The 55627-nt window shown below is 34.3% G+C and overlaps 2 protein-coding genes, 1 non-coding gene and 2 pseudogenes across 3 annotated transcripts; 4 read left to right on the top strand and 1 right to left on the bottom strand.

Moving 5' to 3' along the window:
* The first annotated feature begins 13449 nt into the window (after positions 1 to 13449).
* LOC107892694 (uncharacterized) lies at positions 13450 to 14999 on the top strand (annotated as a pseudogene).
* Positions 15000 to 18243: 3244 nt separating this feature from the next.
* LOC107892064 (uncharacterized) lies at positions 18244 to 21212 on the top strand (annotated as a pseudogene).
* Positions 21213 to 21448: 236 nt separating this feature from the next.
* Positions 21449 to 25072, top strand: LOC107892063 (serine/threonine-protein kinase PBS1). Its single transcript, XM_016817034.2, has 6 exons — positions 21449 to 21620; positions 22924 to 23026; positions 23375 to 23580; positions 23668 to 23857; positions 23960 to 24351; positions 24521 to 25072. The coding sequence occupies exons 1-6, from the start codon at positions 21615 to 21617 to the stop codon at positions 24902 to 24904; spliced, it is 1281 nt and encodes a 426-aa protein (XP_016672523.1). The 5' UTR covers positions 21449 to 21614; the 3' UTR covers positions 24905 to 25072.
* A 188-nt stretch (positions 25073 to 25260) lies between these two features.
* TRNAQ-UUG (transfer RNA glutamine (anticodon UUG)) lies at positions 25261 to 25332 on the bottom strand. Its single transcript has one exon. It is a non-coding gene; the product is annotated as a tRNA-Gln (tRNA).
* An 817-nt stretch (positions 25333 to 26149) lies between these two features.
* On the top strand, positions 26150 to 29097 carry LOC107892066 (probable protein S-acyltransferase 7). Its single transcript, XM_016817035.2, has 5 exons — positions 26150 to 26580; positions 26752 to 26934; positions 27447 to 27743; positions 27958 to 28191; positions 28307 to 29097. Exons 1-5 carry the CDS (start codon positions 26485 to 26487, stop codon positions 28823 to 28825), a joined length of 1329 nt encoding a protein of 442 aa, XP_016672524.1. The 5' UTR covers positions 26150 to 26484; the 3' UTR covers positions 28826 to 29097.
* Positions 29098 to 55627: the final 26530 nt, after the last annotated feature.

Below are 55627 nucleotides of genomic sequence, written 5' to 3'. Positions count from 1 at the left end.
TACCAATAAATTTTGGATAGTCTTAACCGGATAGAGTCACCATCCAGTAGGCCTATGATAAACGATGTAGATAAACTATGTAACAGCCTGTTTATCATTGGTGTCAGAAATAGTAGTTTTGGGGCCACATATCTGACGAGTAAGTTCGTAAATGTTATTATTTAATATTTATGAGTCAAATATGGTATTAAAATAATTTTTGAATTGACATTTTATGATATTTGAATGAATAATTAGGTTCAAGTGGTATGACCCTAAAGTTAAGTGGTTTTAGAAAATGAGATATCGGGGCCTAATTTCTATAAACTGAGCTAGAAATATTTTATTAAATATTCATGAAGTGTTTGTATTAAAATTTCGTTAATAAATTTTAATGTTTAGATGGTTAATTAAATAAAAAGAACTAAATTGTAAAAGGTGTAAAATCTAGTCACTATTGAATTACAATGATTAAATAGTTTAATTATTAAAATAATGAGGACTTATATAGAAATTGGACCCTATTAATTGTAAATGGATGGCTAACAGTCTTTTAATTTGTTAAATTATAAGATTATAATAACGTTAATGTTGTAAATTAATAAAGATAAGTTAAAAATAATAAATAAAACATAGTATCATCTTCCAAAATGGGTCATCACCGAAAATTGAAAAAGCAAATCACCATTGGAGAAGCTTGTAAGGCTTGGTCAAAGTCCCCTTTGCATGTAAGTTCAATTTGAGCTTATTTCTTGTAATTTTTATGTTTTTGAGATCGTTGCAACTAAGTCCAACTAACCTGTAACTCTGTTTTTGAAATTATTAAATTTTATAGAACGTTCCGTGGATGAATTTGAGGTGCTTTTGAAAGTTTACGATAGATTGTTAAGATTTGTTATTAAATAGACATATTTTATTAAGTAATTTTTAATGATTTTATGGTAAAAGGACTTATTTGTGAAAATGATAAAATTAAAAGAAAATATTGCAAATGGATGATAAATATGAGTCGTAGTGGGGTTCCAAACAATTCGACCAATTGTGAAATTTAATAAAAATGGTTGATTTGCATGTTTTGGGCTCAGGGACTATTTTGCATAAAAGTAAAATATTAGGGGAAATTTTGTAAAAATGTCAAAAAGGACTTAATTGCATAAATTCAATTGATTTCCCTATTAGAAATAGTGGATTGAATGGAATTATTATTTTAGATTAAGAACGAGTGGAAAATTGAGAAGAGAAAATTACCAAATAGTCCCTCTACTTAGTCATTGTTGCGATTTAGTCAGGTAAGTTTGTATGAACTATAATTGTTTTAATGTTAGCTTAATTTGAATATTATTAAATTGTTAAGAAACAAATGAAATTAAGTATAAATAAATCTATGCCATGATGTATTGACGGCTATTAAGTCTCGGTTGAACCTTAGGAATTTTTAGGATACAAATGACATGTCATTAGGTATTTCATGTTTTGGGTGCTGGAATTGAATGTCCTACCGATGGCTGAGGCCCTGCATTTGTTGCGGATACTCCACAGCTCGGGTGAGAAACATCATGTAGCCTATATTCTGACCCACAGCTCGGGTGAGCAAGCCCATTTCACAGTTAGTGTGAGCAATGATGTAAAGGAAATGTTACAGTTGTGTAAAGGTACACTTTGTGTGAGCTTTCCCGAGTATCCGATGTAATTCCAGATGGTTCAACGGGTAAGAAAAGGGAATGAAATGGTAAGTTCATAATTGGAATATAATATGATTTTATAAAAGGATTGATGAATTAAATGATGTACTTATATATGAGAAATCTATTTATGCTATGGATGAATTCACTTATATAATGGAAAAATACACTAACTCGTGAATTGAGGATGTTGTTTAGGCTTATGCTCAGCATTTGGAGTGGAATGGTAAGTAAGTAAAGGGAATAGTTCATAATCTTGTGAAGAGGTTGATGATTATGTAATATGTCTTATAAAATCCTATTATGATATGAATGAAATTATATGTGATGTTGATGAACTTACTCATTTGTGAGTTGAATGGTGTTTAATATGCTTATATCAAGTTTAAAGTGTTGGTGTTGAATCATGCTTAATCTATGTATTATAATTTTGAAGTGGTAAGTTAGGTTTAAAGTTTATACGAGCTTACTAAGCATTCATTGCTTACGTAGTTATTTTCCTTTTCTTTACAGATTATCGAAAGCTTGATCGGTTAGATGTTCATTGGAGATCTATCACACTATCCAGTGGTTAATTTGGTAGTTTTGTGTATTTTGGCTAAGGTTTATAATGGCATGTATATGGTGATTTGTAATGGTATTATGATGTATGTGTTAATGGTGTTTGGGTATGTATAAGCTTTTGAAAGCTTTGTTAGTTGGTACACCTTGATGCCTTACCAAATTATGTGATTTTAGTTACTTTAAAGTGCTTGTTAATATGATTCTCTTGGTATGTTGATGATGGTATGAAAATGGTTAATTGTGATATGTTTTAGTTCACATTTGAAATAGGTTATTATGGATGGAAATAACCTTGTTAATATGTATAGGAAGTTATGCATTAGGCAATTTGTATGTTATGTTTGGAAAAGAATGTTTAGTTGATGGACATGGAAGTGCATGTTAAACTATGTCATTTTGGTACCTTTAAGTAATAGTGTATGTGAACCATTGGGATATTGTGATGGCTTTGAATTAGTCATTTATGTTGGCATTTGATTATTAAAATTCACTAGGTTGGGTAAATGTGAAATGGTTAAATTGCTTTAAATTAAGTTTTGATGTTTGTATACAAATTGAGGTGCCTTTGAATGACATATTGGTTAGGTGAATTAAGTTCTTTGAAATGACATATTTATGTATGTTTGAATGATGTTTAGGTGTCTTGAAAGTGTGCATAAATGGTCCAAATGAATATGCATGAAATGGTGTTGGGAATGGCTTGTTTTAGGTAAATTTTTTGTCTATACTGCCTGAGACACGGGCATGTGACTCAGCCGTGTATGATAGCCATGTGTCTCCTGAAGGTTCCTTTGTATGCAAATCAGTGAGTTACACGGCCTGGCACACGGGTTAGGACACGACCATGTGTCCCTAGTTCGAAGGTTACAAGACTTGAGAAATGTGCGTGTGTCTCAGTCATGTGAGGCACATAGGCGTGTGACCCTTGTTTCGCAAATTTTGCAGATGTTTCCTAAACTTTCTAAATTGTTTCAAATTAGTCCTGAATTGCTTTTAAGCTATTTTTAGTGCCTCGAGGGCTCAATCTAGGGACAACGTGTATGCATAAGAATAGTTTATGATGTGATTGAATTGTCGAATGATATAATATTCAAATGTTTCCGATTGTACAGTAATGCTCCATAAGCCTAATTTGACAACGGAGATGGGTTAAGGGTGTTATATTTAGTGGTATTAGAGCTACAATTTAGTCAGTTCTCGGATTGAACGTAGCATGTATGGAGTCTAGAAATACATGCCATTATATAATATGTGATAGTGTGATGCCTCCTGACTCTGCTGGGATTTGTTTCACTTATAGGCAGAGATGTTTTCCAATTGAGCTAATTCTAATAATGCTAAAAGCAATATTCAAGTCGTTGATTAAAAGGTTGCTAATGATGAGCAGAAATTCATCAAGGTTAGAGTAGAGGTTCATAATGTTTATTTTAATAATAATTGTTATGTTTGATGTGTGTATATGAGAATTAAATTTTGCGACTTTACAACTTCCACTCCCTCATCTTCAAAGTCTTATAGAACGGAGTATATTCAATATTTATGTTGATTATGTCTACAAAAGAGGAATCAAAGACTACATGGGTTGAATGAGTAATAATGTGGTCAGAGCTGAGAGTTGGTTAACAAATAGAAAGAGTTCTAGATAAGATAATAGATCTTTCTGAAAACTGTCTGAGATATGCTACGTCGCTGTTAGAAGAAGAAGTTATTCACTGGTAATCGATTTAAATTGGTATGGTATCTAAAGAATGGGTTAGTCGAGATTTCTTCTGAATTGATTATTTTAGTGAAACAGAATAATGTGAGATCACCGATGACTTTAGTAGACAGTGGTGTAGTGTTCAAAATATCAATAGATCCGAATGTTGTTGTTATGGCCGAGTATCTTACAATCATCTCATTTGGATATTCTATGTATTCTTTTATCTTTAATGGCATATGCAGTTATTTTATCTCCAGATGTGGTTCTTATGGTGTGGAGATGTTGGATAGTCATGATGGTAAACAAAGGTATTGATAGTCTAACTGATTAATGACCCGCATTGCTCTATTTTTTGGCACTCTATTCAATTATGTTTTTGCAGAAAATTTGACGGCAAAATTCATGCGTTGATATTTTTCTACTTCTAGTAGTTGTTATTCTGCTTTATGTATATGGAATTGGTGTTGTTTATATCATAGCTGGTTCCAGTGTGTTTGAGCGATATTCTTCTTCTAGATTTTCTTTAGGGTATCATCAATTTCTTTAGCAATCAATATGTCCTTATTATGCTGCATGGTTTTCAAAAGAAATAGTTTGGATGTGGACGAGTATGTCCAAAAGGCTCATAATTTGTATATTCTGATAGTATAGAAATGGGGTATATTCTCAGGAGTTTAATAAAGCTTTATATCTTGGATTTCTTTATATTGGCTTTCTTATTGTTCTTATTGTCTATTTTATCATGTATGACCCATCTGCAAAGAATATACATTGGCTTGAGATTATTATATTTATTATGGTTATGATTCTTGGTTGGATAATAAGAGCATGTTGGCAGATCTTAGTTTTTTTTTGACGTTAAGTTGCTGCACTAATTGTTACTGGAACTATATTGGATTTCCTTTCTCATTTTCTTCGAAATGGAATATTGGTATTTGAAGCATTGTTTCAGCTATATGGTGGTAGCATCTGTCTTATAAGAGCACTGTGGTTTGTCTGATGGAAGGTTTTCGTAAGGAGCAAAATAATACTTCTAATTCATCAGATGGTTGTGGCTCCAGTATAGTTCAATGCTTTGATGTTAATAGTGAGAACAAACTTATTATGTTCTAGTTTTAGCTTTCAAGAAGCGATAAATAATGGTAAAACTGTAGACGGTAGAAGATCAAGCATAGGAGACATAAAAAGGCAAATTAGCACAGGTACAGTCTGAGTGCACTCAAACAACGAAGACATTGAAAAAGCTCGAAGATCAAATAAGTCAACTAATGAGCATGATAAGAGACATAAAAGGCAACTTGGCACAAGCATCCCGAGCAACACCGAAAAAACCCTCGGGGACAAGGAAATGAGCTAATGAAGGCAATAGTGCTCCATTTGGGTAATGTACTGAGTAGCCCGAATAAACCTACTCATGAGGAGGATGAAAAGGGTGCCAATGATCTTCAAGGGGACACCCCTTAACACGATGGTACTGAACTAGAACTAGAAACGGTCGTCGAGCCTGCAGCTAAACCGAAGGATGAGCAAAAAACGAAACCTGTCCTCACAAAAATACCATTTCCCTCATGGTTAGAGGACAAACAAAAATGAGCTAAAACAGAGTTTGTAAGTTTTCTAAACTTATTCAATTCGCTTAATGTTAATTTTCCTCTTAGTGAATTAATAGAGAATGTTCCAAAATACGTCAAATATTTAAAAGAAATAATGGCTAGGAGTAGGAAAATTAAACAAGGAGATCAAATTAACATTGATGCATCCTGTAGTGCAATCATTTCTAAGAAGATCCCCCCCCCAAAAAAAATTAAAAGACTCACTGAGTTTCAAATTCAAATAGAGATAGGGGATATACATTTTAGCAAGTCCCTACATGACCTAGGAGCCAGTATCAATTTAATGCCCTTATAAATTTATAAGAAACTAGTTGATAGATATTCAGTACAACCAAAAGGTGTACTTGATGACATGTTAGTTAAAGCGTGTAATTCTATCATCTTGGTAGATTTTGTTATTCTAGATTTTAAGGAAGACCATAAGATACCTATTCTGTTAGGACAACTGTTTTTAGATACATTTAGGTCCACCATTGACTTAAAAAACAATGAATTAAACATGAAAATCAATGGTCAGACTGAAGTATTTAAATGCAGTCGCCTATAGAATGAGAGAGGAAAAGAGAAATTAGGGAAAATATGTTATGAAATATCTGTAAAAATCCCTAACAACCTTGATCCAGGAAGAGTGTATTTTTTGATTAATGTAAGACAACAGAGGAAATTTAAATAATGTGATAAATGGAACATTATGGAATGGCATGATGGACTTGGACGAATTTGGACAAACAACCAAGACGTAGAACGTCCAAGTGCATATTAAAAAAGCTGATGGATGGATCCAGCAACAACACCTAATCTCGATAGACTATTTTAATTTCTTTTGTAAATTATTGTATTCTAACAGACATAAATATTAGTAATTGGAATAGGATTAAATTGGTAGATTAGGATTTAATTTTCTTTAAACTATTTAGAATTAGGAGATGTATGGACCGAACACCTTGTAATTCAAGGGAAAAAGCCAGAAACAAGGTCAGTATCACAACACAACACTCCGTGTCACAACACTGAGCCCTTACTCAAAAAACTCCAAAATTCATTTCGATGTCATGATACGAGTCCTCTTGTGTCGTAACATTGAAGACAGTGGCCCCAAATCCCAAACATTCAAAGAGTGTCGTGACATTGAACCTTGTTGTCGGGGCCACGAGAGTCTACTAGGGGTGTCGTGACATGGAAACCTTGTGTCGCAACATCGCTGGAAAAAATTGCAAGGTCGACTCGACCCGCTGCGCATCCCACTGGCAAAAGTCTTATTTTTAACCAATTTCTAACCTAAAAAATCTTTTTTACTTAAATAAAAACACTCTTAACTCTAATCCTAAATGATCCCTAGCTCTGAAACCTCTCAAAAACCTTTCAAACTTCTCAAACTTCAAAATCCCCATTAGTATTCCTCTTTCTTTTATTTTCTGCAACTTCTTTTGTTTTTTTTTCTTTCTCTTGTCTCTCTATTGTGCAAGTATGGGTGCTACATTCTTAAGGAGTTCGCAAGTAAGTCATCCATAAAAACAATAAAGTACATAGTGTAACAATGTTAAACTTTCATTTCTTCAATTTTTATTATTAGTCGTGAAATATATTGTTTGATTATTTGGTTATCTAGTTAAGCATATTAGTAAAAAAATGTCTCCTAGGAAGTCTAGAAGAACCAATGAACAAGAGACACTAGTGGTCGTGAACGCCTCAAAATTTCCAAATCTGAACATTGAAAATTTTTTCTTAGAGCTTTAAGGAAAATGTTCATATAAGAGAAGGGTTTCAAACCATCAATGGTCTTGTGCAATGAAATTTGGGCACTCATTCGGTATTATAGGTGGGAATTTTTTTGTACAACTCCTAAAGACCCTGTTGTAATCCTAGTAGTACAAGAGTTTTATTCATCATTTAGGGACCAAGAGTTTGGGCGAGTTTATGATAGAGTTTGGGAAAACATACTAGTGTAGGGCAAAGATGTGCATATCACCCTAGGGAAATTTGTGAGTTTTATAATGCTCCAAATTATGAATCTGATTTTGAACAAAATAGTGGTTTAGAATATTTTAAAGACATTAATATGGATAAAATTATAAATTACTTGATAGAGGGTTGGGGTGAATGGAAGCACCACTTCAGCACTGATATTCTCACTTCTTTAAATCAAGCGATTATTTTCCGTATCACAAAAACGTGGATGCAATTTTTAGACACTCAAAATGCTCCTACCTTAAATGTATCTAACGCAAATACCTTTCGAGCGGTATTAATGTATGTTGTTTTACAGAAAAAAATAGGTGTGTATAAGGACGTGGATATACCACTATATGAATATACGCATTAGTGGCAAAAAAGTTGGGGTTTTCTTCCCCCACTTAGTTGCAAACCTATGCAAAAAGGTTGAAGTTCCAATAAGCGGAACAAAACAATGGATGAATAATAAGTGGATAGAATTGTGATTGTTTACTTGATTAAATTCATGAATATTGAGATGCCTAGAGATGACCTAAGGCATTGTTTAGTATAACCTAGAGCCAAAAAACCAATCTTATTCATTAATCTTTAGTACCCATATTTAAGCCAAAAAACACTTCTTGATGAACCTTTATACAACACCCGAAGCCAAAACAAAAATTGTACTTACCCTTTTTTCTTTGGTCCCTGAATTGCAAGAGCTTAGACGTCGGGGCATACGCATTGATGGATAGGTAGAGACGTAACAGTGATTTTGTAAAATCAGAGTGAAATAGAGAGAAACATTTTGTAAAATCAGAGTGGAATAGGGAGAAACAATGTGATCTAGTGATTATAGGTTAAGCTAAAAATGTGCAAACAAAAAAATTTAGAAAAATTCAAAACGTGGAAAAAGTACTAGAATAAAAAATCCTTGTGAGTGTGAAGGTATTGAAAAATTCAAAAATGACCCAAAAACAAGGTCGCAAAACTAGAAGACTTAGTCATTAGTGCACAAAAACTCGTAAGCTAGCCATAGTTACTAGTATTACATTATGATTTCTTACATGGAAAAATAAGGAAGGTGAGAGAAGGAGAGATAAGACGATGAGCAGGAAAGGGTTACTAAAGGGGGAGAATAGGGGACAAGACGATGTGTGTAACACCCCTTACCCGTATTCGATGCCGGAATAGGGTACGAGGTATTACCAGCACACATACACTTTTAACCATATTAAATCGAGTTGTAAAATTTTATCTAAATTAAAACTTTCAAATTGTTATTCTTGATTCGCTAATTAGGGTTTACGTGGCCCAATATACTCACAATCTTTCACTTTCTCGTCGTATGAATTTATAAATTTCCACTTACTTGTTGAATTCATCACGAGTACCTGAATTGATCCGTATCATTACATATTCTCATGTCGTCACATTTTCCTATTTAACTATTGTAATATATCAATTACTCAATATCTCATAAGCTAAGTGTCACATATACATTATCCATTCATCTCCCACACAACTATCAATATTAGCCACAAAGATAGTACAAATGTTTTCTATTCGATGTTAAACCAAAACATGTTGCTTCATTACCAACTAACCTTACTAAATATACACCTTATACTAGCCCAAGTGTTTAACCATTCACCCATGACATAAATATATTTGATCTATTATTGCAGAATATAGATGTGCTACCCAAATCATAATTCACCTCACATAGTAACCGAGTTAATTTTTATCATTTTTCAAATAAATTACAAAACAAGTTATATAACAAAATATAGATACATTTTAAACCTCCCCAATAAACAAATTCTCATGGCATTAAATAATCATCACGCATCAAAGACAAACGTACTTGACATTTCCATCACATAAATGATATTAATCAGTGCAACCTCAATGATGAAATGATCCTTTTAACTTACTTAACCAAGCCAAATTATACCATCATCTCACACATAGAATGACCCACCTATCATACTTCTCAATTATGTCACTTAATAGACCAAATATACCTAACCTTTACCATCATGATCAATTCACAACCAAAATACATCCATATATCAAAATTGCCACACACATATAGATACCATGACTAAATTTCTTAAACATTTGATCAATTGCTTTTCAATACCGCAATAATTCTTTCAATACCAATACGTATTTACCATTCAATTTACCATTGACTGATTATAATCGGGCATATAATCATTTATACATAATTCATTCATATATTTTATTGTCCTCCTCCTCCTCTCCATTCCACATCCTTAATATATATAACACGCTTAATAACATTATACATAATTTCATTACTCACTTATATGTAAATTTAAAGCTGCCCATCTGAGTCAGAGTCACTAAATTATTTTATTTCGGAGCTACGAAACTCCAAATTAAAATCTGTTAATTTTCCCTGAAACTAGATTCATATATCTTTTTACCATAAAAATTTAAGAATATTTGACTTAGCCAATAAGTATAGTTTATTCTTTAAAGTTCCCCTATTGTACTGCTCGACAGTTCTGACCTCTCTTCACTAAAAATTAATTATCTCATTCTATAGAATTCAGATGGTATTCTCGTTTATTTATCATTAAAATAGACTCATTAATATTATAAAAATATAAAGTTTAACCCATAATTAATTTTGTACAATTTTTAATGATTTTCCAAAGTTAGAACATGAGATTCCGAAATTATTCTGCCTCTGTCTCACAAAATTTATCATATCTCATGATTTACAATTCCATTGCTTACAACGTTTCTTCTATGAGAAGCTAGACTCAATAAGATTTAATTTCATATTTTACTCATCTTCTAATTCGATTCCCACGATTTTTGGTGATTTTTCAAAGTTGGCACACTGCTGCTGCCCAAAACTGTTTTAGGGCAATATATTGATTACCATTTTGGCCCTAAACTTTTAACACATGACAATTTCATCCCTAGGCTCGGAAAATGAAATTATTGCAATTTAATCCTTGATCCAAGCCTAATAATTCTCATACATATCAATAACAGCCCATGGATTCCATGAAATTTCAGAATTTTTCCACAGTTTCAATACTTTTCAACTTAGTCCCTAAAACATGTTTTCATCCAAAATTCTGTAATAAAACACCTTTAAACATCCATTAAAATATCAATTTCATCATAAAATAAAAAATCATATGAACTTATCAATGGTATCTTCCTAGACTTTCAACAAAATGAGAAACTAGTAGAATACTAAGTTGGACCTAATTGTAAAAGTCTAAAAATATAAAAATTTCGAGGAAAAAGTAAGAATTACACTTACTTGAAGCTAAAATATGGAATACCAGCTCTAAACGCTCTTCCATGGCTGTTTCCCACCAAAATTTCAAGAAGAAATGGTCTTGAAATCCTTAAAATAAATTTTGGCCACATAAACTTTATTGTAATTCCAATTTTGTCCTTAAATACAAAAAAATCTTTGATTTTTTTAACGGTATGCCGTCTCTGCCACTTAACTTGGTCCATTTACTCCTTTAATCCTTTCTTATTTAATTGTTAAGCTATTTAATCACTTTACCAAGTTTTGCATCTTTTCAATTTAGTTCTTTTTAATTAATTGACTGCCGAAACGTTAAAATTTTCTGATGAAACTTGAACAATACCATATTGACACTCCGTAAATATTTATAAAAATATTTACGGCTCGATTTATAGCATCGAGGTCTCGATACCTCTTTTTCTCAATTTCTTGACTAAATAAATTTTTATAAAACACAAATTACTAATTCAAAAATCTCTTAAAAATCATATTTGACTCGTAATCATTAAATAATAAAATTTAAAAGTTTATTTTCTGAATTTGGTGGTCTCGTACCATTGTTTTCAATATTTCTAAAAATCGGGCTATTACAATGTGCCAAACTAATTTCGTGCTTGAAATTCTTTTGATGCTCCTTGTTCTTGAAGTTCATACCAAGCTTAAGCCTTTGAATGTTACAAACCTAAAATTCCTTTGTGACCTAGGTAAATCTATTTGTGAACGGACATTGTATTGAGTAATTATAATAATAATTGTTTGTGTTCTGCTAGTACAATCAAATTACCTATATAATTTCTCGATGGATCAATATATTTGAGGACCTTGTTGCTTATATGTTTTGTAATATACTGAACTTAGGTGTTTTAGGTTGATAATGGTAAGTCAGTTACATATCATGCTAGAATTATGTGTATTTATGATTACTCTTATTTACTTCGCTTCGAAACTCATCTTGGTATCACACTTGCTTAAGGATCGTCTTTTATATTCTTCAATTTTTATGTTTTCCTACTAGAGGACAAGCGATGACTTAAGTGTGTGGGAATTTGATCTGCCACAATTCGTTGTAGTAGATTAGACCATTTTCCATACTTAAAGAGCTCGTATAAAAGCAATTTAGCTATGTTTTTATTTATTTTTTATTTTTTAGTTCATAGATAATAAAAAGTGTAATTTGAGCCATTTACATGACCTTAGGGGCTAAAGTAGTCTAACACTTTCAGTAACTGTGCAGGACATCATTTGGAGGCATAGGAACATGAGACTAGTCGCGATGTTGCAACATAGAGCATTGATGTCGCAACATAATGAACAAAGTACTCAAAAGGAGAAAACTTCCTTTAGTGTCGCGCATAGCCAGAGGGTATCGCGACATAGCCCTATAGTCAAGCCTTAGCTCATGTCGCGACACTGACGTGATGAGATGAATTAATGGACCAAAGGTGTTTTAGCCCGCACAAAAAACTCTAATGCAAAACGTTAGAGGAATTAGGTCAATGGAAAACGACCAACCCTAAGCCTATAAATAGGCAACTGAAAACACTTTATAGACAGTTGTTATTCAAGTTTTAGTTTACGACTTTCAATTTGTTTTATTTACAGTTTCTTTTTAGTTTATTTTGTACTTAGGTTTCTCTTCATTTGTAATTCTATTTTAGTTCTTATTTCGTTCTTCACGGAACTCAATTTATGGATCAATCAACTCTTCGTGGATTACTGTTCGCACTATTATCAATATATCAGGATTCTTCTTAAACTCTCTTATTGATGTATTCTTTATGTCTATCGTTTTAATCAAGTTTATGATGTTTACTAGATCCATAGGGAACTAATCCATTAATAGGAAATTAATGAGTGGATGTGAGAGTAATTAACTTCTGTGTAGGGTTTCTTAGAAGATTAGTTGGTTGGGATAGGAAGAACTTAAAACCCTAGGGTTGACGACCCTAGGAAGTCATATATGTGGGAATAAACCCAAAATTGGTATTGTCTATTCGTGAAAACCTTACCCCAATTCGGTTTAGACTATGAGGTCGAGAGATAAGTAGTTCTTGCCAACTCATTAGGTTAGTGGAAGGCCGAGAGGTCTTGCTAGGTTAATGACTAGTTGATTGCATAGATCTCGGAATAGGAAGTTAGCTAAGAACACCGAAACAAGTTAGTCTTTTATCATAGATGTGATAAAATCTATAAATTGATTTCCCTAGTTGTTTTTATGTTCTTTTAACATTTTAATAAATTAGTAGTTTCCATCACTTTAGGCTTAATCATAATACAGTTTGATCAAATTACTAATTAGACATATTATCGTAGGAATTAGGATTAGTTTAGTTTTGCCTCCCTTAGGTACGATCCTCAGAGTACTCACCTACTTCGTTGTAACTATATTACAACCTGACCCGTATACTTGTGAAAACTGCCTAAGTCTTATATTTGGTTGCAGTATTCACACTCTAGATGTTAGTACGTTTGGAGGCGATCAGCCATTGAGCTTGATGTTTGAGAATCTCACTCCATTGAAAAAGTGTTTGCTAGCAGTGAGTGGAGGTAGGCCACTTAGGAGGAATACGATACATTGATCTGTAATAACATCTAGAAATTGATTCCATTACCTCTAGTTGTAAATTAATTAGTTGCAAGAGGATTTTAAGGTAAAATGCAATCCGGATGGCGATGTGGCTCTACGAAAAGGGAGATTGGTTGGCAGAGGGTGTTCTTAAGTACATGGATGTGAGTTTCGAGAGATATTCCTTCCGGTCGTCAAGCCGACTGTGATCTGTACTATTCTTTCTCTTATTGTCATTAAACAATGGCAGTTGCGACAGGTGGATGTGAACAACACATTTCTTAACAGAAATTTGACGGAAGAGGTGTACATACAACAACCTCCAAGTTAGGTTCAAACTAATGCGAATGAACAACAATTAGTTTGTCGATTGAATAAAGCATCGTATGGGTTACGATAGGCTCCGAGAGTGTGGTTTGACAAGTTGAAAGCACTTCTTTTAGTCGAGTTCAAGCTTTCTAAGTCTGATGCGTCATTATTTGTTCGTGTTACCAATACATTTTGTTTGTATGTGTTGGTCTATGTGGACAACATAATCATCACTAATGATTCAGATACATAAATTGATGTCTTTGTTCATCGGTTACACCCCTAATGCCATGTTTGGTTGGGTGTATTGGCATAGGCAATACACCCCTAATCGGTGGGCCCCACTAATCCCTCTTTATTCCGTCGTTTGGTTCAATGTATTGCTAATACGCGTGTAATACATTACTTTTCTAATCGATGAAAACCACCGATTTCTAATCCCTCTCTTTTGCCCAGATTAGATGCCTTTTCAGTTTCCCCTCCCTGTTTTACCCTATGCCTCAACCCGAATCCAACTCCATTTTCTTCTTCACTTTCAACCCAGATCAAATCTGCCTCTATTTCTAAAACTAAAGAGAACCCTTTTTCTTCTTCACCATCTTTCATCTTTGTATCAATCTTTTCCCTTTCGATTTTCTTAAATTCTGTGGTTTCAATCTTTGATGCTTTCAGTTCAAAAGATCGGGTGGGGACGGTGCTCTAGTTACAAGTGCTCTCACTTGCTCTGCTCTTCTTGCTTTGCTCTGCTTTGGGTCTTTTAAATAATAAGAAAGGTTCATACTTTTGGCCTGATCCTGTTCTTGAATTAGTTCTGCTTTTAGCTTTTGTTGAAGAATTTTTGTTGTATTACTTGCAAAGAAATGATACAAGTGGGATTGAGAATAGATATTTTGATCTTTTATGTGTTCCCATAGCAATTTGTGTGGTTTCAACAATGTTAGAATTGAGATCTAACAGGTCCATTTACTCGAAATCGGTACGAGGTATTGGGTTGATTTTACACGGAACATGGTTTGTGCAAATGGGATTTTCATTTTACACTAATTTGATGGTTCATGGATGTAGCTTACATGAAAAAAGTAGAGGGAATTATACTATTAAATGCAGAAGTCACCCTGATTATCATAGAGCAAGGTCTATTGCCACATTGCAATTCAATTGCCATCTTGCTTTGCTTGTGGTTCTGGTTGTTGGGATGTTATCGCTTATTGGCAAAAGAAACGGTGTTGCTGTTGGTGCTTCAGGGGATGGTTTGCGGTATAAGCCATTAGGGGCTGAAATACAGCTAATGGATAGTAATGGGGGAATTTCACTTTGGATTCCATGATGATCTCGACAGTGGAATTAAAGAAGAAGATGATTTGGTGAAATAGAAGTCGGCTGTTGTGGAATTGGGTGGTAATGGCCATGCTTCACATGTCTGAGGTAAACATTAGTGGTTTCTTTCGGATAGCTGGGTGAAAAGCATTGTAATTTTATTCTTTTGTAATGATATTAGTGAATAAGTGATGATTGACTTTGCATAAACTAAAATATACCCGTTTGTTTGTTGTTTTGGTCAATGAGATTTGAGTTCTATTTCGTGTTCTATCTGATTTTGATTCTCGTATGTTAATGCAGTTTTCGAGTTTAAAAATTGTATTGAGTGGTTGCCTATATCATAGTATTTGACATGATTGTAATTCCTTTGGATAGTTGAACCTTTTCCAATATCTAGTCATACTTTGGATAGTTAAATGGTATTCGGCACTTGTATGTATTTGGAGAGTCATACTTCATAGTTCATGCCCATATTTGAACGATGTTTATATTTTAAAAACTTCTAAATAATGTTTATTTTGCACTGGTTTGTCATACTGGTCGGGTATTTGTTCTATTCTCATTTCCTAACAATTAAGTATTTAAGTCGTATCTGCTCTCAGTAGGATGGCTATCTTATGTAGAACAAATCGGGATGCTCATCTTACAGTTCTTTTTCCTTTCCCTCTATATTCCACTGTTCTTTTAGTTCCAAATAAATGGCATTTACTTTGTTGCAATTAACTCGCAGATAACTAAGCAAATTCAGGCTGTTAACGAGGTTTACAAGTTTCACAATCTTCCCGAGTTCTATAAGGTCTGTGCCGTTATAATTAATTGCCAAGTCTAATCAATACTTCATAAAATGCAGAGCAATGATCTTATTCTTTGACATTGACCCAAATACCCAACAGGTATGCTATGCCTTTACTTTCTACATCATTACATCTATTCTAACAAAGAAATTGTTTGGGATTAAGCTTTGGGTTGTGTTGGCTATCACTAGAGCTTCTGGATTGTTAAAGCAATTGCTGGTTTTGATTAATTACATCTATGGTCTGTCCAATAGGAGGATTGAATTGCTTTGCACGTCATCAAGGTCTTTCCTTTTAGAGTTTCTAGTTTGCTTGAGCTTAAAATGTGGATGTGTTTTAGTAGCATTTTGTCTTTATATGTTTCTTACAAAAGTTCCTCTTATGTGCCTTTTACTTTTGTGAATCATGAGGATATTGATGGAACTTGAGCTTCAGTTTAGGTTTCTGGATTGGAGTGTTTCTCCTTGTATTAGGGCTGTTAATACCACCCTGTGTTTATCTCAAAGCTAAAGATACGAGGTGTCAAACTACATTTCTTTCTGCTTTCATTTAAATGGGGCCTGCTTGCTACTGCTACCATTACTGTGTTGAAAACCTTGTTTCTATAGGAAGTCTCCAATGATACCGTAATGTTGTTACTGACTACTATTGCAGTGAGTGTTGGAGCATTTCGAAATTAGTTCGTTTGATTAGTGCTTTTTTTTTGCCTCATATTTTGTGTAGATAGCTGTTTTGACTTGCTTGAGCATCATATGTTTCATGTATGTTGACTGCATTGTTTCAGTCCCTATATTGTGAGCCAAAAATTGGAGGTTATGCTATTTCACTGCTGCTGCTATTGGCGCTGCTAACTATGAATTCTATTTTTATCTTGAAAACAGGTTGTGGTGGTTGATCTAGAGGCGTATACCTATGACGATGAGGTGCTAAAGAAAGCTGAAGCTATGGGCAAGCCATGTCTTGTGGAGATATATGCCAAAGAAGACAGTTTCATCTTTACAGTTGAATCCACTGGTGCGATCAAAGCTTTTCAGTTGGTTCTTAATGCTATAGAAATCCTGAAACAGAAGCTGGATGCAGTTCGCCTGTCTGAGGATACTGTGGAAGCTGATTATCAGTTTGGTGAACTAGGTGCCCATATACGAGGAGGATGATCTGCTTGTAATTAAGAACTAGCCATTGACATTTGTAGGTTTCAGAAAAAGCGTGTTTACATCTAACTAACTTCCTTTTGTTTAAAACTCTTGAGATATTTTGGGTAGAACAGACTACTTGTTTCCTCGATGAAAATTGTCAGCTATATGCCATCTGTTTTAAACTTAAAAGCCAGCAAAGCATGGACTGGCAAATCTTACTTGTTTTGAACCGATACAGTTGAAACTAAATTTTACTTAATTTATGTAAATCTTGGCGGTCCAAGAATTCTCTTATCAACTTAAACATGAAACAAGCCAAAATAATACAATGACACGTTTAATAATCGTCTTCCTTGGCACGTATGTTTGGAACTCGGATTGAGTGTTTATACAGAATATAATTCTCAAGTTATATTTTGATTTTAGTAAATTCATATAAGAACATTTTATTATTAAGAATTTTATGAAATTATATATCATTATTAAATTATATTTAATATTAATTATTTTAAATTGTATAAATTCATATAAGAAAATTTATTATCAAGAATTTTATGAAATTATATATTATTATTAAATTATATGTAATAATAATTATTTTAAATTATACAAATTAATATAAGATAATTTATTAGTTATAATTATTTTAAATTTTATTAAATAATATATTTTAATTAAAATATATTTAATATTAATTATTTCAAATTATCTTTTATAGTATCATATATTATGATTTGAGTAAATTCATATAAGAATATTAATTATTAAGAATTTTATTAAATTATATATTTAATTATAATATATTTAATAATAATTATGTTAATTTATATTTTATAGTATCATATATTATGATTTGAGTAAATTCATATAAGAATATTGATTATTAAGAATTTTATTAAATTATATATTTTAATTAAAATATATTTAATAATAATTATGTTTAAATATGATTAAATTATTTATTATTGATAATAATAATAATATTAAAATTTAAATAACAATAACAATAATCATTTACCAAAACAAATTTATGCTAAGGGTATTCTAGTCATTTTAATTTTTTCCATTATGCTATTACACCTCTATTCCATTCAACCAAACACAAGATTACTATTACGCCTCTATTCCATTACATTCAACCAAACAGTTGATTTGCTATTACACATCTATTCCATTACACCTCCATTCTATTACACCCCTAATCTAATACACCTCTAATCCAATACAGCAAACCAAACGTGCCCTTTTGTGTTTTTTTAACCGGCCCTCCATAATTATTATTACACCTTTATTCAATTGTTATGAAAGTAAAAGAAAAAAAAAGTTTGGCGTGTGGGCACCGACGCAATCTGGTGTTAATCAAAGCTAAAAATATCAAATTAGAAGATAATTAAGAACAAAAAAAACAAAAGAAATCCAATCAAACTATCAATGCTTCACACTACACTTCAATCTCCAAAGACCAAATCAAAGCGAAGCTCAAAAATGAGGTATGGCATTTCAAGGAGGAAGCGAGCTTTGCTACGTTGCTTATTCATTCTCTTCGCAGCTTTTACTTTCATTACCCGGCTCATGCTCACTCTAAGATCCCTCGATGCCCCGCCCACCACCACTACCAGCACTTCCAACGGAGCGGTGCTGGATTTGCCTGCCCAGCTCGAGCTCGTGGACCTCAAAAGGGTCGCCTTTTTGTCTTCGGCCGAGACGCCCATTCAAGCTGGGCCCAAGACCAAGAACTGTGCAACTGTGGACGAAACGGGCAAGGTTTTTAAGGGGAGGATTTTGAAGGACAGTCTTAGAGTTCGAAAGCTTATTCAAACTCACTTTTCTGTCAACGGTAATCATATTTCTCTTTTGGGTCCCTTTTCAAAGAATTATTGTAATTTTTTTTACTATTTTCAGGCGCTCCAAGAATCCGTGAACTGCCTCCGGAGCAGTTTTGCAGACATGGGTTTGTGATAGGAAAAGCATCCGAAGCTGGTTTTGGGAATGAAATGTACAAGTTATTAACTGCTGCAGCATTAAGTGTAATGCTGAACCGGTCGCTAATCATTGGGCAAACCAGGCATATTATTGGTTCTTTCTCAATCCTCTGTTTTGCGTTTTAAATGTTCTTATTTGTCCAACAATTTTCTTGGTTGCAAATGGTTCAGAATTTTGTTCTGATAAGTGCTTAGTCGTCTTGTAAAAGAAATCTGGGAGCTTTTATGTTGTAGGTTTGCTAGTGTAAAGGTGCTTGCCTAGTTCTATTTTGGGTGTTCGAGTTTTTTTTTTTTAGTTTCATTTAGATGTGTTTTATGGTGTCCTGGATCAGGCCTGCTTGTTACTGTGTTTTAGACTTAGAAGAAAATAAATTGCTTAGAAATGAGAAGGCTATATTGGAAAGCAAGTATGGTAGTGTCATAAAAAACTTGTTTATGATTTTTTATGTCATTGCAGTTATGTTCTCTTGCTTTTCTTGTGCTCATTTATGTTTATTTTTGGACTTCTCTTTGTTCAGGGGTAAATATCCTTTTGGGGATTACATTTTGTATTCCAATCTCACCTTTACACTGAGAGAAGTTAAGCATTTATGGAGACAAAATGGTTGTCTAAAGAAGTATGGAAGGCATCTTGTGATGAGGATTGATGATTTTGAGAAGCCAACAAAAACAAATGCTCTCTGTGGCAATTGGAGGAAGTGGCCCCAACCTATCATATGGTAGAGTGTCAACTATGCCAATATAAATTGTGCTCGGATTTTTGTAGTTAAGGATGCATCATTACCTGCTACAATTCTTCAGGTATCAAGGCACCACGGATGCTGTAGCAGCTCAGTTTTTCTTGAAGAATGTACATCCTGATATGAGGAATGCTGTTTCTGAGTTATTTGGGAAGCCAGAATCTCTTCAATCACGGCCTAATGTATTTGGAGAACTAATGAGAATTCTCATTTCTCCTTCAAGAGATGTTGAGGAAGCAGTAAATTGGGTTATTGGTAATGGTGGGAGAGATCCTGATATTACATTGCACATGCGGATGCTTATGAATAGGTATTCCAATAAACAATTCCAGTATTTATAGTATCTATTTGCTGACATTTTTTCTTGCAGAGAAATTTGATTAAAAACATTTGGAAACACCTAAATTCTAAAAACTGAATATCCTTACACAAATTATAATATCTAAACTACATGTTTCACGTGCTCTAAAACCAACCGACATTCTTGAAGAGATAATTAAGCATCTAGCACTGACAGGAATTTTAACTGATTCGTGATTCTGGTTCTTGTGTAACATGTTCAGGTCGGTGAGAGCTGCACAGGCTGCATTGAACTGCCTCAAAAGAGCAATACGCAACTTACAGCAAGGGTCAAGACCCAGGGTGGTTGTAATATCTGATACCCCTTCTTTTATAAAAGGCATCACACCAAATATAAGTGAAGTTGCTGAGGTAATGTATCCCCCCATCCCCACGTTTTTTTCCCCCAAACACACCATAAAAGAACAAAAAAAAAAAAAAACAAAAAAACAAAAAAAAACCAATGTTAGTGATAATTAACATTCATATATCCTATATAGGTAGAGATGCTGATGTATTTGCTTCCCCCCCCCCCCCCCGGTCATCTCAGGTCTTCATTTTGATTATGAACGTTTCAGAGGTAAAGTCTCTGATGATATTAAATCATTACCAAGTTTGGAGTTTAGGGTGAAAGATTGGGGGCCGGCACCCAGGTGGGTTGCTTTTGTGGACTTCTTTCTTGCATCTCGTGCAAAGCATGCAGTTGTTTCGGGGGCTCACAGACGTGTTGGGACTACCTATGCTCAATTAATTGCTGCATTAGCTGCGGCAGACAGTATAGGTAATGCTGCTTCCTGTGTTCTTCAACTCATTTGTATGCTGTGTTATCTTATAGTTGGCTTGATCCTTTCAGGAGAAAATTCAACAACTTCGAGATTTTCTTTTCTAAGCAGCTTCCAGGGTAATTTGTTGGCAGAAGGTTTGAAGCTTCAGGTGGGTTGGGGACATGTATGGAACCGATTTGCGGGGCCATTGAGTTGTCGGGGGTAGTCGAATCAGTGTGCTTTCACACCACTTCTTCCTCCTGCTTGGTGGGACGGCCAGTGGCAATCTCCAATTCCGCGCGATATTCATAGGTTGGAACAATACGGTATCCGACTCTCAGGCTTTGGAACAGTAGATGAAAATCAGATTCAGGCCTTTTGCAGTTCTAGGAGAAACATTGTGAAAATTGTTTCATTCATATAGAATAGATTTATGATGCATTACAACTTTATCGATCTATGAAGTGTTTATTCAGGTGATGCCTTCATGTGTGTCTCCAACTATGTTTTGTGCGTTTAATTTTTCTCTTTTAGCTTAACATGTTAATGAGAAAAGTGGAAAAGGAAAAGAAAAGAGACGGGAATGGAATGGAATAGAATAAAGGAAAAAGGGAAGTCTTTTCCCAAACGCATCTTAAACTCAAATCACAGCTTGTTGTAAAAGGAAACGAGATCTTTATATCCACGGTTAGTTTTAAAACACAATTTGGCATTGGCATTAGCGTTGGCATTGGCATCCCCCTTTCCTTTTCCTTTAAAGCACTATGCTTCTCTCTTTTCCAAGGGTTCCTAAATTCCAAGGTGCATTTATTTTATTTATAAGAAGAGAGGAAAGCCTTCTTCCCAAGCCCTAAGATAATATAAGCACTGGTAGTGGCTTCAATGGAGGTAATCTTCTTCTATCTTTCAAGTCTATTCTGATCTGATGCTATACTCGAATGTGAATCGATTTTTTTCCTTCATATGCAATGATCGCTGAAGAGCGAACACGTAGCACCATGATTCCTAAAAAGCAAGGCTTGAATTCAAAACCTCTTAACATTAGAGGATTTTGAAGGAGCCATGGTAACACTTGAGATGCATATATCTTTTTCTTTTTCACTGAGCAAAGCTTTCATACGTAGTCATTAGTGGTAAGAAATAGCAGCCATGAAGAAAGTGAAGAACACAAAGTATTTGTTTCTATAACTATTCCTATCTCCTTGTAAAATAATTTGGTTTTTCTTTTCCTTCTTTAAAAGAAATTGGAGATCCATCCCATCTCCTAAATTAATCTTATTTTACTGCTATTGGACTTCAAGCATTTTTGGTTTTTTACTTCCGTGACCGTTATTTTCTCTATTATGTTTATCAGCGTGAAGTGCAGTAGTTGTTTAAGAATCGACTTGTCAATTGAAACATAATTTTATTATTATTATTCATTCTACTCGTGATTGAATCGACAGTTTATTTATCAACTTCTGTTGTTTTTATTATTTCATTATAAATAAATATGATTTCAATCCAAACAAAAAACCAAAAAGTTGAAAGACAAACAACCATAGCCTCAAAAGAAAAACAATGAAGAACCAGTTGACTTTGACTGTCTTAATCAAACAAGGAAAGAATAAAACAAATAATAAATTTCTTTATTCCTTCCTTGCAAGTTACCTCAAAATCATTAATGGATTAAATATTTATGGCAACATATCTCATTAAATGGATTTTTATTTCTTCTGATTTAAACTTCATGATCCCAACTACAATTTTTCATTTCCATTTTCATGTTTAAAAATCATCCCAAAAATACAATTTAATATATTTACTCAAAAAACAAAAGAAATAAAATAAAAATGAGATTTTTTTTGTTTATTACATTAATTCTCTCATAAATGAGACAGAATTTAAAGATTATTGACAAAAACAAAGAAATCATGTTAGTCTGTTATTATAGTAATGACGTATTATTGGGAATGGTGTTTTTCTTCTGATGTTGTCATTTTCCATTCTCATTACGTATGAAAAAAGTGTTGTTTGTTGATGCTTGTTTTCGTGAAATCAACGCGGAAGGCCAAAACGCGGATCACTCTTTTAAAACTGTTCATTATCAACTTAAAGTCTTCCAAATTTCAAAGCTTTTTCCACAAGTTATAAAGAGAGAAACAGAGGGGAAAAAAACAAGGTAAAAGGTTTTCGTTTAATTGATCTGCAGGAAATGGGTTTTTGCCCTTGTTTTGGTTGGACCAAAGGCAAGAAGCTGAAGGGCGATGACAAGAAAGAACTTGGCAGAAAATGCAAGCCTCAATTGTGTGCTGGTTAGTCCCTTTCATGCAAGATGTTCTCTCTCTTTTTTTCTTTTTTTTCTGGGTTATTTTTTGTTGCATTCTTTATTGCTGTATATATGCCTCAGTCTTGTTGTTCTTCACTTTGATTTTTTGAGTTTACATATCTTTGTCTTGATCTTCATTTCATATGCTTTGTTAAATCAGTTTTTGTTCATGCTTCTTCCATGGAAACTGGTTAATGGGGGCTCTTTGGATCCAATTCATAATATGTTTCCATGGCACACTTTGATACTCCTAAATAATTTTCAATGTAAAAAATTTCTGAAATTGGATGGTGATCATAGTGGAATGATACAGTTTAATCTGTGCCTTAAACAGGAGTTGGTTCAGTAGGATCAAAAAGCATTGCAGGCTTAAGAAAGGAATCATCTGCTACAACTGATGAGCCTAATGATGACAAGAGGGCTCACACTTTCAACCATCAACAACTAGTGAATGCAACACAAAATTTCAGAAAAGAATCCTTGATAGGGCAAGGTGGATTTGGGGCTGTTTATAAAGGGCAATTAGAAAGTACTGGTCAGGTACATTCTTCTTTTCCTGGAACATTTTCCCCCATAATTGTTTGTATTTCTATCTTAATCACATGCATGCACTATGGTTATTAGCAGGTTGTAGCTGTTAAACAGCTTGATAAGACAGGGCTCCAAGGGGAAAAGGAGTTCCTTGTGGAGGTTCTCATGCTTTCTCTCTTGCGTCACCCGAATCTTGTCAATTTGATTGGTTATTGTGCCGAAGGAGATCAACGACTTCTCGTATATGAGTACATGCAGCTAGGATCCTTGGAAGATCACCTCCATTGTAATACCTTCACAATGAAGCCGATCCTCCTGTTTCGATACCCTTGTTCTGCATATTTTCAGCAACTTAAATAGGATAAACAATGCTTTTATTTTTTTGCAGATCTTAGACCTGATCAGAAACCTTTGGATTGGAATACAAGAATGACAATAGCTGCTGGTGCAGCAAAAGGCTTGGAATATCTTCACACTGAAGCTAATCCTCCTGTTATATATAGAGATTTAAAGTCATCTAACATACTATTAGGTGAGGGATTCAACCCAAAACTCTCTGATTTTGGGCTTGCAAAGTTCGGTCCGAGTGGAGATAAATCACATGTTTCCACCAGGATCATGGGAACCCACGGTTACTGCGCCCCTGAGTACCTCACTAGTGGAAAATTGACTATGAAGTCTGACATCTTTAGTTTTGGGGTAGTCTTATTGGAGCTGATAACGGGATGTAAAGCTCTTGATGATAGCCGTGCTCGTGAAGAACGATTCCTTGTTGATTGGGTAATATTTTGTTTACGATTTGGCTGAAACTGTTTGATTCTCAAAGAAATGCCATTGATATATTCTAGTCTCTTTGAGGATCAATATCTAAATGAAGTATACCGATCCTAGGAACTCCATTACATCGATTTGTTTCTCTAAGTAACTGTTCATTCCATTTTTTTTGCAGGCACGACCGATGTTGAAAGATGGAATGAACATTCTGAACTTAGCGGATCCATTGCTGAGAGGTCACTTCTCCAAGTCAACCATGAAGAAAGCTCTAGAGGTGGCCTTCCTATGCATCCAAGAAAATGCTAATTGCAGGCCCTCTATTGGTGATATAGTGCTTGCTCTTGATTATTTGACATCCCATCCATATAGCGCACATGAAGTTAAAAGGGTCAGTGTGAAAGGGCCGGAGAACAATGAGTCTCCGAGGGAAACAACCAGGATGTTAGACAGGGATTTTAACAGGGAACGAGCGGTGGCTGAGGCCAAGATGTGGGGGGAGAGTTGGAGGGAGAAAAGACTACAAAGCGCGGAAAATGGTTCGGATGGATCGAACAGGTAAAGGGTACTTTCATCTCTAATGTTTTAGAACATGTCAAGTAGAGAAGGAAGTTAGTAAGAGGAAAGACTTTGTATATTCAGTTGAAAGCAGCAATGGATTCCCAAAAACCTATATATAGTTTTTCCTTTGAAACAGCAATAATAATGAGTTTAGCATTTGTTTTGATAATGTGGTTCCTCCAGTTTGAAGAACAATGGAATATGGAAGAGTTAAATTGGGTGCATTATAAAATCTGATATAACACACACTCTTCCATGTTTATACCTTTTTAATTTAAATCATCATATTAATATTATAATAGTTGGACTAAAATACATGTGTAATTCTAAAAAAAGACCCAAAAGTTGTTGCAAAGGAGGTCCCACCGGGGGTCAAACCCAGGTCGCTGGATTCAAAGTCCAGAGTGCTAACCACTACACCATGGAACCGCCTATGCTCAGGTTCATCTAACAAAGAACAAATAACTCGACCATCAATCGACGTAATCATTTCACTGCTTAAAAACACTTGAATAACCTTGCTTTCTTTTCATTTTCTTACCATTGCAAGAACCCTCTCAAAGCTTTCAATTTGATCTGCCAACTTTGTTGCTTTTTGTTTTCGATGGTAGTTTGCAGCTAATTAGGAGAAAGATATGATGCTAAATACAAATTGCACTTAAACTAAACCCTAAAGCAGAAATTTTAAAAAAATTTCAACACTTTACTTTCGCAAATTCTAATGCTTTTATTTTCTAAAAAATTCATTATTTTTTGTATTGGTTATTTAGGGTAACGAGGGTGCAATCATAATGTTGCATGCATTTTTTCTCCGAAAAAGGCTCTCTTTGATTTCATTAAATAAATGTTTTTATCTCATAGGTATTCGGTTTTTAAAAAATATTTTTAGCATCTAGAGTTTTTAAAATGAGATTTTGTTTTAAAGTATAAATTTTAGTTAAAAGGTTTAGCCGATCCAACAAGTAGCCGAGATGTTTAATTATTTATTTTTAATGTAAAAACAGTGGCTAGTGTAGAAAACTGGGACTTATTGAAATCAAATTTATTTATAATATTTTAATTTGTTTTTTAGCGAAACCAATTCATTCTTTTGTTACTAGTGTTTCTAAAGAAAATTACTGCTTCCATTTAAATAACTAGGAATTAAACCCTCTTTTTAATACAATATTTTAATTTGTTGTTTATAAAAAAATAAAATAATGAGTAGTAGTGATTTTATATATTATATACTTATAATTATTAGTTTGGCGAATAAATTTAAGCGTAATGCGATGCAACTCAAATTTCAACGAAGAAACAAAATAAAAGAAAAAGGAAGGGAAAACCCACATAACCCCCAACCATCGTCCCTTTTCCTCTACTTTCAGTACTTTGTTGGAAAAAGGCTCATGCCTTGTCGCCTACCCTTCCCCGACTCGCTATTACACAGTTAACTCGCCCTCCCTTCACTCACTCCCACCATGGCTTTCCATTTTTCTGCTTAAAAGCTCTTTCCTATTTTTTTCCCCTCAAATCTCATCTTTTGAAGTAAATTATTTTTATCATAATTCTTTAGAGTAAAAGGGAGAGTAAAAGGGAGAGATGTATGTGGTGCCGCCACCCCAGCGATCGGATCCGGGTTCCATCGGCGGCGGGTTGGGTGATTTACGGGTTTACCAAGCTTGGAAAGGCAGCAATGTAAGCTTTCCTGGTTTTATTCCTTTTTTCTATACTTCAAAATCTTTCATTTCCCCCTTTTCTATTCTATTTCTACTGTAATTTCCATCACAAGTAATAATTAAAAGGACTACATTTTTATCCATGAATTTCAAGGCATTAAACTTATGATTTCTTGTTTATTGTTTGCAGATATTTTTATTTCAAGGGAGGTTTATATTTGGACCGGATGTAAGATCATTAGGGCTGACTATTTTGCTTATAGTAGCTCCAGTTTCCATTTTCTGTGTTTTTGTTGCAAGGAAATTGATGGATGATTTTTCTCATCACTTGGGTAATTCAATTATGGTGGTTGCTGTTGTCTTCACTGTCTATGTAAGTCCCTTTACAAATTTTTCATGTTTGAATGAATTGCTATCTTTGGAAAAAAGAACTTTTGATTACATGTTAGGAAGATGATGGTATTATGGTGAGTCCCGCTGAGGTGGGATTTCTATGAGGGATGAACCGTGAATTATCTTGCCTTTAACATTATTTATATTTTCCATGTAGTGTTAATTCATGATGTTTACCATTGTTAAGGTTGGTGATAAACCCCCTTTTGTTCTTGGCTAGATATCAACTCTGAATTCGTAATTTGCTATGATCATAGCTTATATGGTCTCTTTTCCTCCGTTTGCGTACTTTTATGGCAGTTTAGTATAGAATTAATAGTAGGATTGCAGCATCGATCAAGATGGCATTTATGAATGTTTTGGAAGATCCAAAATGGTATCTTGCATGTAGGAAACAAATCCCCCATGGCATTTATTGGAGTTTTGGAGAATCCATATGATTTCTTTAAAACAGATCTTGAAGCTCATACATGTGTTTATTTCTTCTTTCAGGATTTACTTCTTCTATTGCTAACATCAGGAAGAGATCCTGGTATAATTCCGCGCAATGCACACCCTCCTGAGCCAGAAAGTTTTGATGGAAGTGTAGATGTTGGGGCTGGTCAAACTCCACAGTTACGATTGCCACGCATTAAGGAAGTGGAGGTCAATGGAATCACTGTGAAGATCAAATATTGTGACACTTGCATGCTTTATAGGCCTCCTCGCTGCTCACACTGTTCAATCTGCAATAACTGTGTAGAACGATTTGATCACCACTGTCCTTGGGTTGGGCAATGTATCGGACTGGTACGTCACCATTTTCTTTAGGCTACATGGATATGAAGCCTAACCATGATCTTCATAGTTCATATCCGTCTAGGAACTTAAATTAGCATGTATCTGTTCTTGGCTGCATAATTTTCATAGTAAGAGTGGTTGGAAATTGAAATTGCTGTGAAACATGTTTTTCCAATTTCCTCTTTTTGGTACTGTAAACTTATCTCACATTCTTTGTCTGCAGCGAAATTATCGATTCTTCTTCATGTTTGTCTTCTCAACAACCCTTCTGTGTATATATGTTTTTGCATTCTGTTGGGTCTACATTAGAAGGATCATGGCATCAGAGGAGACAACAATTTGGAGAGCAATGATTAAAACCCCAGCTTCCATTGTTCTAATAGTTTACACTTTCATCGCAATGTGGTTTGTTGGTGGTTTGACTGCCTTCCATTTGTATCTGATCAGTACAAATCAGGTAAGATGCTCATCCTTCTCTTGTCATAATAACGTTGCGAAAAGAGTCCATTAATATATTGTTACATTAGTGCATTTGTTAAATTGATGTGAGACTGTTTGTCTTGCTTCTGCAGACAACATATGAGAATTTCAGATATCGATACGATCGTCGAGCAAACCCCTATAACAAAGGAGTGGTTGATAACTTCAAGGAGATATTTTGCTCCAGTATTCCATCATCCAAGAACAACTTCAGGGAAAAGGTGCCCAGGGAACCTGTGCTACCAACACGACCAGGTGGTTTTATGAGTCCAAATATGGGGAAGGCTGTGGACGACATAGAAATGGGTAGGAAGACAGTGTGGGGTGATATTGGTGCTGGTACTGATCATTGTGAAGGGCAACTCATAAGTGACCGAGTAAATGTTAAGGAGGGTGAATTAGGAGATTTATCTCCAGATATTAGAAGTACAGTAGATGACACAGGTGACCGTTCTGGTATACATCCCAGGCGGTCTAGTTGGGGTAGAAAAAGTGGTCGATGGGAAATGTCACCTGAAGTTCTTGCTTTGGCAGCTAGAGTGGGGGAACCAAACCGAGTCGGTGGAGGTAGCAGTAGCAACAATTTGATAACCGAAAGCCGCCTGACATGACCAATGTCATGATATTGAATGTACGATATGGAAAAGGGATTGACTGCTAAGGTTCCGTTTTTCTTGTTTCAATCATGTGTAATATGGGGACATATGTTTTTGGGTTTGGCAGGGCATTTGAAAGTGTTGGTTTGGCCCTCTGTGCTTTGGGGAAGAACTGGTGTGTAGTATGTTGTATGAGAGTGAGGTTTTTCAATTTGATTTGTTAGTATCTAATTGTAGTGACCTTTTCGGATTCGTTTTAGTGTCGTATAATATCCTCATTTCAACTCTCTGGTCTCTGGACTTTCACAAGGCAGTTAAATTAGGATTCCAATATCAGTTCTAAGGGTGGAAGCGAGCTATTAATATTCTTTTTTAGTTGAACTGTCAGCATCTTCATCGAAGGCCATATACTCTTTTTGGTGCTTAGCTCCACAAACAAAGATGCCTAAGCCAGGGAGAAGTGAATTCCATTAATCTATGAAGTTATATTTATAAATTTTATAGAAAGGAGGGATTCACTTCTAAAATTAATCAGTTTTTACGCACTTTTATATTTTTTTTATGATAAATAGTTTTAACAATGATGTTATATTTCATATTTGGTTGACATAAATTATTCATATCAACCTTTGATTATAGATTAAATTAATAATACTTGTTTTGTTCGATAAAAAATATTTATTTTGTAAAAAGCTATTAATAGTTAAATAAATAGGCATAATATTAAATTTAGCTTTTTTCTTTTATCAATTTAGTCATTTTTTTAGTTAAAATTGGTCATTAACCTTATAAAGGGTTAAATCGCTTTAAAATAAAAAATAAAAAATGTGGACTAAAACATTAGTCTTTAAGGATATTGACATGACAACTTGTGTGGTAGTTAAATGTACTTCATGCTGATATGACATTATTTGTCTGATATGACACATCAATAAATAATATAAAATTAAAAAAAAAGCATTTAAAAAAGTTCTTAAAAATTCAAAAAAATAACAGAAGTATACATGACTTGCCATGCGAGATGTTAAAAACTTAACCTTTTAATCAGTATTTCCATTAAGAAAACAACAATTCGATCATTTTTTTTCAAAACCTAATGGTCAACTTCAATATTTTTTTAAAATGTTGAGGTCAAATTTAGCTTGAGAAAAAGCTAAATGTTTTAGTCAATCCTATCGTCTTTATTTATGATTTAGTCAAAAATTTTAAAATTTTAAAAATTTAATTAAATGTTGACATGTCATCCACGTAAATGTCACGTATATGTAACATCAACAAAATTAGGAAAACGATAATTTTTTCATTAATTTTGAATGATTTGACAAAACATGAGTATAAAAAAGAAAAATTAAATAAACAAATATTGAAGTGCTTTAAGAAAAAGATTTATCTTACCCTCTGTTTGTACTTATGTTAAAACCTACAGCTTTATCTCTTAATTAACCCTCCCAAAGTACGATAACTAATTACAAATTAAATCATTACTTATTACCTGTCTGCTTTAAGCATTATCCTTTCTAGCCTGCTCTGCTGCCCAATAATTAAAACAAATTTGTTTTTATTTGTTATATCAACGCTAATTTGTCATTAACAACTAAAAACATAAAATATGGAAGGTTGTGATGAATAACATAGTTAATTGCAACACCACACTGTTGCAAATCCCTCCATTATCGTTGGGCTTTTTTCTTTCTTTCCATGCAAACATATATATATGTGTGTATGTAAACGTAAAATGAGAAAAAGAAAGCAGATTGGTTCATGTATTGGTTGGTTCGATGGGTTGTGGTATTTCGAGGAGTAAGATTTCGCAAGAGGGAACAGCGCCACCAGGTCATCATTTTAGGATAGTTCATCGAAAGAACGATGAGCGAGCTGTTGCGGATAGTGTCCTCCTATTGTCGTCCAAGCCGTTGGCTCAAGGAGAAAACCATGCCAAGGCTGATCATAAGATGGTGAATTCGGATAGAAAAGAAGGGCCTGAAAGTGAAAGGGTTGAAAATGAACACAAGGATGAAGAAGAAGAAGAAGATGGACATGAGAGAGATGAAACCATGTTGTGTTCTCCCTCCCCAAGTTTCAAGGATTTTTGTACTACATCTTCCTATCACGATGATGACAACACTCGAGGTGACTTCTTTTTTCTTACCACCTATTTTAAATTCATCTCTAATTTCAGTTCATTCTTTAAAGCATCTATAATGCCATTATTGTATATAAAGGCATCCTTTATCGTAAGGGAATTGAGCATAATCAAGAAAGGATTATAACATAAAATTCCTAAAAATTAAGTAAAATTGAGCATAATCAAAAGAAGATTATAAGATAGGAGTACAAAATTCCTAAAAATACAGGAGTACAAAATTCCTAAAAATTATGGTTTCCCGTCTTTTGTAAAAAAACTTATGTTATAAGAATTTTAGTAGATAAGAAATTATTCTTGAATAGCACTTACTCCAATAAAAATTTCGCAACTTTGAAATATATCGAAACTTTGGATAGTAAAAAAAAAAGTGAGATATTATATTTTCAAGATTTAATTTTATATTCGAATAAACCTCGTAATCGTAAAAAAGTAGGACAAAAGAACTTAGTCATAGTATAAAAATGGATTGTGCAAAAATCTGTAACTTATTATTATTTATTCTAGTAAAATATAAAATAAATGGAAATAAAAAGAATAGAAAGAAACGAAAAGAATAGAAATAATAGTTGGATTCTATATCATAGAAATAAGACTTCTTTTGTTGATTATTGATTTAATGCAATAATAAGATTTGTTTTTTTTGTTACAACAAGATAGATTGCATAATCATGGAAAAAAATGAGTTATTTAGTTAAAAAAAAAAGAAGCTTGGCCGGGTATTGATCAAGCCGGTCCATGGAAATCAGAAATAGAAAGTCTCTTTTGAGTAAAATCAAAGCCATATTATTTCTTTGCTACAATGTGAATGAAGTTCTCATTAATTTAATTATTAATTTGGTGTTAAATTTCAACTTAAATCTGACTTAAATCATATTTAAAATAGGTTAATCAAATTGTAAGCATATTGACACTTTGGATCTTGGTTGTTAAAAAAATAACCTTTAACAGTTTGTTGTTTATAATATCATGTATGCATGCAATAATATTTAACGCATTGTCTGTGTATATAAACAAAAAAAAAATATTGATAATTTTATGGGTAAATTATACCAAAGTTCACTAAATTATTATTAAGTTTAAATTTTGGTCACTTAATTTCAAAAAGTTACACAATGGTCACTGAATTATGCAAAAGTTTTCATTTAAATCGCTGAACTATTCAAAAAATTTTATTTAAGTCACTAGGTTGTTAGACTTTTTCAAAAAAAAAAAAATCCTACTAGCGACTTGCAAGCGGTAATTCGAGGATTGGTAGGGTGGATTAATATCCCTCAATGATTAAAAAACATACTTTAGGTTCAAGTCGATCTAGCGATCAGTGTCGGAGATCAGAGAAAAAAGTTGTTTGAATTTTGATTCGTAGATTCATGATGGTCAAAGTTATTTCATGAAAAAAAAAGTTGAATTGTAGAAGAGAAGAGGAGTGAAAACTTCCAATTGGTGCAACCAGTTTAAACAAAGAAGGCCATACAATAGCGATTTTAGCAGCCCAGTGACTTAATTGAAAACTTTCAAATAATTTAGTGACCATATTATGTCTTTTTGAAGTTGAGTGACCAAAATGTAAACTTACTAACAATTTAGTGACATTTGGTGTAGTTTACCCTAATTTTATTTAAACATAATTAAACATTAATCTTAACATTATAGATAAATATTAATAACTCTCAAATTTAGGATCTTAGGTTTAAAGTCTAGGGTCTCAGGTCTCGAGTTTAGGGTTTTAACATTAAAAATGAATTATTGTGTTTAAATAAAGTTATCAATATTTTATTTGTAAGTCTCCCACTATTTTTTGTTGTATTTAATGACCAGGTGTCATATTATTATTCATACATGAGACTTATACACCAATAATGCATCAAATATTTTCTCTCTATATATGTACAATTTAGTTTTACCGTTTTACATATACTCTAAATCGGATCAGAATTGGAATTTAACATCTAAATTGATGTTTAGATTGAGGAATGTACATGAATGATAAGACATTTACACTCCAATCCAAATGTTTTCAAGTTTAAAGATAATTTAAAATTTAGAGGATAGTTAAAGAATGTTTTGTGGTATTAACCCAATTCATTTTTGGCTTTTGGGTTTTGAATTATATTCATATATGTTAGCAGTAGAGAATTAAATACAATGTTGTGTTCAACTTCTATAGGTTATGATAATACAGAGAAAATAAAGGCCAAACAACAGTGTGATGTTGAGAATAACAACAAGAAGGTATATGAATTTAGTTTTTTTTTTAAATTTATTTAAACTCAGATTTTCTAAGTTGTTGCATCAACGAAAAAATCAATTAAGCTAAAGTAATAAGAATTTAATTTATTCGCACTAAAATGCTAACGACCAATTATAGCTTTCATATGTGGAAATGCAACAATTTCCTGTTAAAAAAAGTAACTAGATATTCTCTGATTTATTTATTTTATACAAATTATAGAATTATTTATAATCCTTCCCTAACCATTAAATAAAATTTTTTTATTTGATTTGTTGAAGCAGGGATCAAGTGGTGGACTGAGGAAGAGAGGTAGAATAACAAAAGGAATTAAAAATACTGTTCAACACAAGTTTAAAGTATTTTAAGAGTGAAAAAGTAGAGGTGTTCATGTGCCGGATAGTTTGTTTGGCTTAATCAGCCCGACCTATTTTTGGTTGACTTTGAATTTATGTTTTTGACTCTCCAGTCTGATTAGCATTGCCCGTTTTACTATTAAAATAATAAAAATTTGAAATTAATATGATGTCCACGAAACCAACTAAAAATCTTACTAAGGTAAATGCACCTATCAATTAATTGTATAGCTACAGTGAGCAAATGTATCGTTCCCACGAGGACTAAAAGTACTAATAATTACTATATTTCTATTATTTAACCGAATAATTGGAGCGATTGATTAACTAAATTAATTAACTATGTACGCGACAAAGAATAAATCAGGAAAATAATGGAGTAAACAACCAAGAAGCGAAATAATACCTAGAAAAGAATTCACCTAGATTTCATCTGTCATTATCAATCTAAATTATACAATTTCTTCACTTAGTATCTTGATCTGTAGAAATTCCTAAATTATGCTAATATCTTTCTTCAAGAATAAGAGCAACTGGCTCTAGGTTGATTAATTGAAATTTCTTTCTAATTAAAACCCTTATTACCGCATTAACTTGGTTTATGGATTCCTCTATTAGATTTGACTCTAATCCGGTAGATTTATGTCGACCTATTTCTAGGATTGCATGCAACTCCACTCAATTACGCTAGATCTACTCTTAAATAGGGTCTATTCCTCCTCTGATTTAATCTAGAAATATCAAACTAAGAATTGAGCACGCATAGTTAAGAACAAGATCTAAGTCTTTATTGTGTAAAATAAAAATCAAAAGATATAATTCATCATAGGGTTCATCTCCCTTAGGTATTTAGAAAATTAGTTCATGCTTGCAAATAAAAACATCCAAAACACAGTATATCCGAAACAAACAAAGGAACTCGTGATAATCTCCTAAGAAATCAACTCGAAGTCTTCAATCTTGACAAAAATCTGCTTTAGAATAAACTTCAATGGTGTTTTTGGAGTTGTTTTCTTGAGTATTCTATGATGGCTCTCTCCCATATTCTATTTTGTCATATATAAGTCTTAGAATACCTAAAAAACCTAAAAATCGTGTTTCCCCACAGTTTAGAGTCCAAATTTGCGAAATTGACATGACCTGTCACATGGCCCTGTGGCCAGGCGACCATGTGGAAGGGGTTAACCCGTGTGGCTCCTGTAGCTTACTCCAATTTTTGCTTGTTTTTCTCTCCTTTTGCTCCCACATGCTCTCCTAAGTATAAAAATATGAATTTAAATGATTAGGAGCATAATATTCACCATTAATATCAAGTAATCACCCAAAAACGCATTAAGAATGAGGTTAAAGCATGTTACTTTTAGCACCTATCAAATATTCCCACACTTAAGCATTTGCTTGTCCTCAAGCAAAATCCTTAACCCACACTCAACTTAACTTCCATCAATTTATTGTTTTCACCGATAATGTCTTAGGATAATCTACAGATAACCATGCATTGGAAATTCACACTAAAATGACACTAAACAACACAAGCAATCCAAGCAAAGAATTTTAAGCTTTAAAAACATTAGGCATCTTCCTTATCTCAATAATTACCTGAAATTCAAACTAAAAAAGAAATAACATCCTCACTAAAGATTCACTCAAACCACTCAAAGTGTTTACGGTTCATGTAATATGCACTCAATAGTCGAATGAGAAATGTTATTACAGTAGGCTTGTTTGAGAATCAAATCTCCACCATTATAGAATGAGATGACACACCAATCAAGAGATCTTTACAATGTTGTAATGGGGCTTAGGTTAAGGGTATGGAAAATGTCAGAAAAGTTTGTTAGAATCGAGAGTCGAGTTGATAAGTTACCAAATTAGAAAAAATCAGTTGTTGAATTAAAAGAATTCACATCAACAAGAAATAAATAATAAAAATAATCTTTTCAACACAATATCAAGCTAACGATTCAAGCTCAATATTTTTTTTGATTTCTTGATTTTTTTCTTTTTCTGTTTTTTTAGAGAACAAAGTCAAATTCAACAATGCAAATAATGAAACATAGTCAATCAACTAACTAAATTAAATTTTAACAAAAAAGGAGTCAATAAAAGGGATAATTTACAACACAGATATAGGTTACGAGTTAACATTAACGAGTGATAAAAATGTGTTAGGATCAACGGGGTTTACTAGGGGTTAATACAACAGGTAAGTTGTTTAAAGGTTAAATGGGTTAAATCCTAAGTGCTTCTATCATCTTAGTATGTCAACTCAATAATGTGATATCGACATGTATAACTAAAGCAAGTTCTACAATAACAAATCGAGTTGATATATGCACAACCAAAAATAAAATAAGCACGAAATAACATATATGCTCCAATTTTCACTTTTTTTTTGCTCCTTTTGCTCCCAAATGCTTTCCTAAGTATAAAAATATGAATTTAAAGGATTAGGAGCATATAATTCACCATTATCAACTAATCACCCAAAACCGCATTAAGAATGAGGCTAAAACATGAGTTTCAACACTTATCATAATATTTATTTTGATAATTAAATTTAAATAAAAATATATTTTATTATTTTTAATAGTGAAAAGGGTCATTTGGGTGGATTTGAACCTGTAATTTTTTTCGAAATCGAGCCTCAGCTCGACTCATGAACCCCTCTAATGAAAAGGGTTATTTTTATTTTTATCTAATATGTAAATCATACATCTCCTTTAGAATCATGTTTTCATTTCTGATTCTATTTATGTTATTACTTTATTTTTCTTTAGTTTTGTTTTTTCCATTATGTTAAAAATTGAGATTTAATTTTTATATTATAATTTTATTTATCATAGTTAATTATTTCCATCAAAATGAAAAGTATTTTAAGTTTACATATATTAGTGACTAAATCACGGATAAAATGATCAAGTATTGATGTTCAAGTCTTCAGTTGACGTCAATTTAGATTTTTATTCATGGACAACAACTCCTACCCCTATTGGTTATAAGAAATACAAGAACTATATATATTTTATTTAATTTGTAAATCATATACCTCTTTTAAAATCATGTTTTTATTTTTAACTTGATTTTTTCTCTTATTAATTTCTTGGTCAGAGTATAATATTTAATTCATTCATTAAGTTAAAATTTGAGATTTAGCTTTAATACTTTAATTTGGTATAATTTGATCTTCCTAAATTTATGCTGCATTTAATTTCTCTAAATTCTTAACATCATTACTTGTTCATGTTAAAGTTTTGACATAATAATTTTTTTTAAAAAAAAAAAGTCATATTTCAATTGAATGCTTTTTTCTGGGTAGAATAAACAGCATAAGCGAAATCAAATAGAACACCCTAATTCGATGAAGAAGCATTATAATCCACCAAAAGTAGCTCTCTAATAAAAAGTGGAGGCTCCTTAAACAGATGAAATCACAACAGCTCTAAAACATCAATTTTAGCTAAAATAAATTCGCAATTGCATTTTACGCCCGTGGTATATGTCTAACACAAACCTCCCAGTTCCAAATAAGCATTTGATGGATCGGTCTAAGCTTCTTCAACCTACTATCCGTAGCTCCACCAGCTAGAGTTAACCTAACCAATAAAGCATTATCACACTTTAATTTCAACATTCTAAATCCCTTATTCCAAGCTAAGTGTAGCCCTTCAAGCATTGCCCTTGCTTCAACCTGAAACATTGTCCCATCCCCAATCAACATTGAAAAACCAAATAACCACAACCCATTATATGTAGGCGACCAATGTGAACCTACTACCTAGGGATGAAAGTGATAAGATTTGGATAATGTTGATAAAACACTTCTCGTCCAACTTGTGCCTATATGCACTATTTCTTAAACACAACTACGACTATCTGAGAAAACAAACATATTCTGACTCTTCCATAGTATCCAACAAAAACTGGGAAAGAGAGTTTGCCAATTGATCTTATCATTAACACAAAAATTAACATTTTTGAAATTCCATGTCAACTAATCCTCCAAAGGTAAAGAAAAGAAATTTACCTAGTTTTAAGCTGAAACTAACGCCTACCAAACAACCCTTGAAAAAGAGCAATCCCACACTGCATGGATTCATGAGTCAACCCCATAGTCACACCTCAGGAAATGGCTATCCATGGTCATATGGCTTTGCAATCGCTCCTCATTTGTCAATAACCTATTCCATCATAGAAGTCACAGAAACACCCTTACTCACAAATTGTCAATAACCTTAACCTTCTAAATGAGCTCCCAATGAGTAGACAATCCATTAGGCTCAAACTAGCATAAATTCTTATAAGTTTCCTTGAACGAAAACTTATCACTCATCATCTATTTCCAAATCAACTAATCTGGTACGATTGTTGGTGATGGAGGATTTATAGCTTCAATGTAAACCAAAATCGAGCTAGGAAGCCAACTTCTCAACCTAACCCAACCTTATCCTCTTGAAGCATCCACTACATCACAAAGACATAGCGTGTCATCTGGTTGACCCATACCAATATAGAAATCTCTAAGAGGTCTATGTAGTCTTAACCAAATATCATTCCAAAAATTGGTCATCCTACCATCACAATAGACAAGAAGACATTATCAAGAACCTTATTCCACATCTTCGATAGAGACCTCTAAACATAAGAGCAATTACTCCTTCAGATAAAAACCAGTAACACCCCATCAATCATGTACTTCTTTCGCAACACTTGTACCCAAAAGGCCTTTTTATTTGTCAACAATTGGTAACCTAGTTTGCGCAGAAATAATTTGTTCTAATCAACTAAATTTCACAACCCAAGACCCCTACATCCATAGGATGACAACACTTCTCCCAAGCCAAAAGTGTTGGCTTACGATCCAACGAAGTTGAACCCCAAATAAAATTTCGAGCTAACTTCTCAATCTCCCGACAAATAGAAACTGGCACACGAATTATACCTATAAAATAATTGGATATAGACAACAGAACAACCTTCGCTAATGTTATTCTGCCTGCTACAGAAAGTTTCTTCGCTTCCCATCCATTAAGCTTCTTTTGGATTTTATCCACTACAAAATTAAACTTTTACTGTCCAACTCTCACATGCATCAAAGGCATGACCAAGTACACTTCCAACTTGTCCATGTAATGCCCTGAAATTTGGGCCTAGAAGTATTGGGCCTTGAGCAAGGAAACGGTTAGGAAACTTTATACAAAAGTATGTTTACTTTAGTGGTTAAGGGTCCTGAGAGGAGTTGGAAAAGTCCTGGGTTCAAACTTAGGCCTTAGCAAAAATTTTGGTTAAGTGGATAAAACCTTGGATGCCTTTTTCTTCCTCAATGATGGTGGTGGCACTTTTCGGTTTTTAGATCATTACAAAGGGTGAAGGGGTTTGTCAAGGATTGCAGTGGTAGTCAATCCTTTTCTTATTTCGCAATCTAAGGTAATCATTTGAGCTAATAATGTATGATGTTAGCCGATTATTCTGGTGTTGGGTCCCTAAATCTTTAGATGTTTTTAATTTTTTAATAGAATCCGTGGACAAGCAGATACACGATTAAGCGGGTGATCAATTTTGTTAGTAGCCTAAGAAGGCTAGGGGCATCTGATCAAGTAAGGCTCGGGTTGAGATTCGATAATTTCTGCACTATTCTGAAAAAAAGGTGTGTAATCACACTGTCTCTTCTGTGAATCGGCAAAGGCCGAAAAGTTGAAAAGCTTAAAATACGGTGATTGAGGCCACATAGGCATGGGAACGTTCATGTGGTGAACTGAGCCCATGAATACGGATGTTAGACTGTAGAGGCCACCCCGAGAATTCTCGTGCTCTTGGACTATTATGGGCCTCGTGCTACAATAGGTCGTGTAGGCCCAATGGGCTCGTAGGCCCCACACAGATAAAATCCATGTTAAGTGGCAAATACTGGACTGGGCTATGTAGTTCACATAGCCGTGACTAAATTTGGACTAAAAGGCCACACGGAAGTGTGTGGGCCCACTTGGGCCAAATTTGGGCCTTGGGCCCAATTGCACCGTTATGACCATTTAGGTTACTGTGTCACTCGAGGCAACCGTAAGCCCTCGAAAAGGTTGTTAAATAACCAAAATTCCCCTACAAGGTAAAATGACCGTAATGACCCTAGAGGGTAAATGACTATTTTGCCCCTCGAAGGTAAATGACTGATTTGTGCTATAGTTTGATTGACTTAACTATGAGTGATATGACTGATTTTGAGCATGACATCCTGTATTCACGTATGTTAGTATGGCATGTCATTCTACATGGGGCTGAGTTAATATTGACGGAGGAAGTGTATGGCTTGTAGTCGTTCTGTTCAAGGCTTACTGTCTTTCTACTTATGGCTTTTAGCCGTTCTGTTATCTGGCAGTGTTTTTGCGATACTTATGGCTTTTAGCCGTTCTATTCACTTAATACTACAACCGGTGCTAAGCTTGGTGTGTTGGCTGGGTGGGTCGATTTTATCCCCACATGGTGTGTTAGTTGGTACGAGTGGTGTATTGGTTGGATTGGGCTGGATTTCTGTCCGCATATCTGCATCTCATATTGATTCTGTAATGGGCTTAGGTCCACCCGGTTCTGTTAAAGGCTCAGGCCCAGTCTGTTTCTGCATACCGTATATCTGACTGTTTGTATTATAAGGGATTACACACTGAATTTTCGCAAACTTACCCTTCTGTCTAACTGTACAGGTAATCCCTAGCCTTAGGTGATTTGGAGCCGTGAGAGACTCGGAGGTGGCCACACGACTGCTAACGCTCTACTGTAGCCTTTTTATTTGAATTTTATATTTTGGGTTTTAATTTTGTAATAAGGCCTTTTAATTTCTGGATTTTAAATTTAGGATTTGATTTGATTTTGATTTATATCTGCTAGAAGTAGAACATGTTTTTCCAAAATAGTAACTGTTTTCTAACACCACGTTTCCGCAACTCAATTTTTAAATATCACATTTTCGTAAATCATTTGCTTTAAATGAAGCCTCCGCAACAATAAGGTTTTGAAGGTAATAACTTTTTAAAAGGGAATAGTTTTTTTAGAAAAGCACGATAGGAAATAAACAAACGCAAACTGAGGTTTTGTACAAAGTGTTAAATGGCAAGAAGATTGAAATTTCAAGAAGGGTTTTTAACGAAAACATGGTTTTCAAAAAACACCTCAATGTGACACGCCAGATTTGGTCACAATGTTTGGGCCGAGTTTGGGGCGTTACATTTAGTGGTATCAGAGCCAAGTTACAAAACTCAACTGTGGAATGTGTTTTCAAAATTTTTTATTACAAGAGGTTGGTTTCAAATATGTGAAGTGTTTTGAGGTATTTTACTGAAAAGTGTGGCACACCGAGTCTCCGGCACCAAATTTGTAATTTCTCTGGCTCTTTTGACTGTTATAGACTGAAATTTTATACTGAGAAACTACTATAGATAGTAGCACTACACTGAAACTCCATAGATAGAGTAAACTGAAAAAAACAAACTGTAGTGAGCTTGCGAATGCGAAAACAAATTCTAAACTACTGTTTCTCATAAGACATCTGCTTAATCACTTAAATTTTAACTAAATTGCATAATTTTTTTAAATAAGATAATACGCAAAGAGAAAATGAGCACTAGAAGGGGTACAAGAGGCCGCGGTAGAGGCCGTGGTAGTATTTGGTCTAGGTCTTCGGCGTTAGGCCACATGCCCAACGTTGAGGCGAGGGAAACACCGGCTCCGCTGGTAGCTAAGATAGGGTCGTTTGATCGAGCGGCTGGGGACGACGCATTGTCCCAAGCAATGTTGAGGATTCTAAAAAGGGTTACAGATACTGCTGGGTCGAATACCGTTACTATGGGCCGCAGGTTAGTTACAGAACGACTCCGGTCAAATGAAGCAGAGATCTTTTGGGGAGTTTCTGGGGTGGCCCCAAGTGTGGCAGAATACTGGTTAGAGGCCACCGAAATAATTATGGATGACTTCGACTGTACATCGGAACAAAATTTGAAGGGTACTGTGTCCCTACTGAGAGATGAAGCCTATCAGTGGTGGCTTACGGTAAAAGGAGGTACTCCATCTGACCGATTGACCTGGTAATTCTTTAAGTCCATGTTTCAGGGATAGTATGTGGGAGCCATCTATGTCGACGCTCGTAGGAAAGAATTTTTGAATTTGGTTGAAGGTGACAGATCTGTGGCTGAGTATGAGGCAGAATTTTTGTGACTTAGTCAGTATGGCCGAGGAATAGTAGCAACAGAATACGAGTGCCGTGTTTGATTTGAAAACTGCCTTAGGGACAGTCTCTGTGTGTTGATAGCTCCACAGAGGGAGCAGGACTTTGTTGCGTTAGTAGAGAAAGATAAGATTGTTGAGAAGGTAAAGTGCGCCGAGCGTCAAAACTGGGAAAAGGAAAGGAGAAGAGATAAGAGGGATTTAGAACCCTTCAATTCGGATCGGAGGCCTAAGAGAAAGGCCAGAATGGAAGGGCCAGTTCGGGTTAGGGCCTTGCTGCTGTTACTGGATCACAGCCTTGTGTGGGTTGTGGGAGCTACCATCGGGGTGACTGTGAGAAAAGGATTGGGACGTGTTTCAGGTGCAGATTAGTGGAACACTTTGTGAGAGATTGTCCACAGAGGCCTGGGTAGATGCAGGCTGTAGGGCAGGGTTTTGCTCAGCCAGTGAGAGGTAGACAGTAGCAGCCAGGAGGTCGTGGTCAGGCCAAGGGTGGAAATAGAGTGGGTTGTGGAGCACCAGGTAGGGCTGCTAGTCAAGTTGAGGCGAAGCAAACAACTTTGGTCTATGCAGCACGTCGTCGAGAGGTCAGAGATGCTCCAGATGCAGATACTGGTACTTACTTAATCCATAGTGTACTAAATTTAATTTGGAACTAGAGTGCACATTAGGAGTGTAGTGGTGTAGATTGAGCTAAGCGGTTGTTCTGATAGTTGGAAATGTCGAGGAAATTTTTTTTATAAGAGGTAGAATTGTAATGCCCCGAAATTTGGGCCTAGAAGTATTGGGCCTTGAGCAACGGAACGGTTAGGAAACTGTGCACAGAAATATGTTTGCTTTAGTTGTTAAAGGTTCTAAGAGGAGTTGGAAAAGTCCTGCATTCAAACCTGGGCCTTAGTAAAATTTTGGTTTTAAGTGGATAAAACCCTGGATGCTTGGATGTAGGCCTTTTAAATTTTTGTGTTAAAAAAATGTCATAAGGAAGCACGTGGTCTAGTGGTTGTGGCGTCATTAAGGTTATAAGAGAGCTTGGGTTCAAGCCTTGGCTCTCGTAATTTATTTTAGTTTTTCTTTTATGGGAACTTGGACTTTGGCCTTTAAACCTTTTTATTAATTGAAGATAAAATGTGACACAAAAAGAGCTTGTGGCAAGGAGGCAAGTGGCGTGTTGAGCTATTGAGGGGGGCTTGGGTTTGAATCCCATTGCAAGTAAAAAGGATATTTATTTTGCTAGCATGAGGTGGCAGTAGTTTAAGGTGGTTTCGAACTCTGTTGGGTGAGAGTTAATATTAAGGAGGGATAAGGGGAGAGATTTGAGGATTTTTCAAAGGATTTAGAGGAGAGGAGTGTCGTAGCTGAATTCTCCAACTTCTATGTACAAATTCGGCTAGGGATGGTGCATTTCGACAATGTGAGAGTGAGTAGGTGCCGAATTCTTCTGGTATTTTCGGGTTTTGTTTTCTTATCTTGGCACATTTTTGACCATTCGGGTCCTCTTTTCTTTAAACATTATTTCTCGTTTTGCTTTTGGTCACTCTGCCGGAAACATTAGACATCAAGTGCCATTTTCTAATTATTTCTTTTTGAAGTCTTTTTCTTTAATTCTTCTTTGGTCGAACTTAACATCCTTTTGCTTCTATTTTCTCTTGACCCAATTCAACCCCTCTCCACTCTTATGTTGTTGTTTTTCTGCTCAATTTCTTTAGGGCCTAATAGTTCTTCTTCTTCTATGTTCTTTTGATACTAAGCCGAATCGCTATTGTTTCCCCCTTGAACTAGATAGCAATCTCATTTTTCTTTCACTGTGGTCGGTCGCGGTTTGGAGGTCACTTAGACTTCCAGTAAGCTCTTATTCTTTCTTGTGTTGTTGGATGCCAAGTGCTTTCTCTTTCTTTAATAATTGTTTCCTTTGATTGTTCACGCGTGGTCGAATCCCTTTTTCTTCCTCGATGATGGTGCTGGCACTTTTGGGTTTTTAGATCATTACAAAGGGTGAAAGGGTTTGTCGAGGACCGTAGTGGTAGTCAATCCTTTTCTTATCTCGCAATCTAAGGTAATCATTTAGGCTAATAATGTATGATGTTAGCCGATTATTCTAGTGTTGGGTTCCTAAATCTTTTGATGATTTCAATCTTTGAATAGAATCCGTGGACAGGCAGATACACGATTAAGTGGGTGATCGATTCTGTTAGTAGTCTAAGAAGGCTAGGGGTAGGAGTGAGGAAAACTCGATTCGACTCGAAAAAATTGAAAAAAAATTTGAATTTCGAGTTAAATGAATCGAGTTATTCGAGTTAATCGAGTTATTCGAATCACCTCGAATTTTATTTTCAAATTTCGAGTTCGAATCGAGTTGAGTTTTCGATTTCGAATTCGAATAACTCGAATAATTCGAATATCAAACTATAATATTTTACATTTTTACCCCAAACTCCCAAACCTTTTTACTTTTCCTTCAAAACTTTTACTCCTTCCCACTTTCCCCCCAAAACTTTTACCCCCTCCCCTCCCAACCCCCAATCTACCCAAAATCCATTTCTCACCAAAATTTTACTCTCCCATTTACTTTTTCACAAAATTTTACTCTCAAAAACCCTTAAAACCTTTTATTTTTCTCCAAAATTTTTACTCTCTCCCACTTTTCCCCTAAAACTTTTATTCCCTTCCCATCCCACCTCCTATCTACCCCAAACCCTCCCCCTCCAATTTTTTTAAAATATTTTCCCTCCAAAATTTTACTCTCCCTATTTACTTTTCCTCAAACTTTTATTCCCCAAAAAATTTTATTTTCCCCCTAAACTTTTACTTCTCACCCTTTACTCTCAAATAAAAAATCAAAATTGTCCAAAAAAAAATCACTAAACATAAACAGTAATAAATTTATTTATATCTACTATTTATATTATTAAATTAAATTTCAGATTTTATATCATTTATATTATTGAATAGTTTAGTCATATTGAATATTTATATTAAAATTGAATTATTAATTATGCCATAAAATATTCATGTTAAAATTTTATATTAGTATCAATTTCATATTTTATTTTTAAAATAACTTTTATTAAAAAAATCATATTTTTACATTTAATATATTTTTTTAATTCCAAAATACATAGTGACAAGAATCTGAAGATAATTGAAACAACTGAGAAAGCAAAGAAACTAACCAGTATATAAAAATTAATAAAAAATTATGAGGTGATGAAAGTTAATAAAAAATTTGATTAAGGTGGACAAATTTTATTACGATGGGTGACAGTGATTACAAGGACCCAAAACTATTTTTTAAAATTTAACTCGAACAAATATATTCAATTCAATTCGATTCGAATTCCATCTCACTCGACTCGATTATAGACACTTGAGTTTAATTATCTGTGTTTAATGTTGTTATTTATTTGCTAGTAAACTTACTAAGCTTTCTGCTTACTTCTTTTATCTCTCTTTCTCTTGTAGTATTCCAAGGCTACTTCAAGGATCCTAAAGAAGTTGGAGATCGTCCACACTATCAACCACAACTGCTCGGTATTTTATGATGAAACTCGTTTGAGTTATGGCATGTATAGGGATTTAGTTATTTTGCATGTTTGTAATTATGATTTTGCTAAAGAATGAGGTGTAAGTATTTTATGATGAATGATTATTAACAATGGTTAAGTATGAATGTGTTTGTTGTTATAAGAGTCTAGGTGATAAATTATGCACGGAAATCATGAAATGGGTAAAATTTTTTAGAGAAACAGAATTCAGGCAGCACAGTGACGTGACTTTGAAAAATCACCTAGGATGGTATAAAATGAACTAGAGGGTGAATGATATATGAAATTAAATCTTGTTGAGTCTATTTTCATGGAGAAATAACGGTTTAGCAAAAAGAATTTTATATTTTGAGATATGTGGATTTTAGTGAGACAGGGTCAGATCTATTTTTGGAGTCCCCTATTCTGAGTTTAAAAAATCATTAAAAATTCTAAAAAAAAATTTATGAGTTGTAATTTATATTATTAGTTTCCTTAATGAGTCTTTACTATTTTCTTTAGGAACAAGTAGGAACACCATATGAAAATCCTATAATGAGAAAATTTATTTTTAGTAACAAGAGGTCAGAACAGTTGAATGGTGGAACAGGGGAGACTTTAACTAATAAACTGTAAAAATTGGCCAAACAAAAATTCTAAAAATTTTATTCTAGGAAGATATATGAGTCTAGTTTTAGGGAAAATTTACGGAATTAAATTTTGAGTCCCATAGCTCGAGTTATAATCAATTTAGTAACTGCTGCGCGATTGGATAGATTTGTTGTGAATAATGAAATTAATTTTCAAAGTAAATTTTTATGCTTCAAATTAGTAAGATAAGCTAAGTAATGCCTCGTGCTTGACTCCGGCAACGGTCTTGAGTAAGGGGTGTTACAGTTTTCGACTTTGGTTTTTAGAAATTAAATCAATTTTTGAAAATAAGGTTGAAAAGATTTTTAATTTTGAAATAAAGATTGGTTTGAAAAAGGGTCAAATTTAGGAGTGATTCAAAAGCAAATAACCCAAAATTTCAAAATTAACCTAATTTTCCCCCACCTATAAGAAACCACAATAGTTCTTCCCCTTAAATTTTATTTTTTCGTTCCTTATTTTCTCAGGCTCTATTTGTTCAATTTTGATTTCCAAACTTCAATCCTTTGATTTCTAACATCATCCTAGCTCTAAACCTCCATAGAATTCTATAAAAACCATCAAAAGCACCATTGATTTTGTTATTACTCAACTTCTAGGATTTTTATATTTTTAATTAAACGATCATTCCTTCTTTAGCTAAGGTAATATTTTTATTTCTTATTAGTTTTTAATGTTATCTGGACTTTAAAACTGAGATTTTATCCATTGAATCAAGGGTTTTGAATAAATGCCAAAAATTGAGTCGTTAATGGTGAAATTTGGGATTTTGTATAAAATCAATGTTTCAAAGTGATTTTCAACTTGTTTTGATGTCATTAAAAGGCTTTTAAACTTTCCCTATAGTTTCATCAAGAGATTCTAAGGTTTTAATGAGTTTTTATGGAAAATGGCTATTTAATGTCAAAATTTTGGAACCATAAATCTGTGTAATTTTGTATTGTTTGAAGGTTGAGAACCATGCGTAGATGATTAATTAGATGATAGAAATAAATTTTAGGCATGAGGAATAAGTACAGATTGAGATATTTGAATTTCAAGTTTGTAAGATAGAAGTTTCAGTTCCAAGAGGGAGGAACCTTAGACTTGTGTTTTTGATAGTTTGAGTGAGTTTATAGCTGTATATTAATCATGTTTATTGTGTGGTTAATTGTGTTAAAGATATAGAATCATTAGATCCTTCGACGAGTAAGGCGAAAGGCAAGGAAAAATTGGTTTAAGCTTTAGGTGATTAGGCGAAAGTGCGACCGGTGAGTGTTTAGAATTGCTGCTTGTAGACATGATTCATAGCCTTAATATAGAGATTAGGAATAGCCTAAACCCCTATCCTATGTTCCGAGTGTAAGCTCTCTCGTACCCCTCATTAACTTGTATGATATGTTATAATGTGATATGGTTTGTGAACTATGATGTGTGAATATGCTATGAGACATATGCTTAAGATAGAGTTTGTAGAATATGTTGATTGTGGGCATGGAATACATGTTGAATAACAGTGATAATATTGTGTTAATAATGCAAATATGTAGTGAAACTGTGCAGCAAATAAATAAGTAATTATATGGTTTATTATGATAGTTTGGCCTTGTGACTTTATGAGACCGTTGGATATAGTTGGCATGCCAGGGGATTTGTGAGTACTCAGATATATGTTGTGTTTTTGCGGCATTGAGGCCCGAGATAGTTTTGGAGAGATAAGAGAATGTGAGCTAAGTTCCATTCACCGGGATATGTTGGTGTGTCAAAGAGTGTTAGCTAAATGCTATGCTTTTGGGATATGTTCGGCTCTACAAGTCTTTGGTGCGTTGGAGATCCATGTATCTGATGTGTGGTGATAGTGCCCACCTTTATGTTTCATAGCTTCAAGTGCCAATTTATCATTAAGTGAAATATTATGACTTGTGATGTTTGCATAAAAAATGACTATTAAATTAGATGAGTTGTTAATTATTGCATGTATGTTATGGAGTGTCATTATAGTAAACCAAGTATGTGAATGTACCTTAGTCATTTTCATTTGACGTATGATTTCATGTAGACTTAGTAGTTATTTCGATCATTCACAGAGCTTGTTTAAGCTTACCCACTATTTTTTAAACTTTGTAGACCGTTTGTGTTTTCGGTGTGGGTGGTGTAGAAATCCAATGAAGTGATCCAAGCTAGGCAAGTATTGGAGTAGGTGTTATCATTATCATTATTTTGAACTATGGGAATAAGGCAATGTGGTAGTTTTGCTGGTTGATTATTGCCATGCCTTTTTGGATGTTTGCATGATTTTATTTCCTTTAGGATTTATGGACATTGTTAACAGTCTATTGGTTTGCTTGATTGGAAACATTGATGATGCTTTGAACTAGATTTTTAAGGTCGATCTGATGATTGTTTATTGAAGTTTATTGACATGTTGAAGCGGTATGTGCTTCATTGTATTAAATGCCCAGGTATGGTATTAATTTTGCTGTTGAGTATAGAGGTATCAATAATCGAGCACCAGTATCGATAATTCTGAGCTAATTTGAATGTGTCAGAAAACAATAGCTCATTTTTGTATTGATACCAGTTCTCGAGTATCGGTACTCGAGGTAAAAATAAAGATATTTTTATATTGTATCACTAATTACTAAATTTTAATTTTTTTTCGAGAAATAAAATGCTAATTTGGTATTGATTTTCTAAGCGGTACCGATACCATCTACGAGATTTATTGATACCATTGAATGAGTATCAAAACCTACGTGATATTTTAGAAACTTTTGCTAAATGTTCTTTAAACATGCTTTTAACTCATGATTTGATTGTTGAATGTATGTTAGGTGAAATTTAACGTCCTCTAGGGTATTCTTGATTTGGAATCTCTATAAATGTTCGAATTTGAGGATGTTCACATGCTAGTGAGACGTTATGTAATGCGTGATGGTGTGATGGTGGTGTAGCATCCTGTTACTCTGGCTCGGCGACCGGACTGAGTATAGGGTGTTACATTTGGTGGTATCAGAGCTTATGTTATCCAACACTCAGACCTAAGTTATTGATGTGTGGACTAGGGTTGTGAAACCCATGTGTCCAAATTCCTCTGAATGCTTGCATTGATTGAGATGTCTTTGTTTGAATTGCATGAGTTTGTTAGAAATTCGGGTAGGAGCGAGAACGCATTGCCTTTATTCTAAATTTTTCTTGCTGGAACGTGACTTGGATCATTTACCCCCCACTCACACCTTGTTTGTGTATGTTAAATTATTAGATTCAATATGCCTCTTAGAAGTGTAAATGTGAATGTGAATGCTCAAGACGATGGTACATCCTCTGCACCTCTTGTGCCGTTGCGTAGAGTGAACATACCTAATGAGTGTGTTGACCCTCTGATGGAAGCTATGATTAGAGTGTTTCAGAAGATTGTTGGTGCTAACCCTGCTCTTGCACCTGCCAATCCTGGACCTATTAATTGAGAGTTACTGCTTGAACGTCTGCGGACGTTGGGTGGTAAAGAGTTTTCTGGATTAAAAGAGACTGATCCGACCATAGCTGAGTACTAGTTGGAAGGAGTGGAAAGGATCCTTGAGTAAATGTCCTATTCTAATGAGGAGAAGTTGGGTTGTACATGTCCCTACTCAACAGTGGGGCTAATCATTGGTGGAATACTGTTAAGAGAGGTACTATCGCTAGCCATTTGACTTGGGGATATTTTCTCGAGGTTTATAAGAGAAATTTTATGGGCGAGTAGTACATGGAAGCTCGTAAATGTGAGTTCTTAGACTTGGTCCAAGGTAATTTTTTTGTGGCTAATTATGAGTCGGAGTTTGTGCGACTTAGTCAGTATGCTCTTGAGATGGTTCTTTTTGAGAGGGACCATTGTAAGAGGTAAGGTTTTAGGCTTAATCGTGCGATCTGGGTTTACTTGGTAGCTCAGAACGCGAAATTGTTTGATGAGTTAGTTGAGAAGCCAAAGCAGTTGGGAAGACTTTGGCTGAGCTGCCTCATTCTGTTGTAACCGAATCGTGTAAGAGGACTTCCAATGGTGCATCTAGATGATCGCCTAAGAGAGGGCGTGATAATCAGAGTTATGGTGGAGGTGTGAGACATAGGTTCTGACTGAGTTAGTCGAAGCAGTACAACAGTGTTGTGGTTAGTATTGGAGGTTCAATGATTGGTTCTGGATGGCCACTTTGTGTACATTGTGAGCGTAGGCATCCTGGTGAGTGCTACAAGTTGATAGGTGGATGTTTTATGTGTGGCTAGAAGGAACATATGTTGAGGGGTTGTCTAAACAAAGTTGAGGATTCACAAACTCAGAGTTCTACACCTGCATCGGCGCCTGTTAGAGGTTGTGGTTGTGCTAGAGGTAATGGAAGACCCATTAGACATTGAGTTGTTGCTTATATTGTTGCTACTCAGGTTGAGTTTAGAGGTCGAACTCATGTTTATGCTGTTAGGGAGCCGGAGGATCAGGATTCGACTGATGTTATCGCAGGTACTTTCACTTTGCACTTTATTCCATTATTCTCTTTGGTTGATTCTGGTTCTACCCATTCATATATCTTGAGTGAATTCACATGTAAGTTAGGGATTCCTGTAAAGACTATTTGTTATGACTGTTATTAGCTCTTTTGGTAACATAGTTATGGTAAATTGAGTGTATCGAAGGTGTCCCTTTATGATTCAAGGGCATGTTCTCTTTGTGGATATTATGGAATTTCCTTTCTATGGTTTTGATGTGATTCTTGGTATGGACTGATTAACTGAACATAAGGTTAATAAAGATTTTGAAATGAAGCAAATTTCTTTGAGGAATAGTGATGGTTTTGAAATTGTGGTTGTTGGTGAAAGACCAGGATTTTTGTCTAATGTGGTTTCAGCTTTAAAGGCTGAAAAGATGATGGGGAAAGGTTGTGAAGCTTGTTTAGCTTATATGATGAATTAAATTAGCAAGGAATTGAGAGTTCTGGATATACATACTGTTAAGGATTTTCCTAACGTGTTTCCTGAAGAGTTGCTTGGTTTGCCACCAGAACGTGAAATGGAGTTTGGTATTGAGCTCTATCCTGGTATTGCACCGGTGTCTATTGTGCACTATCGTATGACACAAAAAGAGCTCAAGGTGTTAAAAATTCAGTTGCAAGATTTTCTTGACAAAGGGTTCATTCGACCAAGTGTATATTTGTGGGGTGCACCAGTTTTGTTTGTGAAGAAGAAGGATGGTATGTTGCTATTGTGTATTGACTATAGGTAGTTGAATAAGTTGACCATTAAGAATAAGTATCCTTTACCTTGAATTGATGACTTATTTGATCAGTTTAGAGTAGCGATGGTGTTTTCGAAGATTCATTTAGGATCTAGGTATTATTAGTTAATGGTGAAGGAGTCTGACATCTTGAAAACTGCTTTTAGTACTCGATATGGATATTTCAAGCTTTTGATCATGTCGTTTGGTTTAACTAATGCCCTTACTGCATTCATGGATTTGATGAATCATGTATTTCACTCATACTTTGATCAATTTGTGCTTGTCTTCATAGATGATATTTTAGTGTATTCTCGTTTTGAGGAGGACCACGATGCACATTTAAGGATTTTACGTAGATTTTGAGGGATAAGCAGTTGTATGCAAAGTGGAGTAAGTGCGAATTTTGGTTAAAAGAAGTGACATTCTTAGGCCATGTTGTGTCGGCAAATGTAATCCATGTGAATCCAAAAAAAAATGGAAGCGATCTTAGAGTGGAAACCGCCAAGCAGTGTTATTGAAGTTTAGAGTTTCTTGGGTTTAGCTGGCTATTATCGTAGATTCGTTGAAGGGTTTTCCCTTATTGCTGCACCCTTAACAAAATTACTTCAAGAAAACGTGGTATTTGAATAGACTGTTGAAAGGCAGAAAAGTTTTGAACAACTTAAGGCAATTTTGACTGAGACACTGTGTTGATTCAACTAGAGCCTAGAAAAGATTTTGTGGTTTACATTGATTCTTCGTATTTGAGACTCGGTTGTGTTTTAATGTAAGAGGGCAATTTTGTGGATTATGCCTCAAGACAATTGAAGACACATGAGTACAATTATACAACTCATGACTTGGAGTTAGCTGCTGTGGTATTCATGCATAAGATTTGGCGCTATCATTTGTACAGTGAGAAGTGTATTATGTTTACAGATAATAAGAGCCTTAAGTACCTCCTCACCTAAAAGGAGTTGAATTTAAGGCAGAGGCATTGGATTGAACTTTTGAAGGATTATGATATTGCCAAGAAAGTGTCAATGCTGTTTCTTTCAACTAGCTTGGGTAAGATCTCTTTTCTTTTCAATTTCTTATTAATATTGTCAGTTAAAGACAAAAATTTTCACATTTGGAATTTTAGGGATTTTAATTGATTTTAAATCTATTTTTCCAGATTTTAATGAGATGTTAAACCGTTTTAAAATTCAGCCACAAATTTGGCCACCATTGGTAGTGGTGCGTGTGCCTATGTGCAAGAAAGGGGGCTATTTTATTTCTTGGGTCTTTCCCATATTTTCCCAGAATTAAATTGTGTTATTGAACCCTCCTAATCATCCTTTAATCACATGTTAATTATGGAGAGACGTTCTTGTTCAATTAGCCAATCGGATCCCACAAATCGTGAAACGTAAGTGCAACTAAGGATAACTAGTTTGTTATTTCGACATAGTTGTTGGGTAAAGGTTATGAATTGATTAAATGAAGGAATTTAATGATTAATTAGCTACTGATTTTCCAGTATATTATTGAATTAGGTGTTTACCCGAACGCCCCAAATCATCCGTAAAGGCAAAGAACGATTGTACGTACGGTTCGCATAGATACAGTGTAAGGAGTGTAACTAATCTGGATTCATAAAATAGTTATAATTTGAACGATTGGTTTGAACTCATAAATGGGTGTTTGGGGTCTGGTTTAATGGTAAATTGATTGAATTTATACTGAATTTTTGTTTAGGTTCGTTTAAGGAAAATTGGAAGATTTGCTAATGTGCTGTGAGGAAGCGAAAAATAAGGTGTGGGTCTTAAAGTCATAAAATTGTTTGAAAATGTTAAATATCATGTTATATTTGTTAAATTAGCTTGCTTATTGGATTGAATTAATAGCCAAATTATTGATTTTGTGAGTGGCCGAACCAAGTATGTTTCGAGCCTTAAAAGATTGACATGTCAGCAAAATTGGTAGTTTGATAGTATGAATGTTTGATTGAGTCTGTAATTGCATATTTGAACTATAAGATATGAGAATGTTTGACTGGATGATATAATGTGTTGAGATATTAAGTTTATATATGACTTAAATGCATGAGATATTTGTTATATTGTGTACTAGTAAGGGTTCTATTTATGCACAATGAAAATCCGTAAAGTATGTGAAATTGAACGATATTGATTGATACCAACACAATGGTAATTTGAAAGATTGGAATGCTATTTCCATTTACTGAAAGTATGTGATTATTCAGGACATGCTGAGCATGCCAAATGAATGTGAAAAGTATTGGGATATGATTATGTATGAGATTGTGTGACATATTGCATATGCATTGGGTTAGGATTTGTGGTTGATGAAGGAGTTCCGTGGAGTACCAACATCATATTAAGTCCGCATTATTTGTAGTTAGTGCACTGCACTTGGAGTACTAAGGAAAATGGTGATATATCTCATTTTTACTGGCCTAATTTTTTGCATATTGTTATCGGTGGTTTTAACCACAACGGGCTTAAGCCCGTAATGTTTTGGAGTTTGGATGACAGGTTCTGGGAACTTGTGGTATGTAGCGGATGGTATGGGTAGGAACCTTTTTGCATTACATCATGCTCACGACATATTGGAATGTTATTGATTTATGATATGTGTTGTATTGTGTGTATTGAATGGTATCGAAATTAATAATTATTACTCGAATGAATGATGTCCCATGTACAAACACTGTTTGACATCAATTTGATAATGACTATGTAATGATATGAAATTTCTATGATGGTTTTGTTTCCTTCTGTTAAAGTTAATATGTTTCACTGTATTTGATAGTTATGGTTTTGTTTCCTTTGCATAAGCTCACCGCTAATAGTGTTTAACTTTTTAGGGAAACTTCAAAATTAGGATCGGACTTAGCATTCGGAGAATCACCTTGGACCTCAGACTATTCTTAATAAGTATTATTAAGTCTTTATTGGTTTTGGTTTGTAATTTTTAATTATTTCTGGTCAGTGGCTTAGTAACTTTTCTTTTGGGGATTTTTGCATACATGGATTACTCAAGCATAATAACCAGATAATGCATGATATTGGACTTAAGTAAAATTTGATATTGTTCCCTAGTTTCCGTTGCATTGCAAATGAACCATTTTTGAAAAATAAATCGATAAGGTAATTAAGTTTCCAAAATGACTTGAAAAATGATTTTTCTGCTACATTAGTTTAACATCTAGTTTTTTGTGAAGAGTGAAAAACAAACAGATTTTTTAAAACAACACTGTCAACAATAAAATGAATCTTAAGTATACACAGCCTAATGAATGAATGCTTTTACGCTAAATCGAAGTACAACTACAATTTTCTAAAAAATGAGTTTATTTAAGTCCTTCAAAAGTTATGTAAGTTAGCTTAGCTATTTCGGTGGCTAATGTAGCCTTCTCAATCTAGCCATAACATCTAGGCCGGGGTTTGGGAGGTTACATTGAGCAATGTGTTAAGGGAGATTTTGATGTTGACAGTGAAGGTATATTGAATTTTGGAGGTAGATTGTGTGTATTGCATGATGTGGATTTGAGACAAGCAATTCTTACCGAGATGCATAGTATCCCTTACACTGCATCTCGGTAGTGGTAAAATGTATCATGGTCTTCAAGAGATTTATTGGTGGCCTGGCTTGAAGTGTGATGTTACAGATTTTGTGACTCAATGTTTTGTTTATCAAAAGGTAAAGGCAGATGATCAGTATCCTTCAGGTTTGTTCCAACCAATTGCGATTCCTTAAGAGAAGTGGGAAAGGATCACCATGGACTTCGTCTCAGTTTTGCCTTTGACCCCGACGAAGAAGGATTCAGTATGGGTAATATTTGATCATTTTTCGAAGAGTACACATTTCTTAGTAGTGCATACCAATTATTCATTGTAGAAGCTGACACAGTTGTATATTGCTGAAATTGTACATCTTCACGAGGTTCCAGTTTCTATTACTTCATATAGGGATACACGTTTTACTTCTAGGTTCTGGAAAATTTTGCAAGAGGCTTTGGGATCGAAGCTTACTTTCAGTACAACTTATCATACCTAGACAGATGGTCAATCAGATAGGGTAATTAAATTTTTAGAGGATATGTTGCGAAGTTGTGTGATCGAGTTTATTGGAAGTTGGGAAAGGTATTTTCCCTTAGCAGAGTTTGGTTACATCAAAAGTTTTCAATCGAGTATTCGTATGGCACCGCTTGAAGCATTGTAGCATAGGAAGTGTAGGACTCATTTATGTTGGACGAAATTGGATGGGAAGTGAGTTGTTGGACTGGATTTGGTTCATGAGACTGAAGAGAAAGTGAAGTTAAGTTGTGATCGATTGAAAGAATCATCTGATATGCAGAAATCTTATATAGATTTGAAACTTCAAGATATCGAGTTTCATGTCGGTGATAAGGTGTTCTTGAAAGTTACGCATTGGAAGAAGGTTCTGAGTTTTGGTACGAAGCGTAAATTGAATCCAAGATATGTTGGACCTTAAGA

Source organism: Gossypium hirsutum, chromosome D09 (genome assembly GCF_007990345.1).
Source record: "Gossypium hirsutum isolate 1008001.06 chromosome D09, Gossypium_hirsutum_v2.1, whole genome shotgun sequence".
In the NCBI taxonomy this organism is placed as follows: domain Eukaryota; kingdom Viridiplantae; phylum Streptophyta; class Magnoliopsida; order Malvales; family Malvaceae; genus Gossypium; species Gossypium hirsutum.
Note: the sequence above shows the minus strand (reverse complement) of the source record. Positions and strands in the feature narration are given on the sequence as shown.

Excerpts from the sequence above, each read along its gene's own strand:
- LOC107892063 (XM_016817034.2), top strand. Across the intron at positions 23,581-23,667 it reads AATTAGAAAGTACTGGTCAG|GTTGTAGCTGTTAAACAGCT; the intron begins GTACATTCTTCT and ends GGTTATTAGCAG. Across the intron at positions 24,352-24,520 it reads AACGATTCCTTGTTGATTGG|GCACGACCGATGTTGAAAGA; the intron begins GTAATATTTTGT and ends TTTTTTTTGCAG.
- LOC107892066 (XM_016817035.2), top strand. The coding sequence starts at position 26,485 with ATGTATGTGGTGCCGCCACCCCAGCGATCGGATCCGGGTTCCATCGGC. Across the intron at positions 26,935-27,446 it reads CTGTTGTCTTCACTGTCTAT|GATTTACTTCTTCTATTGCT; the intron begins GTAAGTCCCTTT and ends TTCTTCTTTCAG. Across the intron at positions 28,192-28,306 it reads ATCTGATCAGTACAAATCAG|ACAACATATGAGAATTTCAG; the intron begins GTAAGATGCTCA and ends TTGCTTCTGCAG.